Consider the following 60,948-nt stretch of genomic DNA (forward strand, 5'->3'; position numbering starts at 1 on the left):
ACATGCAGTGATCCTACTACTGGCCAGAAATCCTAAGGGGGTCAAAAACAGAAAGGTTTTATATAGACTCCAAACATTTATAGCAGCACTTTTTATGGGAAACAAAATATGTGTTCAACAATTTGGGAATGGATAAATAAGCTAGAATATTAATACAATGGAATATACTATACACAATAAGAAACAAAGAATTCAAATAAATGTTAAAGATTTGAATGAACTGATACAGAGTAAAGTAAGCAGAACCAAGAGAACAATATATATAATACAATAACGTAAATTTAAAATAGTACTCAGAAATAAAAATAAAAAATCTGAGGCTTTTCAATATGAAAATGAGAAGGCTCAGAGGAAATACAACAGAGATCATATATGTAAAGTATCCATGGACTTATTTGTTCAGCAATTTCTAAAATACTGGAATAATGGAGCACCATTTACAACTCAATCAAAGAAAGTTTAAGACCAGTAAGAAAAAGTACCACTTCCCAGAACAGAAATTAACCTTACATAGCTCAATACTCAAGAGTTAGTACTGTCAGCAAAGAGAAATTAACTCATTTGTTCAAACAAACGTCTGGACAAATTTATGAATGACAGAACCATTATTGGCTATTAAGACACGCTAAGATAGATCTAACTTTCAAGGCTGATGTTGATGAGAATAACCAGATGCTGCCACAGAAGGTCCCAGGGGTTTGACAAAGTTTAGCAATTTTTGTGCTGCTATTAATTAAAATTAAAAAGTAACAAAGAAGCATATTATGAACACTGTTTTTAAGTTACAAAATTAAAAGTCACTTTGATTGGATATGAAGAGGAAAATAACTGTGCTTTTCAGAGGTTCAAATGGATAATTTACAAGTATTAGGCACACTTCAGCTCTTAAGCACCCAAGAAATACTGAAGATAATTACGATGTTATTACCTCTTTGATCCAGTGGCGGTACTCATTAACACCAAAGGTTTTTTTCATCCACAGTCCATAGATATAGCCTGAAATTCCTTTCAGTACCCACTCATCAGACCTATATAAAAGTAAAAAATATCAACAATTCTCCCTACCATATAAACTGCTAAAGAAATTATGTAACTTCAATGCAGAATAAATTTTACAGCTGAAAGGGACTTGCTCAATTTATACATGAGGGATAAGTGCCTTGCCCAAGGTTAAACAGTCAACAAGAGGACAAGGTCTGAAGTGACATTCTTCTTACTTTATTCCATCAATACACAGAAATCGGGTGCCTCCTATGGGCCAGGCACAAAAGATAACAACGAAAAAATTAAACACTGCTTACTCTCAAGGAACTGACCTTTTACAAGGGAAAACGACTGGTCTACTGAGAATTAAATACAAAATATAAACAAAGTAAATACATTGTAGTTTCTGAGGAGGTGAGAATGTGTGTTTGAAATGGATCCTAGCAACTTGGAGGTTTAGGGATCAGAATGATTAGTACAGGACCATGGCAGGAACTGACACTTAAACTAAGATTTGAAGACAACTATGGATTCTTGGAGACAGAAATGAGAAGGTGTGTATATTCCAGCCATTGGGAACAGGCTGGGCAAAGGCAGAGAGATGGGAGATGAAATGTCACAGACAGGGTACAAAATTATGTAACATAAATAGAGAAATTACCAATCCTTTTTGTGAAATTAACCTAGAAAAAAGGACATGTAGTAAGAAGTAACCATCATTATTTTGGAAATATCAAATAATCTAGTCAGTCTAATTCTTTTCTGTAACCATAGTGCCAGTAATATAAGATAGGGTATGAAAGATGGGTAAGATTTCAATAGGTAAATACATTTGGAAGGCAAAACATCAGCAAAGGTGTCAAGGTGGGAAATGTGGTGTGGGTGTGCATGGGTGTGTGTGTGTGTGTGTGTGTGTGTGTGTGTGTGTGTGTGTGTGTGTGTAAAATGGAGTTCGGTTTGGCTACAATGAAAGGTGTGTGTAGGAGCTACAGTAAGCAAGACTCAACAAGAAGCTGTATGCGGGACCAGAGCAAAAAGTCATCTTAAGGAGTTTGGATATTATTGGGTAGCAATGAGGGGCTACTGAAAGATTCTGAAAGGAAAATGAGATAATGAGATCTATGCTTTTAGGGTATCAATTTGATACTAGTGTAGTCTGCCAAAGGAATCAAGGGAAAGGAAAATCAAGGAAAGGAAAGGACAGAGATGAAAGAATTTTGAGAAACCTGAAAAAGAAGAGGACTTGGCAACTAAATTCAACCAACTCAATAAACAATTACTAAATTACACGCAAGGCAATATGTTAAAGCACCAGGATACAAAGATAAATATGAAACTGATCTTGCTGCTAAAAGAAGAGATGCAATATGCACAAAGATAAGGAATATAAGGCAATCTGAGGAAAGAGAAAGCACTAATTACTAAGGAAGGTTTCTTAGAAAAAGTGACACCTGAACCAATCCTTGAAAGAAAAGAATTCTGACAGGCAGAGATGAAAATGGCATGCTTTCCAGGCATTGGGAGGGGAGAGGAAGAAGAGGGGCCAAAAACTTGTATAAACAAAGTGAGACAGGAGGCAGCATGTCAAATTTGGTGAACAAGTAGTCCAGTTTCACTGGAACATAGTATGAATGAGAATATTGTGACATAAAGCTGGAAAGGCAGGATGGAGCTAGATTACATAAGACCTTAAATGTCAGGCTAAAGTAATATATATTTTATTCTAGAGGCAAAAGGAAGCCACTGGAGATTACTGAGCAAGAGAATGTCATAATATTCCATCTCTTAAAAGGTTATTTTGAGAGTTATATAGATGTGTGAAACAAGGAGAAACAGGAAAAACAATTAGAAGGGTATTACAATATTTCAGGTAACAGATGATGAGGACCTGTACAAAGGTAGTAGCTGAGTGAGTGAAAGGAAGATAGTGGATACAAGAGATGTGGAAAGAAAATAGAGAAGAGTTGGCAACTGATTGTTTTCAAGGTGTAAGGGAAGAAAACTAGGGTGACTCCAAGTTTATGAACTACGATAACTAATACAGTGGTGACCCAAGGAGAGGGAAGTTTGGAGGTGGAATGGGTTGGGGGGGGGGTTAGAGTGGGACAACAACTGTTATGGACATACTGAGTGGAGATGTAGTTGTCACATCACAGTAAAGGTGTCCAGCAAACAGCGAGCATTGTGAAAATGTAGATTAAGACTAGATAAATAGATTTGGAAGTTATCTGCATAGCAAAAATTAAACATAGAAGAGCTGATGAGATCACCAAATCAAAAGAGGGTTCAATACAGAGGCTCTGGGGGGTGCAGTTAAGAATGTGGGAAATGGATGACAAACTTGCAAAAGAGACTAAGGAGTATCAATAAGATTAGTAGAAAGCGAATTAACAGTGGTTACTGTTAAGAAAGTCAAGAAAAGAAATTGTATCCAGGAGAACAGAGTGATCAATAGTAGCAAAAACTACAAAAAGGTCAAGGAAGATGAAGATAGAAAAAAGGCCACAGAACCTAATGGTTAACATCATAAGTGAATTTATGTAAAGATTTATATGAACTGATGCAAAATAAACAATATACACAATGACTACAACAACATAAATAGGAAGAGCAATTACAAGAAAAATAAATCAACATGCATTTATCAATCATCTAGTATGCGGTAGGCACTAGGGATTCAAATAAAACGGAAACAAAGCCGACTCTCAAAGAGCTTACTTTGAATTGAGGAAGACAACACATATATACAGAACTATATAGGGCCAGGGGTAGGGACTGGACCTGTGATTTCACTGGAATCAAAAACTCCATGGTGACGACAATCTCTCTACCAATGCAGACTGGTTTCTTCCTCTGCAATTTATAGTATCAGAGAATTGCCCAAAACACTGAAGAGTTAAGTGAGTTGCCCAGGGTCAAACAGTCAATATGTGTGAGGAGCAGAACTTGGTGTAGATCTTCCTGGCTCCAAAGCCTGTTCTCTCTATATTACTCCATGTTGCTTCTCCATAAGTATATACAGAATAAATATAAACAAAATAAATACAAAAAGCAGTTAAAATCTAGACAGTTAAGCAAGATGACAGGAGTATTTGGAGGTAGGGTAAGGAAAGGCTTCATGTGGAAGGTGATGCTTGAGGGAAGAGAATGATTTTAGGAGGAACGAATACATTTCAAGAACGGGAAATAGCCAGTGCAAAGGTACAGACCAAAGAGATGGAATACCATGTATGAGGGACAGAGTAGGCCAGTTTTTCAGAATTGTAGAGTTCAGGAAAAGAAATAATGTTTAATGAGGCTGGAAAGAAGGTATTTTAGGGTCAGATTGTGAAGGGCTTTAAAAACCAGAGGTTTATATTGTATCCTGGAAGTAACAGAAGACACACTGGAGTTTACCAAGTAGGGAAATCACATGGTCAGATCTGTGTTTAAGGAAAATCACTTTGGAAGATTTGTGGAGGATGGACTGAAGTAGAAAGAGACTTGAGACTGGAAAAACAATTAAGAGTCCACTGGAAAAAAGAAAGACACTACACGAATGAATGAATGAATGAATGAATGAATGATGAATGATGAAAAAGCATTTATTAAGTGCTTGCTATGTGCCAGACACTGGGATAAGCACTAAGGATACAAGTACAAAAGATAGTCTCTGAACTGAAGGAGTTTTCATTTTCATAAGTGAAAACAACACATATAAGGAAGTACTCTCCTTAATTACTAGGAGACTAGGAAGTACAGGGATGGTAAGTAGAGACACTGGCAATTGATTAATATGACTATTTCCATATTTGAGGCAATGAAGGGGACAGGGTTACTACAGCAGTGGCATGGTACAAAAATGGTCAGAGAGTGGTGTGGCTGGGGTTAAGTATGGAGAATTTACAACAACAGAAGCCCAGGGTTCTAGGAACTGAGATTTCACTGGTAACTGGAGAACCCACTCAGAGGCAAGAAGCATGGCATGAGGATGACCACAAGCAACAGTAAAGTAAGTCTGGGTCAGACTGGTAAAAGAAAGCTCTCACCAATGGAAGCTTAAAATCTAACGGTGAAAGCTGAAGAGCCAGGCAGGAAGCTTGGTCTGAATATGGCCAAAAAGTAAGAGGGTGATGGCCAGTTATGGAGAAGTCTCACTAATGGGAGCACAGAAGCCATAGCATTTAGCCAGGGAGAAATCGTTTGAATGCTACAAAATTATTATGACCAAGCTTAATCCAAAAGACGAAATATGAAAATGTACCTCTCTCCTTTCATTGAGTAATGGGGTTATGAGTGAAAAGATCTGCATATAATGTGGGACTTAACTGATGTGTGGATTAGTTTTGCAAAACTATTCTTTTAATCTCCTCTTTATTCTTTGTTATAAGGCATGGCTCTCTAGGATGGGGGTAGGACATATTTAGAAACAAAAGTGCAAACTCTAGGAGTTGGGAAGTGAAAAGACAAGGAGCTAAGTAGAATAATCACTTGTTCAGAGGCAGCATGGTACAGTGGTACAGCAGACTGAATACCGCCCTTAGAGTCAGCTCTGAATCCTAGTTCTACCACTTCTCTACCCACAGCTCCCTCACCACCAGCAAAATGAGGATAACAAGGCTTCAGAGTTGTTTGAGAGGAAGAAGGAATGGGACTGCATCTGTACTTAGCACAGAAAACTCCTAGGGGAGAAAACTCTGTCTACTGATGCAAACAGCACTTCTTTTAACACAGTCTTAGAGAGCTGACTATAACAGAGGAGTCAACCTTGTGACTTGCTCCTCAGTGTGGCCAGGAACAGAATAAAATGAAATTGGGAAATGTTTACAAAAATAAATAAAAATACAAAACAATTAGTTTTCTAAGTCAATAAGCAGCCCAGAGAGATCCGTAACTATCTTAGTTTGACACACTGGCCTTGAGAAGTGAAAGGTTAAGTGATTTGTCCAGAGTTGCATAGCCAGTATGTATTAGAGGCTGAACATGAACTCAGATCTTCCTGGCTTACAGGTCAACCTATCCACTATGTTAAAATGCCTCCTCCTTTGTGAGGAAAGTATGCTGTTGGGTTCATGTCATATTCTTTCTTTCCTTGAAAGAACTTGAATTTAATTCAAAGTTCTTTCAAGTGCTTTCAAATTCAAATTTCAAATTCTCTAGGCTGTGTATCTTCAGGCTGATATGTAGTTTCCAAATACTCATGATGTAAGCTCTCAGTCCTGCCTCAAGTTCACCTGCACATGCTTCCCTCCCTTTCATATAGGTTAACATACAGCAGAGTTAGTATTCAAAATGCTATAGTTTTCCCTATTCTTGAAAACAACTATCTCATTTTTAAAATTTCATTCACTGGTATTCTTTCATTTACAACTTATTTCAAATGGCCAAGTTGATTTCAAAAAAAGTGTTTTTAATTTTATAAGAAGAAATACTGCAAGCCATAATTTGCCTTTTTAATGAATTCTGCATAAGCTGTCACTTTATATTTCAAAATAATAAAAGAAATATTTCCAGGTTTATCTTCACTAATAATACATTGTTCGAAGGTACTTACCAGGACATTCTAGATATGAAACATCCAAAGAACTGTTGAGCTAATGACTGTGCTAAACACCTTCTCGTCAGAGGTGTCTCATCTATAATCATAGCACTATGCAAAAGGTTTGTGCTAGATAAAAAACAGAGGAAAAAAACTGTAATTATAAGAACGAGAAACAGGTAAACCAGTCAAAATGAAGTTGAAATCATGCTGTGGAAAAAAATAGAATTTGGGCTTGGATGTAAAGAATAATAGAAGGCCCTAAAGATTTCTCTTCCCTTCAAAAATTTTGCTCAAATTCATTAAAGTATCTGCGGGTAAGCGGGAATTAGCCTCCAAATCATCTTTTACTGGCTTCCAATTCAAATAAACAAGCTTTTTTTCAGCCTCATAATCCCCAAGTTAAAATACACAAACCAGGAAAATCCTTTCTTAATATTATATTTATTTATGTTTTGTCCCGAATGAAATCTGGTATAGAAAACCCCCAATCTGGAAACCTACTGCACTGATGTAGATCATTAAGTTATCACTAACTTATAATCTTATGAAATAACCTGGGCCACTGAAAGATTAACTGCTTTGCCCAAAGTCACACAACTAGCATGAGTGAGAGGAAGGACCTGAACCCAGGTCTTCTTGTCTCTAAGTTCAACCCTCCATACACTACATCAAGTTACTATTATTGTTAATAATTAGTCAACTTTTCCAAAAGAAGGCACACATCACTTTTGCCTTTAGAGATAGACTTCTTTAGACTTTCTTTCTATTTTTAAAAACTTAGGGAAGTCTTTCTGAAAAGCAAATAATATCCAAATGACAAAGGGGCTGGGGGGGGGAGCAAGGAGATTAAGATTTTATCATAATATCTATTACTGAAGACAAATAAAAATTTCCACATTGGAAAAGAAAACAAATTGGGAATTCAGACAGATCACAACAATTTCATAATTAAAGCATTCCAACTTCTACCTAGACACTAACCTAAAAATGCTCATGGAAGCATAAGCAGCTACTTCAACATAGGCTTCATCTACGAACACAGTCTTGAAGCAGGAATATGGGTAACGACATGTAAGAATCTCTTCATAAAATTCAAAGACTTCATGAAGATAAGATGTGGTGTGTTTGAGTAGTGGAAGAAGCTGAGGTAAGCAAAAATGAGTTACCTAAAACAAAAAGACAGAGGAACAAAAAAAAATTTTAATTATGCAATAGAAAACAGCCTTTCTCCCCTTTAAAAGAATATTTACCTTGAATAATTAAATTCAAGTTCTCAATTTAATGGTAATATAAGAAAGGGAATATTTTCACCTAATTTTTCAGGTCAAAGTATCATGATACTGAATGGGAATGATTTATTCACTAATCTTTTCTCCCCTGTTTTGTTCTTTATTATAAGAGATGGCTCTCTGGAAGAGAACGGGCAAAGAAATACAGTGGGAAAGTTACATAATAAGAAAATTAAAGGTGACAATATAAATTTATATTCAAACTACAATAAACATAGCTACTAAGTTTAAGAGCTGGGACTCAAACATGGATTTTTGGAATCTAATTTCTATATCCTTTCTACTATAACACACTGCTTTCTCTCCAGATGAGCCAAAATTTTAAAGAAACTTGATATTCATTAATCATCTATAAAAAATATTAGTCACAGTATATTAAGAAGAGATAAAGATATAATTACCTCATGCATGTAAGGATCCACAAGGATTTCAAAAGGTCCTATGGCCAGAGAAATATTTGATGCTGCTGTTGGAATAGGAAGCATGTAATGGAAGGTCTTCTTTCGCATATCATGGGTATAAATAGTTTCTACTAAATCTCCATTAGAAACTGCAACCATTGCAGCATCCACTGTATATTCTAATTTCCATGTACATAGTTCAGAGTATGAATCAACACAAGGAAACCAAAATCTGAAAAATATAAAATAATTTATATGTGTGTGTGTATGTGTGTGTACAGAAAACATTTTAAAATGACTCAGATAATTAGGCTTTCGAGTACAGTTTTTGTTATTAGTATTATTTCTTCAATTTCACGCAGTATACTAATAGGTATTTCATTTATTTGGCTAAGAAGTACTATAACACTTACTTTGTTCAACTTCACCTAATTCTAATAAAGGCAACTTGTTTCTACAGCTTTATTAACTATATTATAAAAACAATACAATAAAAGGTATTTAGGCACATTAAAAACTCAATGGACCCTAAAGAGATTTAAACTGTTCATATTTCCAAGCAATCAAAATTTATATTAGAAACAATTTATACTAGTATTATCAACTTAACTAGTATTCATATACTATTGCTCTCTGTAAAATAAATGGGCTTATAGATCAATACAGTGATCAACTATGATTCCAGATGACCAATGATAAAGAATGCTATCCCACTGCCTGACAGAGATGACAGACTAAATATGCTGAATAAGACATACATTTTTGAATGTGGCCAATACCACAATTTGTTCTACTTGACTATGCCTATTTGTTACAAGGGTTTGTTCATTTGGGGGGGAGGGGAGGAGATACAAGGGATAGAAAATCAATCATTTTTTCACTTAAAAAAATAAAATGTAATTATAAAGATGTTTAAAAATGAAAAAGTGTACTGGTGAGATTTTTTTTTCTCTTTTTCAAAGTCTGCTTAGTCACCGCAACAGCCTTTTAGGGTCAATTGATATTACTCCTATTCACTAAATTAAGAAACTACAAGGGGCAGCTAGGTGGTGCAGTGGATAGAGCACCAGCCCTGAAGTCAAATACGGCCTCAGACCAAACACTTGACACTAACTAGCTGTGTGACCCCGGGCAAGTCACTTAACCCCAATTGCTTAAAAAAGAAACTACAAGTCAATCCTCATTATTCATGGATTCTGTATTTGTGAATTTGCAGCATTTTTGCAGACAAGCTGAAGCTCTGCCTTTTTGCTTCAGCTCTCCACTGTAAAAAAAAAAGTGACCTTTTCACAGTCTATTTACTGCCATGTTTTTCACATTTTTGTGCTTTTTTGCTGTTTAAAATAGTGAAATGCTGTCTATACTCATGGAGAACATACACGTGTCAGATAAGTACTTGTTTTAGATAAGCTTCATTCAGTCATGAGCTGTAGTGCTGTTAGCCATCAGTTCAATGTTAATGAATCAATGATATGAAATATCAAGAAAATAGGAAGAAGAAATTCACCTATCTGTGTATGAAGCCGCTCTGGAAAGTGCTCAAGTACATGTTGTGACCAGAGACTCTCAGGAAACTGATACTGTATTTTCCCAAGGAGTAATGGTTCAATATTCATTAATTCAGTGTTCATAGTAACTTTAAAGAACCTAACTACCAAGAATGATAAGAATCATCTGTACTTCACAAAATATTAAGTGCCTTGCCTAAGAATCAAAGTAACTCAAAGGTAAGGATAATCATCAACTACTTATTGACTTTCTACTAGGATCCTACTTAAGTAATGTATGTAAATATTAATATTCTGACCTTGTAGAATTCTGATATCCACAAGAGAAAACATGGGCACCTCTCTCTGCCATGCTTCCTTCTACATTCGGTACCACAAAATGAAGGCCTCCTTTTGGTTGATCCAAAGAAAAATTAATATGGACTTTCAGAACCTTTAACTCTAAAGCAAAAAAAAAGAAAAAGATCAAATCAGAATACATGTTAATGTACCATCACTTTCATATAATTATTTTTATTTATAAAATACCTAGAAGCAGACTTTTACATTCCCTCAGCCTGACCCTCTCAGCTACAAGAAAAACAAGGCCTCGTTTTTCATTCATTTTTTCAGGCCAAAACTATATTAACAGCATTTTAAAAAGCTAACTCACTAGCAAACCCAGAGACATACTGTAGCTTCAAAAAATAAATACTTTATTCCTTTTCCTCATTAATTTTTCAAACATTTATTGGGCACAAGCTTAAGGCCAGGCTTAAACATAGGCTTTTTCCCCCATCATTAAGGCCATCTCTCTATCACACTACATCACACTGTTTTCAATTTAAGTATAATCATTATATCTGTTCTGATTTCTTTTAAGATATAAAGATGTTAAAGACTGAGGTAATATAGAGCAAAAAGACCTGGGTTTTAGAATTGGTTCTTCCACTAAGTAGCTATGCACCCTGAAGCAACTTCATTGGGCCCCATCTGAAAAATTAGTGAGTTACTCTAGAGCCTGTACATAGTAGGCAATAAGCAATTATTTGTTTAATTTATCAGATTAGGGAGCTCTTAAACTAATGGAACACTGATGCATTGTGAACTGATCCATTCATTCTGGAGAACAATTTGGAACTATGCCCAAAGGGCTATAAAACTGTGCCCACCCTTTGATCCAGCAATACCACTACCAGGTCTGTATCCCAAAGAGATCATAAAAGATGGAAAAGGACCCACAGGTACAAAATTATTTATAGCAGCTCTTTTTGTGGTGGCAAAAAATTGGAAATTGAGAGGATGCCCATCAATTGGGGAATGGCTGAGAAAGTTGTAGCATATGAATGTAATGGAATACTATTGTGCTACAAGAAATGATAAACAGGCTGACTTCAGAAGAACCTGGGAAGACTTGTATGGTCTTATGCTGAGTGAAGTGAGCAGAATCAAGAGAACGTTGTACACAATAACAGCCACGTTGTGCGATGACTAATATTAGTAAACTTAACCCTTCCCAACAATACGAGGATCTAAGACATCTCCAAAGGCCTTGTGATGGAAAATGCTTATCCACATGCAAAGAAAGAACTACGGAATTTGAATGCAGATTGAAGCATACTATTTGCTATTTTTTTTTCTCGTCTGTTAAGTTTTGTTTCCTCTTTCTGGTAGTTCCTCCTATTGGTTCTAATTTTTACTTACAACATCACTAATCTGAAAATATGTTTAATAAGAATATGTGTATGTATATATGTGTGTGTGTGTGTGTGTGTGTGTGTGTGTGTGTATAGATATATATATATATATAGATATATAGATATATATATAGCCTATATCAGATAGTGCGCCATCTTGGGGAGGGTGGTGGGGAGGAAGGGGGACAAAATTTTAAACTCAAAAGCATATGGAAGTGATTGTTGATAAATCGAAATAAATTAATAAAAATAAATAAATAAATAAAGACTGGGAAAGGAGCCACATATACAAAAGTAATTATAACAGCTCTTTCTGTGGTGGCAAAGATAGCTGAACAAGTTGTGGTATATGAATAATGGAATACCACTATGCCATAAGCAATGATGAGCAGGCTGATTTCAGAAAAACCTAGAAAGACTTATATGAACTGATGCTGAGTAAAGTGAGCAGAACTAGGAGAACATTGTACAAAGTAACAGCAACACTGTGCAATGATAAACTTTGATCAACTTAGCTCTTCTAAACAATACAATGATCTAAGACAATTCCAAAGGACTCTTAATGGAAAATGCTATGCACATCTAGAGAAAGAACTATGGAGTCTGAATGCAGACTCAAGCGTACTATTTTCTCTTTTTTTTAATGGTTTTTCTTTTTTGTTCTGATTCTTGTTTCAGAACATGACTAATGTGGAAAATATGTTTAATATGATTGTACATGTATAGCCTATATCAGATTGCTTGCCTTCTTGGGGAAGGGGGAAGGGAGAGAGAAAAAAATTAGGAATTCAAAATCTTATAAAAATGAATGTTGAAAACTATTTTTTCACGTAATTGGAAAAAATAAAATACTATTAAGCATCGGCGGAGGGGTAGAGAGAGAAAGGCTGTTACGTTACAGTGACCTAAGAGAGAAGTAATGTGGCATTACTGTGAGTAAAAACAAGGTGTCAAGTATAAAAAAATACTGACACTGTGAAATCTGAAGTATACACTAGTGAGTCAAAACCTGAAATTTCTGGTACATAAAAAATTGCAGAATTAAGAGTCACAGCCATCCTTGGACAGCCACTGAAGGAAGTATTAAATAAACACATCAATGACTTATTAATTTTTAATGAAATTTAATTAATAAAGATCAAATCATCAATTAAAAAAATGAAATAAAACCTAATGTCATTTAAACATGAATTAATGTAATCTTAATACTTTACCATCAACATGTTTCCAAAGCTCTGATGGAACTTTAATACAAAGTTCTCCATTTCCGGCGTCAGGGTCAACAGCACTAACTGCAGCAGCATAAGCATTGGAAAAATAGTTGAGATTTCTTCTGCAAGGTAAAAGGGCAAACTTTAAATCAAATAATAAAAATTAAATTTCCTTAGCCACTGATAGGCCTGCTCATAGGTGTTTGTAGTTTGCATTCTGCTTTTGATCTGGGTCTGTGATTCTATTTATATAAGGAACTCCCAGGGAAGAAATTCTCTTTAGCAACGAAAGGATGAACAAAGAATGAAGACACATTTATTGAACATCGTGCTAAGTATTGAGGATGCAAAGGGCCCATTTATACCCGAAAATTTATACAGCAGATCTTTTTGTAAAGGTAAAGAACTGGAAAGTAAAAAGGGGCCCTTCATTTTGAGAATGACTGAATAAATTATGGTATATAATGACACACTATTGTATTATATGATTTGACAAAGGGAAAGGTTTCAGAGGTTAAAAACCTCCTATGAATTGATGCAAAGTAAAGTGAGCAGAGCAAGAACAATTTTTACACAATAACAACAGTGAATAGACAACTTTAAAGACTTAACTTCTACCAATGCAATGACCAAGCACAATTTCAGAGGACTGATGAGGATGCATGCTACCTATTTTCTTAGAGGTGATGGCCTCCAGATGAAAAATGAGACATAGATACTTTTAAACAAGGTCCATGTGGGAATTTGTTTTGCTCTATTATGCATATTTATTACAAGGGTTGCTTTGTTTTCAATGGGGGGCAGAGTGGGAACAGAAAAAATAAAATTTTTTAAAAGGATGGGAAAAATAACAAAATTTTAAAAGACTTTTTTTAAAGATAAAAAAAGAACAAACAAAAAATCTGACTCTAGAAGGTCTGAGGATTAATTCAGTAACTTTCATGGACTCTAACAACATCTTATGGTTTCTCCTCTCCACTGACTTTATGGTGAAAAATTTCAGTGCCACTTATAATTGGAGACTAGCCAAGATGGTGGAGGAAGATGAAACAGTTCAACTCAAAGTTCTACCACAACTACTCCATCAAAAATCTTAATAGAGTGCCGGGCTGAATAATGACTGGAAAAATCTAAAGAAAAAAAAGAGTAGGTGATCTAACCAGCAAAAGATCACAAATTCAATGCATAGGCACATGACTAGAAGAGGAACTGTGGAACAGGAATGGGTCAGGAGGGGCAATTAGGTGGTGCAGTGGATAGAGCACCAGCCCTGGAGTCAGGAGGACCTGAGTTCAAATCCGGCCTCAGACACATGATACACACTAGCTGTGTGACCCTGGGCAAGTCACTTGACACAGATTGCCTCACAAAAAAAAAAAGGATCAGGATTACAGAGCCAGACCCAGGAGCAGAACAGGACCACTGACTGCACTGTCACTCTAACCTAGGAAAAAAGCCCTTGGAGCCAGACTTCTGGAGCTATCAGCAGTCCTACGCTAAGCCATCACTTTCCTATTTCTGTTGAAATTTTTCTAAACATCCAGAATCCAAAACTTCTCACTTTCTCTCAACCTACATATCCAATACACATGACTGTACCATTCTGTCCACTTACAGTGAGTGGCAGCACCCCAGCTCAGGCCCTCATCACTTCTCTTCTCTTATTGCTATAGCCTCATAATGGTCTCTCTCCCTCAAATCTCTCCTCTCTCCAATCCAAACTCTAAAAGCTGCCAATGACATTCCTAATGCACAGGTTTGTCTATGTCATTCTCCATCTCACTCAACTCCAGTGGCTCCCTTTTGTCTATAGGATCAAATAAAAAAATCTGTTTGACATTTATCCTTCACATCTGTGTGGTATTTATCTTTCACAACCCTGTCCTAACCTTTCCAGGCTTATTACATATTACTCCTCTTTACACAAACTACAGTACACACCCAACATTCTACTTCCTCTCTCTATGCCTTTGGACAAAACTGTTCCCATGCCTGGAATGTCCACCTTCTCTCTTCTACAGCTTAAAATCCCAAGTTTCCTTCAAAGCTCAGCTAAAATGCCACCTCCTCCAGAAGGTCTTTCCTGACTCTACCAGAGATGAATGTCTCTCCTTCAAAATCATATTATACCTTCCTATATGTGTACATGTTGTCTCCCACTACATTCTGGAAAATTAGAGGGAACACAGATTCTTAGTAATGGGGAGCTGTTTCTATCTTTTCACGAGTAGCAAAACACCCTTTGAACCACACATAAAAAGAATGTTCTCAGGAAAGCGATGTGCAAAAAGATGAATGTAAAAACATTACTCATGTATATAGACAACTAATAAAGCAAGAAAAAGTTAATATTCAACAGTAACAAGCTTTTGCCATCTCCAGATTTTAAAAATGAACTACTTACTGCTTTGATTCATGGTGACAAACTTCCAGTGTTGGGTCATTATAAATAAAAGCTGCCTCCAAATCATTGACCCTTACTCTGTATATTCTGCATTGTTTGCTGTTTAATTTAATTCTATTCAAGTTTGCAACTGTGGGAAATATTGTAAGTTCCACAAATCCCTGTAAAATACATAAAAATTATTTTAGTTCATTATATCAAAGATTTATCTTTTAAAACAACATTAATCTCTACACATGTCCACACACATCTCGATGAATACATTTTGCAGAGGGAGGGAAAAAGGAAAGGAGAGGAGGAAAGGGTAGGAGAGAAAAACAGAGGGAGAGAAGGAGAATGAGAATGTTATTATTAGCATCACTGGATCAAATAAATTGATGTCAATTCTGTTCTTCAGGAAGTTTATTAACTTAATATCTTAAACTAGGAATAAAGAACCACTAGAAAATGACTTCAATGAAAACAATGACATGACTGTCAAATCTGCAGATGACACAAAGTAGGAGCACTAACTAAAATTTTGCAAAACAACCAGGATCCAAAAGATTTTGACAGATGAGACTACTGGTATAAATCTAATCATGTAATATGGATAAATATAAAGTCTTTTGAAACCCGGCTTAAAAAATTAATTTCATGAGTCAGATGGAAGAAGCTTGCAAGATAGCAGTGCTTTTGAAAAAGATCTAAGGATTTTAATGGATTGCAAATTCAATATGAATTATCCATGTACCAGCCAAAACATCTTAATACCATCTTAAGCTGCATTAGGAGGAATACTATCCAGGACTAGGAAAGTAATAGCCCTGATACTCTCTACCCTAATCAGTCCACACACAGAGTAATTTTTTGCTTCTGGACACCACATTTTTAGAACACTACATTAAGTACAATAACAAATTTGAAGGAAAAAGGCATAATAAGCCAAATTAGCCATTAAAAGGCATGAAAATAGGTCAGCCTTGCACTCAGAGAGTCTAGTTAACCTTGTTTTTCCCAGTGGTTTTAATTATCTTGGTTAACTGGTTTTCCAGTCTACACCAGATTACAAGTTACCACCTTTGAAGAGGACAGCATCCATAATGGACAGTTAGGTGACTCAGTGGATATAACGCCAGGACTGGAGTCAGGAAGACACATCTTCCTGAATTCAAGTTTGCCTCAGATACTTGCTGTGGGACCCTGGGCAAGTCACTTCACCCTGTTTGCCTCAGTTTCCTCATCTGTAAAATGAGCTGGGGAAGGAGATGGCAAGCCACTCCAATTTTTTGCTAAGAAAACCCCAAATAGGGTCACAAAGAGTCAGACATGTGTGAAACAAGTGAACAACACCACCATCAATTGTGGTAAGAGGAATATACTTACTACAACAGACTTTCTCTGGAAGTTTATGTTGTTGATGCAAACCACCTGGTGGGTTGTATTAAAAAAAGAAAAAAGGAAAGAGATATAAAAACAGGTAGCACTGCTAGAGTTTTAAGAAATTCTTTTCAAATACCTCATAGTTCTAGCCAGACAACATGGGAAAACAGTTAAAACAGCTAAAAACACACTGCTTTGTTCTTTTTATCTTTAAATTTGTATACCTCAAACTAATGAAATAAAGAATATGTTTAACTAAAACTACTTTCATGTTTCATTAAAAAGATAACACTGTCTTGAACATTATGGCAAAAATGTACAAACGGACACTCAAAATGTTTTCTCAGACATTTTCTCATTTCCCACCTACTGTACTCATTTTGGACTTTTTAAAGTTCTTCACCATGCACCCTCATAGGGAAATCATCTTAGGGAAACCTCCTCCTGCAAGATCCAATCAGCCTTGTTACTCTGTTCATCTCATCAGTACCATCTGCTCCTCTGATTGGAGGGTGGAGCCATAAAACTCCATTTAAGGAGAGGAAATAAGAAACTCCTCACACTCCCCACCCTGCTGCCCCCAGTTTGGACTTCTTTGACTTCTCCACAATGCCCCCATACGAGGTACCTTCTCTTCCCCTTTTCCACTTTCTTTTCTCTGGCTTCCTTTAAGTCCCAACTAAAATCTTATCTTTTACAGGAAGACTTCCCAAATCCTTCTTAAGCCCTAGTGCCTTTCTCCTTAATTATTTCCTATTTCTCTTGTATATACCTTGCTTTGTAAATGTGTGTGTATATATATGTATATATATGTGTGTGTGTGTATATATATATATATATATATATATACACACACATTTATATATGTATTTTTAAATGTTGTTTCATTAGACTGTAAACTTCCTGAGGGCAGACAAAGACTGTCTTTCTTTTTTGTATTTGTTTCTCCAGCACTTAACACACAGTAAGTGCCAGGAACATAGGAGGCACTTAATAAATGTTTATTGACTATTGACTATGTTCAACCTTTGAACATCACTTTGACCAGACTTGAGGCAGTGTGTTACAGTGGAAAGAGGGTTTGATTTGGAGTCAGAGGGCATGACTTTTTTTAAAAATTGACTATGTTCAACTTTTTTTTTAATGAATGATGAGTTTAATTCTGGTGAAGCATGAGGGATTGAGAACACTGGGAGATGGGGGGTAACTGTTTAACCTATTTGGGAAAGACAGTCGGAGTGTGGGAAGGAGGATGTGACCTTCAGGACAGTGGGGAGCTGGCCCTACGATGCAGACTTCAGAGAGCTTCAGGTTGTACTTCTCTCACCCCAACTAGTAATAAAAATAGCTTACATTTGTAGTGCACCTGAAGTTAAAGAGCAGTCTCACCAACTTTGTTATGTCTCGAGGCTCAAAACAACACCACAGGCCATGAAAGGCATACACTATAACCTTTTTACAGATGAGAAAACAAAAACTCAGAAAGATTAAGGGACTTATAAGCATAAGACTTGGTTTTAGAGTGGACCATGGATATCATCTAGTACAATTCCTCCATTTTACAAATGAAGAAACTGAGGCCCAGAGAAATTAAGTAATTTGCCCATCATTATACAATTAGCAGCAGCACCATCATTTGAACCCAGGTCTTGGGACTCCAAAGATTCTCAATTCCACAACCTTGTCCCTCATTGTTTTCAAGGCTACCTGGATAGTGAAGAGAGGAGCCAGAAATCAAAATCAAACCCTCTGGCTGAAATTCTCAATTCATTGTTTCATTCAATCATTCAACCAACCACCCATTTGTTCATTCATTTGACCATCCATCCATTTTATTCAATGTCCTATACAGGAATCCGCTGCCTAGGAGGTAATGATTTCTCTCTCATTTAAGAGAAATCTTTAAGCAGTGGTCAAAAAAGACCACATGATAGGTGATGCTGCAGAGGGGATTCTTGACCAGATTTGGATTCAGTGCTTTCTATTACATGTGTCCAAATCCTTGTGCTCTATTTCACTAAAATAAAAATGACATCGACTTAGTGTTTCAAAGGGTTTTTTGTGCCTTTATACACATTATCTTTTTTGAATCTCACAACTTCCTGAACTGGGTATTACAGGAATTATTATTAAAACGTAATTAGTGACATTCCTGACTCCAAGTCCAGCAGTCTATCCAAAACATCTTCCTATGCTGGGTTTCTAGCAAAGAGATAAACCCCTTCCCCTGTGCTCACTATGAATAAGCTTCCCCCTAGAAGCACTAGGATGTGTTGGGAGAGCTGCACCCAGAAGCATGGGGACAGGCACTGTAGGCAACCCAGAATCCTTCAGAAGCTCAGAGAGCAGCTGACTACATTTCACCTACCCAAACCCTACCTGCCATCCTTCTGGGCCCAACTTCACCATAAAGTCTTTAATTCCTCTAGCCCCCTCTGTTCTCTTCCCATTCCTGCAGCCTATGTTATACACCATCTTCTCTTGTTCCTTAATTGTTTTGCCTGCCTTATGGACTGTTTTATATACCTCTATGCCCCACAGCTCCTAGCACCAGGCTAACACACAGAGCAATAATGATAATAACTCATGTTCAACTTTTGAACAACACTGTGACCAGACCAGGCAGTGTGATACAGTGGAAAGAGGGTTTGATCTGGAGGCGGAGGGCACGGTTTCGAATCCTAGTTCTTCTAGGGAGACCATGGACAGAGAGAAGTTTCTTCCTTCTCTGGGCCTCAGTTTCCTCATATTTAAAATGAGAGTTAAATGCCCGGATCTCTAAAAATACTCGCTAGCTTTCCTACCGGAAAGTGATACATTTTGCAATTTTCTTCTAATGACAATCGTTGGCGTTTGTTTGCTTTGTATATATTCTCTGTTTATCTTTGTGGAGGTGTAACTGTCCCCCCAAAGGAATTCTTGGGGAGTAAATTCACCCGAAGGAACCGTCAATCCAGCCCCTTCACCTTTTATAGGAGGGGAAACTGACGCACAGGAAATTAAATCACTTTCGCAGGGATGTTTGCATTGACTCCACATCCCCGGGATGCGGCACGGTGAGCTCTCCCCTACCGGGTGAACCAGCTGCACCCCAGCTCCCCCGGGCTCCAAGGCTACACCCCCAGGCACCAAACGACAACACGAGAAAACAAGAAGAGGGAATACTCATAGTTTATATGGTCTCGGGCTCTCGAATCCCTTGTCGCCTTTCTTCCTGTTCATCCTGCAGGGCTCTAAGCCAGTGGGCGGCATGAAGAACGGAGAAGGGACTCGCTCTGCCCCCTCCCTCTCAGCTTACTGGGCATTCCCCGGCTCCCTCAGCCCAATGACCCGCGCCGCGGCGGCGGCGGCTACGGCCTGACTCCCCCAGCCAAAAGTTCGGTCAACATTAACAAAACCATGCCCGCTCGGACCCTCCCTGGCTCTGGCCACTGCCCGTCTCTTCTGACCACTTCCTGGCTCGCCTGCTACGGAAGGGCTCCGGCGCGAGGACACGGCGCTGCTGCGCGCAGCCGTTCCTCCCGAAGCGGCCGCGGCAGCGGCAGCAGCAGCCGACCCCCATGCTAAGCTGAGAGCCGGCTCCGCCAGCTCCCAGGAGCCTCCGCGGCGCACTGACGAAGGCCCTAGCACCTTTATCTTCCGGGGCGCTACAGGAAGTGGCGCGCGACGAGGAGTTTACACCCGGAAATTGCTGGTCGATGGTAGGGGGAAAGGAAATCCATTTTTAAATGTATTTCAAACGTTCGAATAGAAGAGTTGCGTGTTTCCGTCAATGTGGGGAATCCGAAATTGAGAGATGCAGGAGGTAATTGAGTGTCGTGGAGGGGGAAGCAGGCGTTTAATAAGTGCTAGTGGACGGATTGCTTTAAACCCTCACCCTTTAGACTGTGAACTCCCTGAGGGCAGGAACTTTGTTTTGCTTACGTTTCCCTGCCGCTAAGCACCGTGCAGGGCACAAAGTAGGTGCTTGCTAAAGGCTTGTTGACTGACGGGAAGGAAGCTAGGGAAGCCAAGAGGCAGAGTTCCAGGGTCGGGGGGACAGCCCGGGAAAAGACAGAGGGTTGGGAGATGCAGTGTCTACTTTGAGGAAAAACAAGAAGGCCAAAGTCGTTGGATCGCAGAGTGTGTGGGATGGAGAGGGGGAAGTAAGGTTTAAGAAGACAGGAAAGGTTGGAGGGGCCAGGTCATGAAGGGCTTTGAACGACAGACAAACAAGGATTTTATGTTTGATCCAGGAGGGTAATGGAGACAGGGAAAAGGAGTAGGGTGGCGTGGTCAGACCTGTGCTGCCCCATCAGCAATTTAGAAAAAAAGGCCAGAGCTGAGTGGCCAGTGTACGTGACCCCTCCTTCGCTAAGGCGCTGTGGGGCATCATTAAGTCACCCATCCCACCTGGAGGGACTTCCTGTCCCCTCCTTCCTCAGGTGTCTCTATGGGTCCATGGAGTTGCCTCCTCAGACACTTACTAGTGGTATTGACCCGAGGCAAGTCACTTAATCTGTTTCCCTCAGATTCTTCAGCTGTAAAATGGAATAACAGTAACTCCTACCTCCCAAGGTTGTTGTGAGGATCAAATGACAATAATTATAAAGCACTGTGCACAGTTCCTAACACATAAGAGCTATGTAAATGTTAGCTATTATTCCAGTACTTAGCACAGTGCCTGTAGGGCACATAGTTGGCTCTTGGTAAAATGTTAATCCATTGTCAGGCAGCCTTGAAGTTGATACCTCCCCACCCCCAGCATTCATTCATTTATTCAATTAAAAAAACTCACTAAGTGTTAAGAGAGATATATAGTAAAAAATATACATATGTAATATACATATTGTATATATACATGTATACACACACACTCTCACACATACATAATGTACATATATACATGCTAGCTGTTAATATTATTATTAGCTTTATGTGGTTTTGGTTTCTTTTAAAACTTAACTAGGCCATGGACCTCAGCTAGAGATCAACTTTAAAAGATCATATATTCGGAACTGAAGATCAGTTTCTTTGTGAGGACAGCTAGGTGGCGCAGTAGAAAGCACTCTGGCTTTGAGGTCAGGAGGACCTGAGTTCAAATCCAGTCTCAGACACACAAGGCATACTAGCTGTGTGACCCTGGGCAAGTCAGTTAACCCCAATTGCCTAGCAAAAAGTAAAACAAACAAAAAAATCTTTGTGTCATGGACTCCTTTGGCAGCCTAGTGAAGCATGTTTCCCTTCCCCAAATAATGTTCTTAAATACATAAAATGCAAAGAATTACAAAAGAAACCAGTTGCATTGAAATAGCCAGTTTTTTTTTCATTTTTTAAAATTTATTTTGAGTTTTCAACATTCACTTCCATAAGATTTTTGAGTTCCAAAATTTCTCCCTCTCCCACTTCTTCCCCCCCTCCCACCTCGAGACAGTACCATCTGGTATAGGCTCTATACATTCATGTTAAGCATATTTTCCCATTGGTCATGATGGGATGACAATTAGAACTAATGGGAGGAACCACAAGAATGAAGCAATGAAACAAAACAACAAAGGAAAAGGAGAGCAAATAGCATGCTTCCATCAGCACTCAGACTCCATAGTTCTTTCTCTGGGTGTGGATAACAGTTTCCATCATGAATCTTTTGGAGTTGTCTTAGATCCTTGCATTGCTGAGAAGAGCTGAATCTATCAAAGTCAATCATCGTACAATGTTCTCCTAGTTCTGCTCAGTTCATTCTACACCAGTTCATTCTTTCCAAGTTTTAATTCTGCCTGCTCATCATTTCTTATAGCACAATAGTATTCCATTACATTCATATATTACAACTTGTTCAGTCATTCCCCAATTGATGGGCATCCCCTCAATCTCCAGATCTTTGCCACTGCAAAAAGAGCTGCTATAAATATTTTTATACATGTGGGTCCTTTTCCCATTTTTATGATCTCTTTGGGCTGCTGACCTAGAAGTGCTATTGCTGGGCCAAAGGGTATGATAGCCCTTTGGGCATAGCCCCAAACTGCTCTCCAAAATGGTTGGATAGTTCATAACTCCACCAATGATGTATTAGTGTTCCAATTTTCCCACATCTTCTCCAACATTTATCATTGTCCTCTTTTGTCATGTTAGCCAATCAGGTGTGATGTGGTACCTGAGAGTTGTTTTGATTTGCATTTCTCTAATCAATAGTGATTTAGAACATTTTTTCATATGACTATAGATAGCTTTAGTTTCTTCCTCTGAGAACAACCTGTTCATATCCTTTGACCATTTATCAATTGGGGAATGACTTGTATTCTTATAAATTTGACTTAGTTCTCTATATATTTTAGAAATGAGGCCTTTATCAGAGACACTGGTTGTAAAAATTCTTTCTCAGTTTTCTGCTTCCCTCCTAATCTTGGATGCATTAGCTTTATTTGTGCAAAAGCTTTTCAATTTAATGTAATCAAAACTGTTCATTTTGCATTTCATAATGTTCTTTATCTCTTGTATGGTCATAAATTCTTCCCTTCTCCATAGATCTGAAACGTAAACTATTCCTTGCTCTTCTAGTTTGCTTATAGTATCAGTCTTTATATCTAAATCATGTATCCATTTTGACTTTACCTTGGTATAGGGTGTAAGATGTTGGTGCATCCCCAGTTTCTGCCTTATATTTTTCCATTTTTCCCAGCAGGTTTTGGTAAATAATGATTTCTTATCCCAGAAGCTGGAGTCTTTGGATTTATCAATTAGTAGATTAGTAGTCATTTACTTGTGTCTTACATACTTAATCTATTCCACTGATCCACCACTCTGTTTCTTAGCCACTACCATGTAGTTTTGATGATTGCTGCTTTATAATACAATTTAAGATCAGGTACAGCTATAGCCAGATATTTTAAAAACAAGTTCATGGACCCCAGGTTAAGAACCTCTCTAAATCATCTTCTTCATTTTAAAGATGAGGAAATCGAGGCCAAAAGAAATGAAGTGACTAGGCTGAAGATCAAACTCAAACCTTGGTTTTCTGACCCCTAACCTACCATTCAATCTAATACATCACACTGCCTCTCAAATGTGACTACATCCATACAATCCAAAAGAAAAGTGACTGACATAGATCTCACTGATGATACATCAGTTGGCATACAAAGAATCATATACTGCTTCCAATTAGAGTATAATACATTCTCAAAATAGCTGTGCAATGGAAAAATGCTGCCCTTTTTTATATGTAATAGAGAATGGGTTGGAAAGAACACCATGAACTCCAATATGCAGAACTTGAGGGTGACCAAACTTATTTAACCACTGCCTGAGCCCAAGTGTGCTATTAATATTTAATATTTTTGTGATGGGAGAGAGTGTGATGAGAGGAAGTTCACTACTTAGATTGGGAATAGAAAGCTTAGGGGTTGTAGAAAGACAAGAACACTGATGCATTGTTGGTGGACTGTGAATTAGTACTGCCATAATAGAAAGCAGTTTGGAATTTTGCAAGTAAAGTGACTAAAACATCCATATCTTTTGCCTCATAGATTCCAGTCTTAAGTATATACCCCAAGCAGGTTATTGTGAGGAAAAAAGGCTGCATATACACCTAAATATTTATGACAGTACTTTTTGTGATGGCAAAGAACTGGAAACAAAGATGCCCACAGGCCAGGGAATAGCTAAACACACTGTAGTATATGAATGTAATGGAATATTACTATACTCTGGAGACTTTGCCTTCTTCCTTTGCTCATGTGGCCCCCTACTGTTGGTGAGTTCTTCTCAGAACCTTCATTCTGAAAAAGGACCCAACCCAGTCATCCTTCACTACATGGACTTTGCCACCATGTTCTTGAATCAGTACCTTTCCACCTCCCTTTTCAACTTCCTTTTATGTGTTGTCTTCCTCTGTTAGAATATAAGCTCCTTAAGGGCAAGTATGGTCTTCTTTCCTCGGTTCAGCAGAGTACCTTTCACATAATAAGTTCTTAAAAACTTCTTGCCATGTAAAAAATAAATACAGAGAAGCATGGAAACACATGGATTTATGCAAAGCAAAGTAAGCAGACCAAAGAACCTTGGGTTGTACTCCTGGCTCTATTACTAACTTTGTGACCTTGAGCAATTTGCTGTGAGCCTCAGTTTCCTCATCTGGGAAATAAATGGGTTGGACTCCATTATCTCTCCATCTTGTCTCACATTTCAAGGTACAAAAAGCCTCAAATCTTACTGATCCAAATGTAGCATATACTATAGAACTTTTCTAGTGGACAAAGGGTACTGCAGCTGCTAACTATGGAAAATGTCTCTTTTTGTTATTGCATATATAAAATAGTATGCAGTATTGCTAATAATACATAAAGTGTAGGATACATGTTACACAAGTGTCTCAATAGTCTGAAAAGAAAATAGGGTACAGGGCCCTAAAATTAGACGGTAAGCAGAATGCCTAAACAACATCTCCAGGAGAGGAAAATTAACAAAATATCAACACATCAAATACAAAAATTACAGCCAACAGCTAAAGTATATTGATGCTTGACTTTTAAGAGACAGGTCTTCTAGAATTATAAAATTTCACACCATTCTGCATTGATGAACGAGCATACTTGGTGAGCAGTGCACCAATTGTTTGCTTCTCTCCACATAGATCTCTGAGGAAAGAAAAAAAATTAGCATGATACTTTACAAGTAGCTGACTATAAAATTTTCATTATTAACTGTTGATAGGACAAACTAAACAGTTCTTCCTCCAGATTCCAGATCTTAGAGAATACGATACTGTTCCCCTAGCAAAATCTACGTTGACGACAATCCAATAACCTAGTGAGAAATGTACCACTAATCACAAACTTCCCCCAAATTTATATTAGGCTGTAAGATAGTGATTCAATATCCAGCAAATATTTAAAGTTTGCCTACTATGTACCAGACACTGAAAGATGTCCTTAATCAAATGGTGATAAAAATAGAGTACATGCCCCCAAGTAGTGTATAATCCAGAAAAAGAGATAAGGCATGCACATAACTAATCTCAAGTAGAATGAGATAAGTGTATAAAAAAAGGTATAGAACACTATAAAAAGTTCAGAGAGATAAATCCCTTCTATCTTGTAAGAGAATCAGAGTAGAGTTCATGAAATGACTGGTATTTGAGTTGAGCTCTGAAGGGCAAGTGAGATTTCAACAGGTGGAGAAAAAGAATCCTGGCAGGGGGAAGGCCATATCCCAAGTACAGGAAATGACAAAAATAAATTTTAAAAGGTATGAAAGCAGAGATTAAGTAATTCAGTATGAGTATACCTAATATGCTTCAGTTGAAGAAACCACTGGTCATGACAACCCATTAGCTACTGTATTGGTATTACTTTAAAAAATATATATATAAATCTCAAAACACAGTTTTAATAAATTACTTACTGAATATATGGAGCAATATCTTCTTCTGTCCACTTCTCCCTTAGAGTGAATAAGCTATTGAATCTTTCTTGATTTTCTTCAGGTAAATCATCTACCTTTAGCAAAAATATAGTCTCAGGCCGAGTATATTTATCCATGAGTGCTAAACCCTATAGATGATAAGGGAGAAGAAATGAAAGATTTGCTTTAATCTGAAACATAAGTGGTTTTATATTTCATTTTAACTTAATTACTTAGGATGTTATTTGCTACTAAATTATCAGAAAATTCCTTGGAGCCTTAAAACAGCACCAGTAATAAATGGCAACTTTTGCTTCATCTTCCTCCTACAACCTGTCACTAGCAACGAATATGTGCCTTACTCTCTTGATGGGTAACTAGAAGAATACAGAAAAAGTTCTCCTAATGGGATTAGCTTCAACTGCACATACTCTTTATATGTATTTTGTATGGTCATTTCCTTCTTTACCTACTGATTACAAAGGAACTCAGAGATAGACTGTATTTGTACAACAATGGAGACAAATGCAAAAATGTCAAATTTTTTACCTCAAAAGTCATAATATGGAAAAGTTCACTTTCTCTTATTCTTATTACCTATTCTCTCTAGAAGTTCTGATTACTGCACTTAGTTTTGCATATATATCAGTTGTGTGTATAACAGGCAGCTTGGCCTAAGGGACACACAATCCACCTAAGAGTCAGGACCACCAGGGTTCAAATTCCCTGACACGTACTGACTCTGTCACCCTGAGCAAATCACTTGACTCCTCAATGCCCAGGGTAACTCTTGAAGCCTACAAGCCTACTACTATATGAACTGGCCTTCGAGTAAAAGAAACAGTATTAAACAAGCTTAGGAAATAATGTAACTTGTGCTCATCCATATGTTTGTTGTTAACCCACTCCAGAACTTCACAGACTCAGTCTTACTCCTAGATTACGGCACTTTTTTTTTTAATAAATGTTCTCTCTAAATTTTAGGAGGTATCATACCAACTCTGAAATTCCTACTCCATGTTATTTTCCTGATCTCTGAGCTCTTGCTCAAAACTACCCTAATAACCTACTCGTTTCTTCTAAAGAGACAGTAACATGTTTCAGTTAAATTTAGGGTTCAACAGTCAGACTAGTTACTTCTCAGTCTGGCCAAAGATAAGGCAGCCCTTGGAGCTGAGTAAAGATGGAGAAGGTGGAAAGCCAATACTTTTCTAAAGAGCTCTTTTCTTAATCAGAAGCACTACTGACCATCTCTAAAAAATCAGAATGGCTCAAAAGCTGCTGACACAGATTCTTTTCTCAGAAAACTTTTTTAACTAGTGCAAGTGGTGTCCAGTCCCATCAATTGCTTCAGCCAAATCCTATGAATTGAATGGACAGCACAGGTAGTTTCATCTCAGTGAAGTCCATTGTGGCAAAAGGAGTATAAGTAGTATTAAGAAGGAGTAGATGGAAGAAAACAGCCCTGAACTGAAATCAAGAGTGGCTCAACATCCCCGAAAGCCTGATAACTGCCTATGGATACATGGGATATAGATGTATTGTACATAAGTGAGTATGGTGAATACTATCTTGATGGCTTGAAAGTTAATGTAGCTTTTGAAAAAAAATTATCTGAATCTACTCATTCCACTCCCAGATTTGATGGGAAAAGGTTAGGTAGGAAAAGAAGCTAAAAGATTACAGCTGAAGGAGAAGGAATAATCTGAATATGGAGAGGAAATCTGGGAGAACTTAGGTAGCAACTGGTGAAAGAATCTGATAAGACTAGAGGATGTAATTGGTTCAGTCAACTAGCATTTATAAAGCAGTATTTACAGTGCTAAGCATTGGGAATAAAAATACAAGTAGAAAACAGTTCCTGCCCTCAAGGGGTATACATTCTATGAGGAAAGACAACACTGAAAAGGAAGCTGAAAAGGAAGAATGAAGAGTGCTAAGGGCTGTTAAGAGGTTCCCTGAACTTGTCTTTTTGAGTTGCCATATCTTCCAGAAACACTGGACCCAGAGTATTCAAGAGGCCCTGAATGTGTCAAGATGAAGCGCCCCCACACTAACCTCCTCCAGTTGACATAATTTGTTGTTTGCATCCCACACTGTACTCCCTATGTGTCCTTGGGAGTCAAGACAGGCTCCAGACAGTCTGCACTAAGCTTGTGAAGCTGGGACTATAAGGAGACCATCATATTCTCACTGTCTAGCAGTTCACAAGGGAAAATCCTGCTTTTGCCATCACCTTGCCCCTCCCCTTTGGGAGGGGTTTTGTCCTTTTCCTACCTTTACTGCATCTTTCCCCTCCCACCCATGCCCTTTTAGGTGGAGATTCTAGTATCTCCTCCTTCCTTTGTCCTGCTGCCATAAATATGTAAACTTCTGTATGAATTGTGAACTCTTTGGATTCCACATGCATGTACATTTCTCTTGTAATAAACCTAATTTTCATATAAGTTTTGTGAAGTTCTGATTGCCTGTTGACAAGAAGAGCATGGTAAGAGAAGACCAGAGAGCTGACTTGAGAAGAAAGAGAGAAGCCTAGGCACCCTCCTCAAATGGAGGTTCTGGGAGGAGCCATCCAATCAGAGGAAGAGGCCAAAGGATCAGAGAGTTTGCTTCCACTGTGTGAATTCCAGGGCTGAAGTGAGGCCTCTTAATATTAGAAAATTGGGCATGGCATGGTTTCAGGATGAAGAGCTGGGACAAGCTAAAGTCTAGGGTTCAGCCTAGAGAAGGATGAGTTGGGTGTGTCAGTCAAAGCCCTAATGAGGTGAAAAGATGCTAATGATAAGGAAAATGAAAATTAAAGGGCCACACCAGTTGTTAGCCAGAGCACTTACACAGGGCAGCTAATGGCAGGAACAAAGGTTCTTAACAAGTAGGAAGAATAGCAACTACCTCATTAAGGTTGTAATGAGGATCAGAAGAATTAAGGGATGTAAAAGGCTTTGCCTTAAACCTGAAAGCTGCCATATAACTAGAAATTATTATTGTTATCATCAAGGATAATTCAGTGGCTGTGGCCTGCAGAGGCCATCCTTAAGCCCTTCTCTTTTAGGAGGAAGACCAGCCTAGACCCGAAGCACAAATAAGCTACTTGGCTGGGGCTGCAAGACAAACGATTATGCTGAGGACAACCTCTCTACTCTTTAGGTTATAAGACCAAAGCATCCTTTTATAAACTGGAAGAAAGGCTTCAGTATAAAAGCAACTAAGAAAAAGGATACAAAGAGGCAGGAGGAATCCTGATCAGTGTCAAGAGGTTGGAAGGTCAAAGATGTGACACAGAAGATATAAGTAAGAAGAAAGATCACTGAACATTGGGAGCTAAACAAGAGAGATGAGGCTCTTCCTTCAGGAAGACAGGCAGTTATTTCTCTGGCAAGAACTGATGAAGTGGATCCATAAGTGCTGTGGGGAGGTGAGACAACTAGATAGCAAAGTGTATCAGGAAGACCAGAATTCAAATCCTGTCTCAGATAATGTCACACATTAATTGTGTTACTGTGGACAAGTCACTTAACCTTTCTCAGCCTCAGTTTCCTTATCTGTAAAAATAAAAGGGGTTGTATTAGATGGCCTCTAAGGTCTCTTCCAGCTCTAATTCTATGATTACTGAAGGTCAGAAGAAGAGGCATCAGTAATAGTGGTTGATGACTACTTGACGAGAGAGAATTCTGCTGTCTTCGTAGAGTACGTATCTAGGACATGACAGAGCCCAAGACCTGTTACACCTGACAATTACCACCCACTTACAATGACTCATATAGTAATGACACTACTAGAAGGAAATCTAGAAGGTACTGAATGCTAAGGATTATAATTTCTAGGGCAAGAAACTGAAGACCTTAGGGGCACAGATGATACTTTCTTCACTGCTGTCAATGGAATGTAAGACAGCTGGAAGTGAAAGGCAGATTTAATTAATAACATGGAATCTGAAAATAGGATTTTAATTTCTTATTAATTTACAGCTGAAAGGGGAACCCTAAATGTCACTGAATCTAGCTCAGAAAACCAAGACCCAGAGACAGCTTGGTAAATAATTTGCCCAAGGTCACATAGGTAGTTAGTAGCAAACCGGGGTTTGAATCCAGGTCCTCTTACTACAAATCCAGTGTTCATTCCATTAATGCCTTTTGTTTATGGACTACAACTCAGAATACAGAAATGACAGGCTCTTGGCCATGAATGAAGCACACTTAACGAGGATTATTAAAAATGTATTCGCCTAGAGTCTGGCAAATTTAATCAAAAGGTTTAAACTGAAAAAGGAAGAAGGAGGAAGTATACTTAGGCAGTCTCACATCAGCAGAACTACCCAGAAAATCATGAGATAGCATCCATTAAAAAGTAAATGAAAGGGGCAGCTAGGTGGCGCAGTGGATAGAGCACCAGCCCTGGAGTCAGGAGGACCTGAGTTCAAATGTGGCCTCAGACCCTGGGCAAGTCACTTAACCCCGAACTGCCTAAACCAAAAAAAAAAAAAGTCAATAAAAAACCCATGGCCTCAGTTGATCATACACAAACATAAAAGGTATTATTATGAAGTGAAAGAAAAAGAGAGTTCCTAGTTCCAAGTGACTTATTTGATGTCATGTCACAGGAATCACTGAGACTTAATGTAATAATTAAACTATGGCTCTGAAAAGATATACCTAATTTTAAAGGAATAGGATAAGTAAAAGAAGGATTGGAGGGTCAAATAGCATGGTCTTTTAAGAGGTATACACATGCTAAGGAAATCCAGGATCTGGAAATCATGGAGGGCATAAAGTGCAAAAACCCAATTCAGCTGTATTAAGAGAGGCACAATGTCCATGACTAGAGGTAGTCCAGCAGTTCACTGTCCTGCTCAAATCACATCTCAGAATTGTGTTCAGTTCTGGATGCCCCATTTGAGGAAGGTGATCAGGATGGACCTGCCTGATCAGGCTCAAATAAAAGAACAAAGGATGTTTACCTTGAAGAAGAGAAGACATAAGGGGGATATATATAGTAGCTGTCTCCAAGTGATGAAGCATTAAACTAATTTTGCTTGTTGACAGAGTAACATGAAAAAAAAAACTAGGGATAAAAGGTAAGGTTTAGGCAATCTTAGCCAAGATGTCAGGAAAAATTTGCTAAGAATTGGGGCTATCTCAAAATTCCTAAGAATGAAAGCTGTCTTATGTAGTGAGTTCCCCTTACTAAAGGTATTCAAGCAGAGACTAGATCAACTTGTCTAGTATTTTATAAAAGGGATCCTTGTTCAGGTATGACTTGAACTAGATGTAACCTCTGAGATCCCTTCCAATTCTGAGATTCTACAAGTTTATGTTACAATCAAGAGAACTCAAGGAATTGGAGCATGTGACCCAAAAAAAGTTAAAATTACAACCACTGTCACTCATCAATCAGATTTAAAAGTAGAAGGGACTTTAAAGGTAATCTAGTCTAACTCCTCATTTAACAGATGAGGGATAATGGAGCCTAGAGAGGTGACCTGCCCAAGGTCACAACAATTTCTGCCCAGGTCCTCTGACTTCAAAATTAGCACTCTTCCAATGAAACCATGAAATAATATTCATAAAACCTTAGCAGACAGCTTGGTATTGCTTGTTCCTTTCTCCCTTCCTCTTGTTCCAAGTTACAAACAGCAGATATGTGAATACCCAAATATTCAACCAATTACATATTATCTTGTTTTACCTGCGACCACCATTTTACACCTTGTCTACATCACCTATAAGTTGTTTTTTTTTATAAAGGCTCTTATATGCAGTTTTAAAAATAGAAAGCAAAATCTGCAGTCATATAATTGTGTTTCATTTAATGACAAAAACCTCTCAAATTATTAAAATCTTTCATCATAAGAAATTATGAAAGGAACGGTTTCAGAGAAACTAGGAAGACTTGTATGAACTAATTCAGGATGAAAACAAAACCAGGAGAACACCTTATAAAATTACATTATAAAGAAAAACTGTTTTGAAAGTCTTAGTAACTATGATCAATGCAATGACTAGCCAAACTCCAGGTTCCTTAAGAAACTCTAAGAATCCAAATCTCTTTTAATTATATGAAATTCCAGAGGACTCATGATAACATGGTATTCACCTCCTTACAAAGAGTTGATGAACTTAAGGTGCAGAATGAGATATGTGTGCACACACACACACATACAGATTTTACTTCATTTTTTCTTTTTTTAAATTCAATTTTATTTTCAGTTCCAAATTCTCTCTCCCCTTCTTCCTCCTCACCTCTTCCCCCTGCCACTTCTCTTCCCCCACTCACTGAGAAGGCAAGAAAAACAAAACCCATCACAAATATGTATGTTTGTGCAAAACAAATGTCTATGTCTTGTCCAAAAAAAAAGAAAGAAAAAGAAGAAAATATGTTTCAGTCTTCATTCTGGGCCCATCAGCTCTCTATCTGGATGTAGATCCTATGTTTTATTATGAGTCCTCTGCAATTATGGTTTAAAGAAATATTTTGAATATAGCTAATGTTGGAATTTATTTTACTTGATTATGCATATTTGCTTCTTAGGTTTTGTTTTTCTATTTTTTTCCACTGGGAGAAGGGAAAAAAGATGAGAGAGGTGCTATAAATACAAAAGGGGGGGAGGGAGAGAAGGAGGAAGGAAAGAAGGGAAGGAGGGAGGGGAAAAAGGGTCAGTGAAACATTTTTAAATGCACAGAAGAGAACAGAAGGAAAGCCAGAAGGAAACACAGACAAGCAGGGCAGCTTTGAAAATCACATGTTTAATTTATTATATAATTAAAAGGAAAAGCAAGCTGTACATAAGAGGGATTCATAGTTTCATGCAACAGCCTCTTTTTTTCTGTTCCACTTTGCATGTGGAAATGTTCATGACAGTTGGTATTTGTTAAATTCAAAATTCTTAAAATCAAATCAAATAATTAAATATATACAAAGTTATGAAAACCAAATTGCAAAATTACAAAATCAAATTACAAAAGTCATCAGTTTGTGACATTACCTTCAGCTGATCCATTCTAGTTGTCATTCCTTCAGGAACACTTTGTTGCCACACTTCCTGAAATTCAGAGAGATTAAATCTCACTGCATTCTGTAATAGCATCTGTGCCGTTGCTCTGCATATTTTATTGGTATTTAATTCAAAATAAACTTCGCCTAAGAAAGAAAAACAGCTCACTTCAGACCTTATTCAAACTTGTTATGTTTTCTTTATATTCAGAGTTCTTTCTCAAATCAAATTTAACTCCTTGTCTCACTTTCCTTCCCTGCAGTGATACTGTACATAATCTGCAAAATCTTATCAAATATCAAGGTTATTTTCTTTACCTGAAGGTACAATTAAGGTAATCTTTCTTACCAAGTCTTACCTTCATCCATATATTTCTTTCCATAACATTCAAGACAGTGTTCTATCATTTGCCTGAAAAAAATCAGAAATGTAATTTGAAAATGTATCATCACAATCTACTTATGTATTATTTTAAGAATCTTTATCAACCCCCAACCAGAAACTAAGATATGAATTTGGGTTTTGTAATAACAAATAATTTTGAATTCTGAATAATAGTTTTTGAGCACATGCAAATTTTCAAGGCTAAAAGAAATATTATATAACCCTTCTTTATACTATTCTAGCTACTATAAAGGAAATAATTGGTACATATAGCAAAATTCCTGGTTCCTTAAGAAATTGCAAGATTCAAAATTCCTTTCAATTATACATAAAATTCAGTTTCCCAAAATTTGAATTATTTTATAGCTTGACTGGTTGCTAATACTTACCAGGCTAGAAAAATAAAAAATAGCTTTTATTTTATGTTTCCACTTAGAAAGAAATCTTGTGGACAACAAGCATTTAAAATACTCACTCTGGTTCCAATGGTCCAAGTTCCTGAAGACAGGTAGTTAAAGGAACTCTATTAAAAGGCCAAGATTCAGAATCCACAAGCTGAGTTATATGATTTAGAAGTTTCATCTCATAATCAAATTCAAGACTCCTCCAGTAACCTATTAATATCAGAAATGCATTTTACATCAAAAAGACTATTCCATCTAGTCATTTTAAGACCTTCACTCTATACATCAAAAAATTTCATCACCTGATAGCCACCCTACTGGTGATAAGCTTCTCTATGGTTAGCTAGGATGTTCTTGGGACAAGAGATAACGCAGGCTGTTTCTGGATCTGTCAATAAAGCAATTCCACTGCTATACTGGGACAGTGGAGTCACCTCTAGCCCACAATGAGTGAGTTAAAGAGGGGCTTGGTGAAGAGATTGCAATCTACTTTGCTGGAGGAAGTATCCACATCAATGAAATATTATCCATCAGATACTGACAACTGTGTTAGGTAAGACATTTTCCTATTTGATAAATGAGTGACTTCCAACAGAGAGTGTAACTTACCTAAGGTCACACAACTAAGATTAGAACCCAGATCTCCTGACAAACTCTCTCATAGTCACCTCCAAACAACCATAAAACAAATCCTAGAACAGCAGAACCAGCAAAAAGATGGAGTGAAACAATTTTTGAGCCCAAGAAACTTGGAAGATCAGCAAGAGAGGTCTGTGTTGTTAAGGTAAAAGGGGAACGCAGTCCAGGACAGGAATCATTCCAGCAAGCCAGCAGCAGGCCCCACATCAACAAACCAGTTGGAGATCCTGAGCCCCAGTGCAATAAAGCAGGCAAACGCCAACACCAGGGCCACCCCCACCCCCACCCCTGCCTCACATGCCTCAGCATAGCCAGGAGAACAGCAGATGCCAGCTCTTAAAACTGCCACTTGCTTCAGCAGAGCCCTGGGCAAACAGGCAGCCACCAGTGGCCAGATCCCCATGTGCTTCAGTGTAGCCCTAAGGAAACACAGAAACACCACACCAGCCTCAGCACATGCCAGACACCAGCACTAGGACCCCCAGCTCAGCACCAGGTAAGCTACTTGAGAAACCTGAGATAGTGCCCCTTCCACCCTGGAAGCAGGGCTCAAATTTAAAAGAAAGTAAAAAGGCCAAAAAAGATGAGAAAAAAACAAACAAACAAGAAAAAAAGAATCTGACCATAGAAAGTTATTATGATGACAGGGAAAATCAAGACAAACTCAGAAGACAACAACAATGTCAAAACATGTATCAGCAAAACCCCAAACAAAAACAGGAAGTGGTCTCAAGCCCAAGAAAGAAATCATGGAAAAACTCAAAAAGGAGCTTAAAAATCATATGAGAGAGAGAAGAAAAATTGGGAAAAGAAATGAGAGCAATGCAATAGAATTATGAACAAAAGAATCAAAAGCTTGAGGAAAAAAAAAACAAAACAGCCAACTACTTTAAAAAGTAGAACTGGCCAAATGAAAAAGAGATACAAAAATCCACTGAAGAAAATAACTCCTTAAAAATTATAATTGGCCAAATGGAGAAGGAAGTACAAAAGCAAAGTAAGGAAAACAACTCCTTAAAAGTTAGAATTGGGCAAGTGGAAGCTAATGACTCTATGAGACATCGAGAATCAATCAAACAAATTCAAAAGAATGACAAAATGTAAAATACCTCATTGAAAAGTGACCTGGAAAACAGATCCAGGAAAGACAATGTCAGAATCACTGGACTATCTGAAATGAAAGTCATAATCAAAAGGAGGACCTGGAAAGCATCTTTAAAGAAATTATCAAGTAAAACAGAAGACAAATAAGTATAGTATGGGTTACATAGATGTATATGAATGTATGTCTATATATGAATATGATTGTAGATATCTAAGTATATGTATCTATATCTTTGTGCATGTATGTATATATGTATGTTTGTGTGTGTGTGTGTGTGTGTGTGTGTGTGTGTGTGTGTGTGTGTGTAGAGGGATAGTTCCATCCACACATAATTGCAGCCTTGGAGAAGAAGGGGGAGGAAGGGGGGAAAAATAACAAAGTAGAAATTCCACAGGAGGGAACCAAAAAAAAAGTATAAGGAAGCAAAGAAAAGATGAACAGCTCTGAACATAATGTGTAGTATTTATTATAGGCTTTCTTGAAATGGAAATTTATTGTTGCATATTTTGAATCCTCTCTTACCTTCTGCTGTGCACATGGCAATGTTTTGTTTTTCTTTTCTTATTTTGCATTTAAGTTTATATTTATCTTATGGTGTACTTAAGTTTTAGTATTTAAGTTTAAAATAAATTATAAATTACTTTAAAAAGAAAAAAGAAAAAAAGAAATTATCAAGAAAAACTGCCCTGCTATCCTGGAACCAGAGGGCAAAATAGGCACTGAAAGAATCCACTGATCACCTCAGGAAAGAGATCTAAAAATACAAATTCAAAGGAACATTAAAGCCAAATGACACAACTATTAGGTCAAGGAAAAAAGTACTGCAAGTGGCCAGAAAGAAACATCGGGGAGCCACAATCAGGATTACACAGAACTTAGCAGCTGCAACATTAAAGGATCAGAGGTCATGGAGCATGATATTCCAAAAGGCAAAGGAGCTAGGATTATAACCAAGAATCACCTACCCGGCAAAATTAAGCATAATACTTCAAGGGGAAAATGGTCATTCAAAGAAATAGAAGGATTTCAAGCTTTCATAAGGAGAACCAGAACTGAACAAAAAATTTGATCTCCAATATCAAGACCCAAGAGACACCTAAAAAGGGGAAAAGGGAAAAGGAAACATAAGGAATTCAATGAAGCTGAACTGTTTACATTCCTACATGGGAAGATGATAGTTGTAATTCTTTAAAATTGTCCCATTAACAGTACAGCTGGAAGGAATATATAGAGAGGTTGTGGGTATAAGGTGAATTTGAGGGGATGACATAAAAAATAATTAAAGGATGAGAAAGAGGAGTATACTGGATACAAAAAAATAGAAAGGTGGAATGGGGTAAATTATTATTTTTTTTTTACAATTTAAAATAAAAAAGCTTTAATGAGAATATTGGGCTTGAATGACCCTCCCAAGTTCTAAAGCCTATGACAATTTCTAAGTATTCAGAAGTTCACAGACAAGAAACTGAGAAAACCATTTTAATATGTAAATTAGATGCCAGTTCCTAATAAAGCACATGCAAACATACACACTTTTAAGTTAAAGTTATAGGCAGGGATATATTCCCTTGACACACCAAACTCTTGGAATTGGAGTCTATCCAAATCACCAGACAGTTTGCAGAATCTTTGTGAGACACTTCATCTTTCTTCTCAATTATTTTTTTTCTGTGTGGCCTCCAATTTTTTGTTGCTTTTGTGCTTCCAGTCTTTCCCTCTGCCACATTTTGGCTCCAGCAAATGCCAAACAAAGAATTATAGATTTTGCAATCAAAATATAGATCAGAAGAGAAAAGTTTTCCAAAGCCTTGGAGGAGGGCTCCCAGCATATTGGATCAATTGTGAAACTGCTCCTGGCTAGAGGTCACCAGGAGAGAACAAAGGAAGCAGAGAAAGAAAAAGAAGGCAGAACCCACTTACCTCTCTGTAGCCATTTCATGGTGCAAGGAATGGGGTAAACTATTTCACATAAAGAGGCACAAAAAACCTATCAGAGTAGAGGGAAAGATGGGAGGGTGGGCAATGGGCATCACTTGAACCTTACTTTCATCAGTATTAGTTCGAAGAGTTGAATATAGAAATCTATCTTACCCAACAGGAAAGTAAGAGGGGAGGAGATTAAGTAAAGGTGTGGGGGGCAAAAAGGTAGGGACTAACAGAACAGGGCAGACCGGGGAAAGCAGTAGACAGAAGCAAAACACTGTTGAGGAGGGAAAGGGTGAAAGGAGAGAGAGGATGAACAGGAAGAAAAAATAGGATGGAAGGAAATACATAGTAATCATAACTATGAATGTGAATGAGATAAACTCTCCCATAATCTGAAGTGGATAGCAGAATGGATCAAAAAACCAGAATCCTGCAATATGTTGTTTACAAGAAATACTCTTGAAGCAAAGAGACACACAGAGTAAAGGTAAGGGGCAAGAGCAGAATCTGTTATGCTTCAGCTGAAGTTAAAAAAAGCAGGGATAGCAATCCTGATCTCAGAAAATCAAAAGCAAATATAGACCTAATTAAAAGAGATAAGGAAGGAAATTACATTTTGCTAAAAGGTACCAGAGACAATTGAGGTAATATCAATATCAAACATATATGCACCAAGTACTGTAACATCTAAACTCTTAAAGGAAAAGTTAAGTGAGTTACAGGTTTGTAACCAAACGAGATAGAGAGCATTATGAAATGTAAAACAGATAATTTTGATTATATTAAATTAAAAAGCTTTTGTATCACCAAAACCAATGCAGCCAAGATTAGAAGGGAAGCAGAGAGCTGGGAAACAATCTTTACCAACAGTGCCTCTGATTAAGGCTTCATTTCTCAAATATATGGAGAACTAGGTCAAATTTATAAGAATATAAGTCATTCCCCAATTCATAAATGGTCAAAGGATATGAACATGCAGTTTTCAGATAAAGAAAGATCTATAATCACATGAAGAAGTGCTCTAAATCACTTTTGATTCAAGAAATGCAAATTAAAACAACTGTGAGGTACCACCTTACACCTACCAGATTGGCTAATATGACAAAAAAAGAAAATGATAAATGTTGGAGAGGATGTGGGAAAACTGGGACACTAAAGCACTGTTGATGGAGTTGTGAACTGATCCAACTGCTCTGAAGGGCATTTTGGAACTATGCCCAAAGGGCAACCAAACTATGCCTTACAAGGCCTTTGATACCCTTTGATACAGCAATATCTCTTCTAGGTCTATATCCCAAAGAAATAATAAAAATGGGAAAAGGACCTACTTGTGCCAAAATATTTACAGCAGCCCTTTTCATGGTAGCAAAATGTTATGAAAGTAATGGAATACTATTATGCAATAAGAAATGATAAAGAGGCAGATTTCAGAAAAATCTGGAAAGACTTATACAAACTGATGCAAAGTAAAATGAGCAGAACCAGGAAAACATTGTACACATCAGCAGTACTGTGTGATGATCAACTATGAATGACTCAGCTCTTCTCAGCAACACAATGATCCAAGACAGGTACAAAGGACTCACAAAGGAAAATGCTATCTACATCCAGATAAAGAATTGATGGACTCTGAATGCAGATCAAAGCATACTTTTTTCATTTACTGTATTCTTTTTTGTGTTTTTTTTCTGTTTCTTTCACAACTGTGACTAATGAAAATACGTTTTGCATGACAGCACATGCATAATCTATATCAAACTGCCTACCATTTTCAGAAAAGGGGAGGGGAGAAAAATTTGGAACTCAAAATCTTGTAAAAACAAATGCTGTTTCTTCCCTTGACCCGTCCTAGGTAATAATTTAAAATGGTGAGGTACTCTCTTGCTCCAGAGAACCCCACAAAATCACGCAAGTCAAGGGGTTCAAATCTCCGGGTCCACTTCAAGAACACCAGTGAAACAGCCCAAGCTATCAAGGGCATGCATATCCGAAAAGCTACCAAGTATCTGGAAGATATCACCTTGAAGAAACAATGTGTTCCCTTCAGGCGATATAATAGTAGAGTTGGCAGGTACGCCCAGGCTAAACAGTGGGGTTGGACACAGGGTCGTTGGCCCAAAAAGGGTGCTGAATTCTTGCTGCATACGCTTAAAAATGCAGAGAGTAACGCAGAACCGAAGGGTTTGGATGTGGATTCTCTTGTCATTGAGCATATCCAGGTTAACAAGGCTCCCAAAATGCAACAGCGTACTTACAGGGCTTGTGGTCGGATCAACCCATACATGAGTTCTCCTTGCCATATTGAGATGATACTTTCTGAAAAGGAACAAATTGTTCCTAAACCAGAAGAGGAGGTTGCTCAAAAGAAAAGATATCCCAGGAGAAACTGAAGAAACAAAAGCTTATGGCATGGGAATAAATGTGACATTAGAAAGCAAATAAAAGTGAAATGAAAACAAAACAAAACAAAAAACAAATGCTAAGAATTGTCTTGACATGTAATTGGAAAAAAAAATACTGTTTTAAAAAAAGAATAATTTGTATAAAGTATCCCCTTTTCCATCCCCCTCTCCAAAAAACCTACAAAAACTTAAGACATTCACCTACAAGTACATATAGAGACTATAGAAACAGTGGGCTTAAACTTATAATATGATGGAAGTGAAGCACACATAGAGAATATGTGTGATCAAAGTGTAAACTCACAACCCTTGATTATTTTGAGTCCTTTTCTTCCTTGTCCTTATCAAGTTTCACTTAGGAATAGCTCTCTGCTGGGCTCTGAGGATTGGTGCCATTCTAGAGTTAATAACTGACCCTTCTTTCTGGGGTGAGGGCCTTCACTGAAGCTGTCAGTGTCCTTGAGTGTCTGCCTTTCCACATCCATCTGCAACTGCTTCCTTTGTTGCTAGCCACTACCACTCTGGTGGTGAATGCTACAGCCTCTGGTCACCCAGGGAATCTCTGTTGGCTCTGATGGATCTCCTGAACATATATATGATTACCATGGGGAGAGCTTTCCACTCTCTCCAAGGTGTGGCTGGAGTTTTGGCACCACAAGACTGGCATGTGTCTGGAATCGAGAATTCCAAACCAGCTTGCTGTTTTATGCACACGAATGTAGGTACATCTGACCTTCTAAGCTAATCACAGGAATCACGTATTTCCTGTGTGGCAGCATCTGTCTTCATCCAGTGATCAAAGCACTTGCATCTTTTCAGTTTGATTAAGGACTTCTTCCTACCCAGTCTGCTTTGATCACTGAGTGATTGAGATGGGGGTGTCAAACCCCTCCCTAACAAAATTTAACCCTTATTTTATACATGAATAAACTGAGGCCCAGAAAAGTGACTTTCCCAAGGTCACACAAATAATGTCAGGATTCAAATGAAAGTTCTCTAACTCCAAGCCCAGTAGTAATCTCATTATGCCACAATGAAAGAAATAGACCATAGATATGAAAGAATTTTTAAAAAGTTAAAAACACAATAATACAAATATAATTTCTTTAAGTCATATTTTTAGGGCTAGAAGAAATTTTAGAAGCCAAAGTTCAATTCTCTTAATATACAAATAAAGAAACAAATGCCTAGAGAGGTCAAGGGCTTAGTCGAGAGTCACACAGCTAGTAAGTATCTAAGAAGAGATTTGAATCTAGGTCTCCTTGATTCCAGGTCTAGCATTCTACCCACAACACTGCACCTCTTCCAGAGATTACTGTAAGAAGCAGTACAAAGCTATCACTACTGTTGGAAAAATACAAATTAACTACCCTATCATTTCTAAGAAAAAAAATAACAGCTAGTAGCTGCCAAGAACTGTGCAGAACATTTTATAAATATTATCTCACTTGATCCTCATGAAAACCCAGGGAGGTAGATGCTACTATTATCCCCATTTCACAGATGAGCAAACTAAGACAAATGGAGATTAAGTGATCTGCTCAAGGTCACACAGGCAGCTAGGTGGCGCCCTAGTAAAAAATGTGCCTGGAATCAGGAAGACGAGTTCAAATTTGACTCCTTACTAGCTGTGGTGACCCTGGGCAAGTCATTTAACCTGTTTGCCTCAGTTCTTTCAACTATAAAATGAGGATAATAATCATATCTATCTCTCAGGGTTGTTGTAAAGGATCAAATTAATATTATAAAGTATTTAGTACAGTGCCTGGCACATGGTAAGTGTTATATAAATGTTACTGTTGTTATATCATCATCATCATTAGTTTGAGGCCAAATTTGAACTTAGGTCTTCCTGACTCCAAGCCCAGCACTCTATCCACTGGCACCTAGCTGCCTCAGAACAAATCTGTGATATTCAAAAACAGAGAGGGAAAGTAGAATACTATTAATCACACCTTCTCTGAAGTCCTTATGTTCTTTCAGGCCCCAAATTTAAAAGGATACTTTGTAAGTATATTTTCACTTCTTTTTCAGAAACTGGACAGAATCCTAGAAGGAATACCAATGTTTAGCCTGTTGGCACTGTATAGCCCCTAGTGCCCATCTCACTAAATGAGTTTAGACAAACTAACATTTTTAAGGAGCTAGTATTAGAAGAGGTTAAGAAGCTGTTTCTAATTAACTTTGATGTTGTGTCAGTAGTTTTAATCAGGCTCCTTGGAACTGGACTTCGTGAGATTTCAAGCTTTTTCAGGTACCCCAAAACAGATCAAAAGTCTAATTATCTAAGACAAGTCCTGTCCTCATAATCCATGGGTATAGATTAACAGCAGTGGTAGCACGGCTGACGTGGGGCAAAGAAGGCAGGCAGAAACCTACTGAAGTACAGCTCAAGTACTAAACACTAGGTAGGGAAATAAACCAGACCTAAAAAAGAAGAGGAAAAGTAAGGACAAACCATGAAAACAGATGTGGAAGAGGAACAGTAGAAAGACCACTGCATTCAGAAATCAGACCAGCTGGGTTAATCTTGGCTCTGCTACATACTGGCTGAGTAACCTTGGGCAAGTCTATTGAGTTGGGAAAATATTTATCAAGCACTTCATATATGTGCTAATTACTTCAGATACAAATTTTTAAGTGATATTGTTCCCACTCTCAAGAAGTTTATATTCTTTTAACAGGAGAATTTTAAGAACTTCCCTGGGCTTGTTTCCTTCTATGTAAAACAAGGGGGGTGGATTAGATGATCTCTACGGTTCCTTCTATTTCTATTTACACATTTTTCAAGAATAATAATACTATTTATATAATGATTTAAGGTTTTCAAAGATCTTTATATGTCATCTATTTGACTCTCACAACAACTCTAGGATTATGCCCATTTTACAGAAGGGGAAACAGATTAAGAGTGGTTAAATGACTTATCTAGGTTTGAAAAGCTACTAAGTATTTGAATTTAAGTCTTCCTAATTCAAATCCAATAAATACTCTATTTATCCACTACCCAGAGCTGCTTTTTCTTTCAAAAAAACACAGACACAAACACTGGCCCTAGCCGTTTTTTACATAGACTGTATGGCACACTGGAATCAATAATAAGGTGGCATGGGTTTGAGACTCGGCATTGACATCGCTCTCAGATGAGCGATGGACAAAATTGTCATCTTGTTGCTATCAAGCTGATTCCAAATCTCTCCAACTTAACTAGGTTGGCCTTTGGACCACAGAAAGTTCTTCACAGTTAGGGAAGGGAGGGTGGAATTAATCTGGGAACTCTGGATCTCTACTAAATCATTTATCTATTCAATTAAACAATGATAAACCCTGTAAGCAGTCATGGTCACAGAGTAGAGGCGGAGCTTTGTCCACTAAATATTCTCAGTATCAGTCAATCAACAAGTACTTTTTAAGCTCTTACTAAGTAGCAAGCACCATGGGTAGTTGAAGATAAAAGAAACAGCCTGCTCTCAAGACTCCTCCTTTGCATGAGAATAAATAGTACAACCAAAACACAAAGACACCCCCCCCACCACTGGTCCTGTCACCTTGAAACACAAAAATGACACTTAACTAAGATGAAGAAGTCCCAGGATTCTACCTCTTGTAATGCCTCTTCAGTTCCCTATTTCCTAATACTACTGATGATAAAAATAATAAATAATACTACCTCCAATTTCACAGGCATGGAGAACTTGTAAATGGGCCAGGATTTCCTCCTCACTTGCCTGAATTTGATCAAGCAAGTCTGCCATTGTATACTACAAAGCAAAAATAGGTAAGTGAGCCTCAGACATACAATCTAATGCTGCTTTCCAGAATTCCTTTTGCAACCTTCGGCATGGATGCCAAAATGCAATTACTAAATTGGACCAATGACACAGTCTTACTTTGTTTTGTTGATAATAAGTAAAGACTGCTTGTTGATAATAAGTAAGTTTCTGCTAACAAAAAACAATTCTAGTGTGACAATAGAGTTTTCAGTTTTGGATTGCATTTTTAAAATGTGTTCCTCACAAAACAGTTTCTTTCTAATTTAAATTTTGTCCTACATTTTCTTAAATCAATTTTGACACATTCATAAGATTGTTCATTTACATAATGTCTTTCCCCAAGAGATACTTTTAAAAACCCTCTAATTTTGCTTCTATTAAACTATCATTTAATTTATTAATATACAAAAATAAATTTCTTTTCATTTATAAAATGTCACCACTAAGAATCTCCAATTCTCTAATTATGAAAACACATCAACTGAACAAATTAACTTCAGAAGTCTTACTTTTGAATGATTTGAATCCTTTTCTTTTTGAGCATCAGGCCCTTCATATGGATTTTCCATCAGAAGTTTCTTCAGTTTCTTTAATTTTGGTCTACATCTTCTTAATTCCCAATAATTGTTAGCAAAACCAAAGATCTACAATTTAAAAAGTATTATAAACATTAATACACTCTGCCACACGAAAATCATCAAATAAAATCCAAACAGAAAGAAAATACCTATGAATAAAAAAACACAACAGAATCAAGAAGGAATACACCTAAACTATCCCTAATATTTGAGATGGAAAGGTACATTTATTGATTTCCTTGTAACTGCTATGGATGTCAGGGCATCAGTTACCATGGAGAGTCTTCAATAATGCTTGACCTTGGATAGCTTCCCTGAGCCTCAGTTTCCTCATCTGTAAAATGTGGCTGGATTACATGGCTTCTAGTCCTTTCCAGATCTATCTATGATCCTATAGTCTTATTAAATCATATTTTATTGCTGTAGTTGTTAAAAGAAAGGAAAGGAGGGTAGCTCTAAGAGAAAATGACTGATAGAAAAACAAAACACAACAATAACTGCTTTTTTTTCATTTCTTTACTTTTTTATTTTTTGCATGTGAAAACAATTTTTTTTTTAACATTTGTTTTTAAAACTTTGGGTACCAAATTTTCTCCCTAGCTCCCTCCTCACCCACCCTCTTTGAGAAGGCAAGCAACTCCATACAGGTTATACATGTGTAGTCATGCAAAACACTTCCATAGTAGTTGTGTTGTGAAAAACTAAGTATATTTCCCTTAATTTTATCCCGCCTCCCATTTATTCTATTCTGTCTTTTGACCCTGTCCCTCCTCAGAGGTATTTGCTTCTGATTACCCCCTCCCCAAATCTGCCCTCCCCTCTATCATCTCCCTCATCTCTTGTTCCCTTTCCCCCCTAATTTCCTGTAGAGTAAGATAGATTTTCATACTCACTTGAGTGTGTATGTTATTCTCTCCTTAAGCCAAATCCGATGAGAATAAGATTCACTCATTCCCTCTCACCTTCCCCCGTTTCCCCTCCACTGTAAAAGCTTTTTCTTGTCTGTTTTTTGTGAGATAATTTACCCCGCTCTACCTCTCTCTTTCTTCTTCTTCCAGTATAATCCTCTCTCACTCCTTAATTTAATTCTCCAGATATCACCCCTTCATCCCTGTGCCCTCTATTTTATCTATCTATATATACATACATATAATTTTTTCCCTCCAATTACCCTAATACTGACAAAGGTGTCATGAGTTACAAATATCATCTTTCCATGCAGGAATGTAATCAGTTCAACCTTAATAAGTCCCTAATCATTTCTCTTTCCTGTTTACCTCTCCATGTTTCTCTTGAGTCTTATATTTGAAAGTCAAATTTTCTATTCAGTTCTGGTCTTTTCATCAAGAATGCCTGAAAGTCCTCTATTTCACTGAATGTCTACTTTTTCCCCCTGAAGGCTTATACTCAGTTTTGCTGGGTAGGTGATGCTTGGTTGTAATCCTATCTCCTTTGCCCTGGGAATATCATATTCCAAGCCCTCTAAATATAGAAGCTGCTAAATCCTCTGTTATCCTGATTGTGTTTCCACAACACTTGAATTGTTTCTTTCTGGCTGCTTGCAATATTTTCTCCTTAACCTGGGAACCCTGGAATTTGGCTACAATGTTCCTAGGAGTCTTCCTTTGGGGATCTCTTTCAGGAGATGATTGGTGGATTCTTTCAATTTCTATTTTGCCCTCTGGTTCTAGAACATCAGGGCAGTTTTCCTTGATAATTTCTTGAAAGATGATGTCTAGGCTCTTTTTTGGATCATGGCTTTCAGATAGTCCAATAATTTTTAAATGATCTCCCCTGGATCTATTTTCCAGGTCAGTTGTTTTTCCACTGAGATATTTTGCATTGTTTTCTATTTTTTCATTCTTTTGGATTTGTTTTCTTGATTTCTCATACAGTCACTAGCTTCCAATTGCTCCATTCTAATTTTTAAGGAAGTATATTGTTCAGTAAGCTTTTGGACTTCCTTTTCCATTTGGCCAATTTTGTTTTTTAAGGCATTCTTCTCCTCATTGGCTTTTTGGACCTCTTTTGCCATTTAGGTTAGGCTATTTTTTAAGGTGTTATTTTCTTCAGTATTTTTTTTTTGGGGGGGGTTTCCTTTAGCAAGCTGTTGACTTGTTTTTCATGATTTTCTTGCATCACTCTCATTTCTCTTCCCAGTTTTTCCTCTACTTCTCTTACTTGCTTCTCAAAGTCCTTTTTGAGCTCTTCCAGGGCCTGGGACCAATTCATATTTTTCTTGGAGGCTTTGGATGTAGGAGCTGACTTTGTTGTCTTCTTCTGGTTGTATGTTTTGATCTTCTCTGTCACCAAAGAAAGATTCTATGGTTTGACTTTTTTTGCAAAGTTTGCTTATGATCCCAGCCAATTACTTGAGTTTTAAACTCTTTGTCAAGGTAGGGGTCTACTTCCAATGTGGAAAATGTACTGTCTCAAGCTTCGGGGGTTTTGTGCAGCTGTTTTCAGAGATACTTCTAGGGGCTTGTAAATTTTCAGTTCTTCCAAGGTGGTACGATAAGGGTTGAGGTGATTACTCCTTTCCTGGCCTGTGCTCTGGTCTATGAGTGACCACAAGCACTCTTTTCTGCCTTGGAACTGTGAGGAGAATTTGCTGTTCACCACCACTATAAGCTCCACCATGCCAGCACTCCTCCTTACCTCAGGACCGCCACCCGGAACCGTGACCCAGATCCAAGCATGGGCAAAGCAAGAGAATCCTGCCTCAGCACCAGCAAAGCGATCCCTGCAATCCCCCTCTGGTCAGCCACTCGATTCTCCCTCAGTCTGTGGCCTGGAAGCTCCGGAAGCAGCTGCCACCTCGGAGCTGCAGCCGGGCACTGGGCTGGGACTGAGCTTCTGTCTCACTGCAGTCACAGACTTTTCCTACTAACCTTCTGTTATCTTTAGCATTCATGGGGTGAGAAGTCTGGAAACCACCACAGCTGCCCGTGATTCAGTACTCTGAGGCCTGCTCCAAGTTTGCTGAGGCCTGTTTTGCCTGCACGCCCACGCCAATCTGCGCTTCTTTCCAATCAACCATCCAGGTTGTCCTGGGCTGAAAATTTGTTTTCCTATGTCTTTTTGTAGGTTCTGCTGCTTTAGAATTTGTTTAGAGCCATTTTTTACAAGTATTTGGAGGGGTTTAGAGGAGAGCTCAAGCAAGTCACTGCTTTTACTCTGCCATCTTGGCTCTGCCACCCAATAAAACTGCTTTTTAAAAAATTTAAATCAAATAAACAAATGACTTCAAAAATACGATTTTTGCATAAAAGAAGGGTATCTAGGCTACAACCTTATGTTATTAGGAATTGAATTATAGATACTATCAGCAAAGACTCTAACAGACTTTTTACAGAAGCTAAAGATAGTTGAAATCCAATGTTTGAGTGCTATACCTTAAGAAGGAGGCTGGTGAAAAACCTGGAAAGACTTACGTGAACTGATGCAAAATGAAGTGAGCAGAACCAGGAGAACATTGTACATAGTAAAATAGCAATATTGTGCAATGATCAACTATGACTGACTTAGCTCTTCTCAGCAATGCAATGATCCAAGACAATTCCAAAGGACTCATGATGGAAAATTCTACCCACATCCAGAGAAAGAACTGATGGAGTCTGAATGCAGATTGAAGCATACTATTTTCACTTTATTTTTTTCCAGTTTTTTTCCCTTTTGTTTTATTTCTTCTTTCATAACATGACTAATATGGAAATATGTTTTACATGACTGCACATATATATAACCTATATCAAATTGCTTACCATCTTAGAAAGGGGGAATGAGAAGGAAGGAGAAAATTTAGAACTCAATATTTTATAAAAAATGAATGTTAAAAAAAGAATGTCTTTACATATAATTGAAAAAATAGTAATAAAATATTATTTTTAACAAGGAGGCTGATGAACTAGAATCTATCCGAAGGAGGGTGATCAGAAGTGTGGGATCCAAGAAACCATGAGGAATAACTGAAGGAATAAGGGCAGTAAGAAAAGAGGATTCCAGTGAGAAATGGTAGCTTTCCCCTTTGGGTTTCTCTCTTCATCTTCCTAGTGGCCAAAAAAAAAACCACCCCTAGGTTCTTCCACCTTTCTCTGGTGGCTGCTTCCCACTGGCCAAAGGACAGAGTTTGATGCCTTTGGAAGACAGGGCAGATGAAAGACTTCAGCTGTAGAAGGAGCTGGAATTGTAAGGGAGATTTAAAGGACATAGGAATTACAAAGAAGACCAGAAGATGAATTTGGGGGAGGAAAATTTGGGAAGACTTGAATAAATGGAGAAAGACTACAAAAGATGATTGAGTGACTTAACATATGTATACTACATTGGAAACCTTAACTACAGAAATGCTACCTATTAAGAAAACTAAAGAACAAAGAAAAAACTTACAAGACAAGGAGGAAAGGAAGGGAACAAGCATTTATTAAGTGCCTACTATGTCCCAGGTACTATGTTAAGTGCTTCACCAATATTATCTCATTTAATCCTCACCACAACCCTAGAAGGCAGACACTGACTGAGACAGAGAGAAGTTAAGTGACTTAGGGTCACACAGCTGGTAGGTGTTGAGGCTAGATTTCAACTCAAGTCTTCTTGACTCCAAGTCCAGCTCTCTGTCCTCTGGGTCACTTTGCTGCCCCAAGACAGGGTGAGATGTTGGTCCCTTCCAGTTCTACATCTATAATCCTATAAGTTAAAGAGGTCCAAGGAGTATCATTCTCACTAAGTTTCTTTAAGCCAAATTGGTGGCAATTGTTATATACATTTTACAAAAAGAAACAAATCCCAAGCAAGATTTTTTCCACCATATTACACTAGCTCCCAGAGAAGCAGCATGAATGATCTGAAAGGGCCTATCCTTAAGATAATTAAAATAAGAGTTGGAAGTCCCTCTATTCCAGTAATTTCACATGAATCACTGAAACCTTCCCAATGTCTTCGCTTCTTTCCAGTCCATTAATATGTTTAAAGGAGTCAGTTCCCGATTTGCTGGCTTGTCTCAGTCTGGAATAACTAATGACTTCTGCCAGCCTCTAGGGAATCTCACTCAACCCAAATTATCTTCAGTTTATTTATCTGTGTAATGCTGGATCTCCCCAGTAGAATGTTCTGTGTGGCCAATGTAGACAGGCTGGAGACATCTGCTTAATGGTGACATTGGGTCTTTTGCTCCAAAGTAATTACGGACTAGCCACACTTGGCTATAAAATTTAACCAACTAACTTGAGTTTAAAGCAAGGAAGCAATGACTTCTTTAAAAAGGCATAATTTTTATATTTCTCCACCCTCAAAAGCTTTTCCAAAATGCAGTGGCTATGGTGTGAAGGAGTCTCCCTTCAAAACATTTCCATAGAAAAATGAACTAAAATCAGGTCTATTTTTCTAAATGAGTCACTTAAAAGCCAACCTTCTGCTTTAGAGAAAGAAAGTCACTTTGTCTTTCTTCCCCTAATTTGAATTTCTTTAAAAAGTAGATATCCTTTCAAACAAGGAAATTTCAAGAAACTAAGAATCTTCATAACCTCATAGTATTTACAGTTGGAAAGGATGGTAGATCAATCAATCAATCAAGACAGCTTGGTGGTTTAGTGGATAGAGTACCAGATTTGGAGTTGGAAAGACCTTAGTTCAGATCCAGTCTCAGACACTTCCTAGCTGTGTGACCCTGGGCAAGTCATTTAACCTCTGCCTTGATTTCCTCATCTATAAAGAGGATAATAACAGCACCTACCTCCCACAACAACTGTGAGGCTCAAATGAGATAATAACTGTAAAGTGCTTAGCACAGTGCCTGGTACATAATAAGCAATTGGTTATTGTCATTGTTATTATTATTATTACTACTATGTTCCAGGCACTATGCTAAGCACTGGAGATACAAAAAGAGGCAAAAGACAGCCCCTGCCCTTATGGAACTTACAATCTAATGTGGGAGATAACATGTAAACAAATATATAAACAGAGGGAAGACATTAGAATTAAGGTTTGGGAAAGGCTTCCCATAAAAGATGGGATTTTAGTTGGACTTAAAGGAAGCCAGAGAAGTCAGCAGGTAGAGTTAAGGAGGGGGAGCCTTCCAGGCAAGGGGGACAGCCAGAGAAAATGCCTGGAGTGTCTTGTTCATGGAACAGCCAGAAGGCCAGTGTCCATGGATGGGACAGTGTAAGAAGACTGGAAAGGTAGAAGGGGACTAGGTTATAAAGGGCTTTCAATGCCAAACAGAGTATTTTGTATTTGCTCCTAGAGGTGACTGGAATTTACTGAATAGGAAAGTGACATGGCTGACCTGAGCTTTAGGAAAAAGTGACTGAATGGAGGATGGATTGGAGTGGGGAGAGACTTGAGGCAGGCAGACCCACCAGCGGCCTATTGCAGTAGGCCAAGTGTGAGGGGATGACCACCTGCACTAGGGAAATGGAAGCATCAGAGGAGAGAAGGGGGCCTATTTGAGAGATATCACAAAGAGACCTTGGCAACACCTTAGATATTTGGGGGGGGGGAAGAGAGGGGAAGGAGGAAGGCAGATAGTAAGGAATCTAGGATGATTTCTAGAGCCTGAAAGACTGGGAGGATAGTGCTGCCCTCTACAGTAATAGGGAAGGTAGGAGGTAGGGAGGGTTTAGGGGGAAAGATAATGAGTTCTGTTTTGGCCATATTGAGTTTACTATGTCTACTGGATATCTAGTTTGAGATATCTGAAAGGTAGCCAAAAACTTGAGACTGGAGGTCAGCAAAGAGGGTAGATAGACAACATCAAATTCAATCACCTCATTTTACAAATAAGACTGACACCTGAAGAGGTTACTTGATTTGCCCAAGATCACACCGGTAATAAACAGGAGAAACAATTCAATCTCTGTTCCTCTAACTCTAATCCAGTGTCTTATTTTCACCCTCATGTTGCCCCCAAGATCGCATGAGTATAAAGTGTAGTATAAAAGAAAGAACCCTGTGTTTGTGGTTAGAAGAGATCTGGGCTTAGATTCCACCTCTGGCACTTCCCAGTTGCATGACTATAGGCAAGTCACTTCAATTCTCTGAGCTTCAGTTTCTTCATCAGTAAAATGGGAACAATAATACCTTTATTACCTATGTCATAGGGTTACTGTGAAGCTCAAATGAATTGGGTATAAAATACTTTCTTTGAGAAGGGATTGTGTAATTTGTTACATTGTCTATTCAGTGCCTGGCACAGTACTTTCACATAGTAGGTGCTTAATAAATGCTTTTTAATTGATTGTTTACAAGTACTTTACAAATGTCAGCTACTACTACATTACAAGCATAATATATAAAGCTAAGCAAATTAAAAATTGTTAGATTAGCCCACTGATCAGTTTCTATTCCAGAAATCAAAAAGGGCAGAAAACAGTCATACCTCAGTGTGAATTATGTTAGAAGGCATTTCCTCAGTTCTTATTTGATCTGGAGTTTTGCAGCCTGGTATAAAAAGCAACATATTTGAAGTATCTGCTATTTTCAGGTCATAGGTTTTCTCTTTGCTGCAAATCACTGCCTGTTCATCTTTGTCACCACGGATCACAAGACTAGAAAGAAAAGGGATAGAAAAACATGTATGTTTTTCATACATGAGACAGCAAACAATTTCTATGAAAGAAATTTCCATTTATGTATAAATATAAGCACGCACATGTTCACTCATTCATTCATTCATTCATTCATTCTACATTTGCAGCTCTGCTTGGTTTCAGCTCCACAGAACAAGATGCTGATAAACTGATCACTTTTAATCTCATTTGTTCAGTCATTTTTCAGTAGTGTTTTGATTCTTCCTAACCTCATTTGGGGTTTTCTCAGCAAAGATACTGGAGTGGTTTGCCATTTCCTTCTCTAGCTCATTTTACTGATGAGGAAACTGAGGCAAACAGGGTTAAGTGACTTGCCCAAGGTCACACAACTAGTATCTGAGGCCAGATTTGAACCCAGGAAGATGAGCCTTCCTGACTCCAGGCCCACACTCTATCCACTATGTCATCTTGCTGGCCTTTAATCTCATTACCATAGTGCTAACAGCCTTGGATACTCAAGATGTATCATTCACATCCTTCTCTCCCCTCCATTAGAGAGCTGCAAAGTGGAGCACTAATCTCCTAGCAAAGCCTTCCTTTAGAGAGGACAGAAATGGGCCACTCCACCCACCATCTGCAGCAATGCTGGTTTCAACTTTGCCAAGTACCTCCAGTGCCTCCCCTGCATCCACTTTCCAGCTTTCTGTTGTGATGTACCCACATAACACTCAAGTAAAAAAAAAAAAGGTCTAACGACCAACTTGTCAAATATAGAACTTCTCCAGAACTTCTATTATAAGTTGGATTTCCCAGATGCAATAATTTATTTTACAGTGTTGCCAAAGACTAATTGATCCAATTCAACTATTTATTTAATCCAGATTCGAGGAGGTAGTTTAAAATGGAAGAAACACTGTAAGCTCTGGAATACAATGGTGCCTGTATAGATGCCCAGATGGAGGTTAATGACAAGGGACATTTATTTTCACAAGCATGAGTTATTGTGAATATCTAAAAAAAAAGAAAGGCAGAAGTTGTTTGTTGGTTTTTTTTTTAATTTGGGGAATGAAGGAGGGTTGAGAGCCTCTCAGTATCATTCCACTGAGATCTCAGCTGAACTATAACCTAGTAAATTGTATTATGGAGTTGCCTGAGATTCACAGTTGTCATAGTAGCAGCTATTATGAGTCAGAGGCTGGATTTGAACCTAGGTCTTCCAGACACTATTCCACACGGCCTTTATAATAATATTATTATTAAGAATGTAATATTAGAATGTAAAGTCCTTAGGAATTCCATTAGAATGTAAGCTCCTTGAGGGCAGGGACTTTTTTTTTATCCCCTTAGCCTGGCTCACAGTAGACACTTAATCAATACATGCTGATTGATTATCATAAAAGCTTATTTATTTATCATGCCTGATTCATAGCAGGCACTTAATAAATGCATGTTGATTATTATAAAATGTATTCATCATAATAATAGCTTACTGCATATAACATTTTTCAGTTACAAATCACTTTATATATACATTATCTCACTTGCCCCTCACATTATCCCAATTCCACAGGAGAGAGGTTGCCCAAAGTGACAATTAGGAATGGGAACATAGGTCTTCTGACACTTTGTACTATAATGATTACCTACATCAGCTACTATATACTTATGATGGGCTGGTAATACAAGTTAAAGGTGGAAAATATAGAACCCAACAAAAAGCCACACACAGTGGAAAAAACAGCAAGGGGAAATACAGGAAGAAAAGGGACAATAGAACAGAGAAAACAGAAAGGAGAATTAGTGGCTCTCTAGGGTAGAACACTAGAGAAAGTACCAAGGATTTGAAATCAGGGGGTTGGACTAGGTGGCCTCTTTTGATCATCTGGAAAATAACAAGGGGCTTGGGGTTATCAATAATTGTGTTTGAAAACCCAGGTAGGCACTTACTTCACCTAAGTCAAATCACAATCTCTCCAGGCCTAAATTTAATGGGGGGGGGGAGGCCTTCACTGCCACACAAGGGCTTCATAAGGCTAAAATGATAAAATATATTCCAAAAATGCTCAAAGTGCTACAGATTTTTGTAGCAATAAAAACTGGAAACTAAGGAGGTGCCTCCTACTGGGAAACAGCTAAACAAACTGGTATGTGAATCTAATGGAACACCATTGTGCCACAAGAAATGATAAAACTGACAGTGTTCAGAACTCTATGTAAACTGATGTGGAACAACGCATGCTGAACTAGGAGAACAAATTATATGGAACATTGTGGAGAAAAACAACTTTGAAAGCCTTGAGGGCTCTGATCAATGCAATGATTAACAACAAGGCCAAAAGACTGATGAGGAAACTTGCCACAGGTTTGCTGTGAGGACCAAATGAGTTAACATGTTTGTAAAGCGCTTATCGCAGTGCCTGGCACAGAGCAAGTGCGTAAAGAATGCTCTTTCCTTTCCCTTTTCTCTAGGCTGAAAGGTGATGCCTTTAAAACGCAAAATTTACATACATTTCCAATGTACGACTTTGTTTTGCTGAACGGTGAGTGCTTTTTTTTCTTTTTTGTTCAGTGGGAAAGCGGATAGTGGGAAGGGCAGAGAATAAATACATGTGAAAATAAATATTTTTTAAGTGCTATAGCATTATTTTGGCCAAGAGTGGAGAGGTGGAGGGGAGGCCAATGGTCCCAGGTCTCCCCCCATAGAGTGGGCGTGTCCTACCTGTGCCCCGCCTCCAGCTGCTGGCAGAGCGCGGGCTCGAGCTCCACCAGGCAAAAGTCTCCGGCCGTGGCCCCGCTGGCCCCGGGGCTGAAGCTCAGGCAGTGCACGGTGGGGAGCAGCTCCGAGGGGTTCAGCTTCGCGATCTGCAGCGTCGCGTCCACCTCCTCGCGGGTGCGCATCCCTGATGCGGGAACGATGCTACGCGGGCTCCAAAGGAGAAGGTGCTTGCAAAAAGTAAGCTAGCCCCAAACCAGCGGGAGCAGCGGCCAAAAAAGGAAGAAGCTCTTTCAAAAGCGCGCCAAAGTAGCGCAGGCTCTGGCTTGACGCACTTCCGGGGCGGAGAGAGGTTTGCGCACCTCTTTCCTGGCAAAATTACGGGCCACTTTTGTAGATAAAGCACTATCGGGCTCCTTCTGCTCCTGCTCTGGAGCTTGCTGGAAGGAACCGGGATAAATTATCTCTTGGGTCCTTCTCTCTCTTGTTTTCAGCCGTGAATATAGGGAAAGGCCAAGCTCGCCTCTCTGAACCTCAGTCTCCTAGTTTGTAAAATGAGGGGGTTGGACTTAGAGGAGGAGCGCTTAACCTTTTTTTGTGTCGTTGACGCCTTTGGCAGTCTGGTGAAACCTATGGACCCCTTCTCGGAATGTTTTTAAATGCATAAGATAAAATATACAGGATTGCAAAGGAAACCCATTAGACTGAAATACAGTCATCATTTTTTAAAAGCAAGTTCATACATAAAATATTACTCCCCTTCAAGTACTCCATCATTCTGCGCTCCACGAAAACTAGACTTCTCCGTGGACAAGTTCGATGCACTCTAATGACATTTCTCTTGCCTCTAAGCAAAAACCCTTAGTCTAGCCCTTAGCTATCATTCTTATTAGACATTACTTCTCCCAGAAAGTGGCGAATCAATCATTTATAAATGCCTAAGATATTTTATAAATCGGGATGAATGGGGAACTCTTGCTGCAGCCCAGGCTCTATGCTAGGTGCTGGGGACACAACTAAGAATGAAACTATATCCCTCGCATTATTATGGTTATTTTATTAATTATAAATACGAAAATTATAATAATTTTCAATAAATATGTGATTATGCTTAAGATTCGTGTGTTGCAAAATTGTGATGTTTTAAATTTTATCTGAATGAAATAATGAGCTAAGAATTTATTTGAATACATTGTTTTATGGAAAATGGGGGGGTTTTGGCCAAAAAAAAGTGATAATTCTTATAGAAGTTAGGACACTATTGTCCAAGGCAAAGACAATAAGTATTCATTATAAAGTGCTATCATACAGTTCTATAACATAAAAAGAATGAAACATACCTACTCACGATGACCTAATAAGGGAAAGATGTGTGTATCTATACAAAGGGCAGCTAGGTGGCGCAGTAGAGTACTGGGCTTGGATTCAGGAAGACTCTTCGTGAGTTCAAATCCGAACACAGACATTTAACAGCTGTGTGATCCTGGTCAAGTCACTTAACACTGTGCCTCAGTTTCCTCATCTGTAAAACGAACTGGAGAAGGAAATGGCAAACCACTCTAGTATCTTTTCCAAGACAGTCAGACATGACTGAAAAGACTCAACAACAATGTATACAGAGATTTTCTTCTATAGACACATATCCACACTACATGTATGCACATAAATATACATACATGTATGTATAAATATATACAGAATGAGTAAAAAGAATATATTCGAGATAAATTCTAGGTAGTTTGGAAGGGAGAGCAGCACTAACAATTGGGGGGGAATGAGGAAGGTTTCATGCAGAAGTCGGTGCTTGAGCTGCGTCTTAAAGGAACAAAAGCATTTCATGAGGAGAAGAGGAGAGAATGCATTCCAAAGGTACAATCCAGGCACTGAACAAAAAAATGGAGATGGGAGTTGGTCTGCCCTGGAAGGCACAGAGAGAGGGCCAGTCCGGAAAGACAGGTTGGGAGCAGACTGTGTAAGGTTTTAAAAGCCAAAGAACTTTATATTCTATCCTAGAAGCAATAGGAAGCCACTGGAATTGATTGAATAGGAAAGTCACATGGGGAGATCTGCACTTAAGGAAAATCTGGCAGCAATAATCTAACTGGCGTTCTCTCTCTATTCCTCATACGCCACCCTCCATTATTTGTGTTTGTGCCTTTGCACTGACTGTCTGCCCCCATTCCTGCACTACACTTTCTCCTTTCCTCTGCCTCTTAAAGCCCCTCTCTTTCCCACTGTTTGGGCTTTGATGGCCCTGAGTGAGTGTAAATAGCAACTGTTTCTGTTCTGGCCAGAAACCCTTGAGGGTCTTCCTCTCCCAAAATGATTCTTTTATGAAGGCAAACTATGCAATGCTTTGCCTCAATTCTTACCCAGCCTTTAATTACTTAATGGGCTTTGTGGACAGACTGAGACCTGGGGAAGACCTTAGCTTAAAAAGTCCGAGGTCTCCCACTAAATCCAGGGCCAATCGCCAGCCATCTTGACCTAGGTCTTGCCACTGGAAGCTGATGACTCCGAAGGAGAGAGTGAGGCTGATGAATTTGCACACCCTGCCTCACTTAAATTCAGTTTACTTGCAGGTCAAGACATCACCCTCCTGATGTCATTGGTCCTCTTGGAGAACAAAGGACGAACAACAACAATCCTTCAACTCACCAGCTCTCTAGGTCCTCAAGTGTGGCCCTTTGAATCCAAATTTCACAGAACAAATCCCCTTAATAAAAGGATTTGTTCTATAAAACCTGGACTCAGTCAAAAAGTCATACCCGAGGACCTAGAAGGCCACATGTAGCCTTCAGGCTGCAGGTTCCCCACCCCTGCTCTAGAGCTACTTTGCTAACCTACTCCCTCTGAAAGTTCTGGTCCCTAGATCTTGTTGCTTCATCTCCCCTCGGAATCTAGTGATACATCTGAAGAGTTGGGAGGTGGGTGTAATTTTTTCTAGTACTATTTAGCTCAAGAATCCCCTCCCCCACTTCCTGCATTGATTAGCAGTTGATAACAATTAGTCAATTAACAATTAGCTTTAAAAAGGAGTACATACTAAAGTGGTATTTAAAAGTCCAAATCCTCTGGACCCTTCAGAGCTCACAAGGTCCTCCTCTAACCAAGACAGAAGGGAGACTTAGCGGGGAAAGGCTGAATTTGAAATGGGAGGCCCACCTCCTCGACCCCGTCCCCCAAGCCATTCTTGTGGGCTTGGCTAGAAGACTTCTGCCCTAAACTGCTAGAAGCTCAAATCCCTCTGTTTCAAAATGCTTCAATATTTTATAAACAAACCTAAGGGTACAATCAACTTTCCTCAATGATTCTGAACACTCTTCCTGTCACCACTAAAGTTCATCCAATGGATTTCAAAGATATCTAAATTAATCAAGGACTTTTCAGACTTAGTCAAAGTGTTTGATTAATTCAATTGATACATTTAGAACTTTTTTACACCTCTGATGCTTTGATTCAATTAAGAAGTGCCATCTCTTGGTAACTTTTGACATTCCCCTTCCAAAGGATTGGTGTTTCTTTCTTCTGGCTCTAGCCTTGACTCTACAGATTGTTTTTCTACCCTATTGACTGACTGCCAGACTCCTGGCTGCTCATCATGGCTCCTTTCATTTTTAGTTTAATTGATTCATTAATAAACAGTTTAATTCATTCCCTTTTATAGTCCCAGATCAAGTATGTTGAATGTCACACCAAATAGAGTCTATCTGGAAGCTTTCTGGGTGAAGGAGAATCATGTGCAGTTAAGCCGCAGATAACAAAGGTTATGCTGGAGCCACATTGTGATGGCATTTAAATGCCAAAAAGAGAAATTTATATTTGATTTTAGATGCAAGAAGAAGCTACTGGAGCTTCTTGACTAAGGGAATGACAAGTCATACTCCCCCTCTTCTTCTTCTTCTTTTTTTTTTCCCCAAACTGAATCAGCTTTTCTCACTGGAAGCTTTCACTCCTGATTTTATTCTCTTTAACGTTTAAATCTTCAATGAAAATGTTATTTCCATTAAGGCCAACAGGTGGCAGCATGAACCTAAATATTAATTGTCCACCAATGCACAATTAGTATTAACAAGAAATAGGGGAACCTGGAAGTCCCCATAGAAACAAGATGTCAGATGAAATATTTGGACAGGATGTTGATACTATCACTCCCACCCAAAGAAAATCCCAAGATGATAGAAACAGAAGAAGCAGGAATTCACAGAAACAGAATTTCAGAGTTGGAAAGGACTTTGGTGGCTGTCTTATCCAAGCCATATGGAAAAAAGTATAACCATTCCAACATGCCTGCTTGTGGTCATCCAGTCTCTACTAGAAGATTTTCAGTGAAAGGGAATCTATTATTTCCTGGGATTGCCTGTCACACTTTAGGATAGTTCTAATTGTTAAGAAGTTTTTCCTGACATCTAGCCTAAGTTTGCCTCTTTGTAACCTACCTGTTGTTCTCTGGGGCCACAAAGAACAAGCCTAATCTTTCTTCTTCATAACAGGCCTTCAGATTCTGGAAGATAGTCATCTTATCCTCCAGCACTCGAAGAGTGGTTGTCTTACCCTCCCCTTAATCTCCTCCCAGGCTTTTTTGTTTGTTTCTTTGTTTTTGTGAGGCAATTAGGGTTAAGTGACTTGCCCAGAGTCACACAGCTGTTGAGTGTGATGTACCTGAGGCTGGATTTGAACTTAGGTCCTCCTGACTCCAGCTGGTGCTCTATCCACTGAGCCACCTACCTGCCTCCCTTTCAGGCTTTTTTAATCCAGGCTGAACAACTCTGGTTGCTCCAACTGATCATCACATGGCATGGGCTCAAGGCCCTTGACCCTTCTGGTCGCTGTCCTCTGGAAACTCTCCAACCTATCAGCCTCTTTTTGAAACTGAGGAGCAAGAACTGAGTATGATATTCCAGATGTGGTCTGACAAGGGAATAGCATGTTAAAACAATCACTCCTTTGTTCCTGGATTAGGATCTAATTAGTGCTTACTGTTATGAACTTTTAAAGGATCATAGCAAGGATAGCTCCCATTTATATTTTGCTTTATAAATTACCAAATACTTTCATCACAGGAACCTAGGAGGGAGCTTATATATGTATGTTTATTTCCAGGAAAATTTTTTCATTTTCAGGAAACTGAGCCTTAAAGAGGTTGTGACTTTCCCAAGGTAAGGACTCAGGTTTTCTAACAACTCCAAGACCCTTCCTACTATCACCATTGCAAACAATTCTCAGTTATCTATGAGTTTAGGAACTGGGATAATGTAGATGGAAATACACAGATAATGCAGATCTGAATGATGGTGACCTTATCTCTTGGCAGCATAGATGCTAAGAAATACCCCCAAATGACTCATTTGAGAGTCATCTTTTCTTCCAGTCTCTATCTGGATCTATCTACAGATGAAGGTATATAGGTCACACAGGGGCAGCTAGTTGGCACAGTGGATAGAGTGCTGGACTTGGAATCAGGAGGACCTGAGTTCAATTCTGGGCAAGTCACTTAACCCTCTCTGCCTCAGTTCCTCATCTGTAAAATAAGCCAGAGAAAAAAATGGCAAACCACTCCAATATCTTTGCCAAGAATGCCCCAAATGGGATCACAACTGAAACAACTCAACACACAAAACAAAAAATTAGGTCACTGAAGTAATCACAAAGCAAGATACAGAAGAAACACAGGGCCTGGGAAACCTATACCCTGGAGAATCAGTCCCTCAATCATTGGGAAGCTCAGTAATTCAGTAGTTGAGGGTACATAAGAGTGATTCCCCAAACATAATTATTTATTCTGGGATCAGCTGCACTGGAGCTGAATGAATTGGGTGTGATTTCCACATATTTCACCAGGCTGCATAAACTTCTGGCATTTATCTCTTTTTTTGATAAATGACAACTGGTAAGTATCACAGTCAGAACATATATGCCCAGGTACTCTGACTCAAGTCCAGTGCTCTTTACACCATAGCATGATGCCTTTTGGATTCCAATGTCACAGAATTGCAGAACAATCAAACTGAAATAAGACCATTTACTTCACCCTGTCACCATTGCTATAGTATGTTTGTCTCAATAGCATTGGGGTATGGTAGATGGAGGACCAGTTTCAAGTTGGTTGTGTCTCTGACACATGCTAGCTGTGTAATCACAGATGATTTACTTAAGCTCTCAAGGTCTCAGACAACTTTTAAGATTAGAACTTACTGACAGAGCTGTGTCAATGAAATCAAAGGCCCAGATGAAAAAAAAAAGTTATTTGGTTTGATTTTCAAGTAAGTCAAAGGAAGGGATGTAGTGGGCAAGGATGTGATAACCCTGGGGTCACTGAGTATATTTTTGGTTAAGTCATTGTTTATTTGAACCCTCAGGCCCCAAGGGGTTCCTTGTTCTAGATGTAGAGCCCCTTTCTGGAAAGCCGGTTTCTGCTGAGGAAAGAAAACATCTTGAATAAAACTAAAAATATGGCCTCTGAAAGAAACCATAAATCTATACAATTATTATATCGTTATGGTGGTGATGGGATAAGGTCAGTCTGTTGAATGTGGGCTAAAGCATTTTAAGATAGTAAAATGTGGTTGTAAATTGGAAAAATCATAATTGTGTTACAATTTAAATTACTTCATAATATTCAGTACTTTCAGAGTGCTTTCTAACTAGTACATTTTTTCCTTATGAAACAGCAAGTGGGGTATGGTCCAGCCTATTATGTACAGCAGCTAGGTGGTGCAATGAGTATAGTGTCAGGACAATCTGAGCTCAAATCCTGCCTTATACTC

General features: G+C 38.3%; 2 protein-coding genes across 4 annotated transcripts in view; both read right to left on the reverse strand.

The window, feature by feature from the left end:
* The window catches only part of TAF2 (TATA-box binding protein associated factor 2), a 75,439-nt gene extending 55,477 nt beyond the window's left edge, over nt 1–19,962 (reverse strand). For all 3 annotated transcript variants that reach the window (XM_078153714.1, XM_078153713.1, XM_078153712.1), the window contains exons 1-9: nt 19,525–19,962; nt 16,360–16,413; nt 14,995–15,155; nt 12,594–12,712; nt 10,003–10,144; nt 8,196–8,427; nt 7,487–7,671; nt 6,518–6,631; nt 929–1,028 (exon numbers count right to left, since the gene is read on the reverse strand). In XM_078153714.1, coding sequence (XP_078009840.1) covers nt 929–1,028; nt 6,518–6,631; nt 7,487–7,671; nt 8,196–8,427; nt 10,003–10,144; nt 12,594–12,712; nt 14,995–15,155; nt 16,360–16,413; nt 19,525–19,608 — 1,191 coding nt within the window. In that variant the 5' untranslated portion in view covers nt 19,609–19,962. The remainder of the gene's footprint in view (nt 1–928; nt 1,029–6,517; nt 6,632–7,486; nt 7,672–8,195; nt 8,428–10,002; nt 10,145–12,593; nt 12,713–14,994; nt 15,156–16,359; nt 16,414–19,524) is intronic.
* A 1,853-nt stretch (nt 19,963–21,815) lies between these two features.
* DSCC1 (DNA replication and sister chromatid cohesion 1) lies at nt 21,816–54,956 on the reverse strand. The gene is made up of 9 exons (XM_020980066.2): nt 54,188–54,956; nt 51,318–51,486; nt 43,871–44,005; nt 43,259–43,349; nt 33,588–33,726; nt 33,087–33,139; nt 32,720–32,874; nt 25,738–25,886; nt 21,816–24,971 (listed from the first exon to the last, which is right to left on the reverse strand). The coding sequence occupies exons 1-9, from the start codon at nt 54,364–54,366 to the stop codon at nt 24,863–24,865; spliced, it is 1,179 nt and encodes a 392-aa protein (XP_020835725.1). The 5' UTR covers nt 54,367–54,956; the 3' UTR covers nt 21,816–24,862.
* Nucleotides 54,957–60,948: the final 5,992 nt, after the last annotated feature.

The sequence above is a fragment of the Phascolarctos cinereus genome, unplaced genomic scaffold (genome assembly GCF_003287225.1).
Source record: "Phascolarctos cinereus isolate Bilbo 61053 unplaced genomic scaffold, phaCin_HiC Scaffold_4;HRSCAF=312, whole genome shotgun sequence".
Taxonomy (NCBI): domain Eukaryota; kingdom Metazoa; phylum Chordata; class Mammalia; order Diprotodontia; family Phascolarctidae; genus Phascolarctos; species Phascolarctos cinereus.

Coding starts and splice junctions, on each gene's coding strand:
- DSCC1 (XM_020980066.2), bottom strand. CDS start 54,366: ATGCGCACCCGCGAGGAGGTGGACGCGACGCTGCAGATCGCGAAGCTG. Junction 44,006..51,317: donor CTAACATAATTCACACTGAG/GTATGACTGTTT, acceptor TTTAAATTGTAG/ATCTTTGGTTTTGCTAACAA. Junction 33,727..43,258: donor CCATGCCTGTGAAATTGGAG/GTAGTATTATTT, acceptor TGATATTAATAG/GTTACTGGAGGAGTCTTGAA.